The 72,089-nt window shown below is 41.3% G+C and overlaps 1 protein-coding gene and 1 pseudogene across 7 annotated transcripts; one reads left to right on the top strand and one right to left on the bottom strand.

The window, feature by feature from the left end:
• Window positions 1–12,428: 12,428 nt before the first annotated feature.
• LOC133046612 (arrestin domain-containing protein 4-like) lies at window positions 12,429–17,070 on the bottom strand (annotated as a pseudogene).
• Window positions 17,071–39,671: 22,601 nt separating this feature from the next.
• On the top strand, window positions 39,672–67,379 carry ZNF131 (zinc finger protein 131). 7 transcript variants are annotated; one of them, XM_061129854.1, is made up of 8 exons: window positions 39,720–39,874; window positions 40,803–40,941; window positions 41,913–42,014; window positions 48,782–48,926; window positions 59,451–59,811; window positions 59,914–60,136; window positions 64,764–64,894; window positions 65,549–67,379. In XM_061129854.1, the coding sequence occupies exons 2-8, from the start codon at window positions 40,818–40,820 to the stop codon at window positions 66,233–66,235; spliced, it is 1,773 nt and encodes a 590-aa protein (XP_060985837.1). In that variant the 5' UTR covers window positions 39,720–39,874; window positions 40,803–40,817; the 3' UTR covers window positions 66,236–67,379. The 7 variants fall into 7 exon arrangements, with proteins under 7 accessions (XP_060985835.1, XP_060985832.1, XP_060985837.1 ...); XM_061129852.1 differs by having other exon boundaries at window positions 39,672–39,777; window positions 59,451–60,136; XM_061129849.1 differs by having other exon boundaries at window positions 39,719–39,874; window positions 59,451–60,136.
• Window positions 67,380–72,089: the final 4,710 nt, after the last annotated feature.

Raw genomic sequence — 72,089 nt, 5'->3', positions numbered from 1 at the left:
TCTGTGGCTGAAAAGGGAACCATAGCCCAGGTAAGGGTTCAATAAGATTAAAGAAATGTAAAGTGAAACCATGGCATATAACTTTGACTACTTTAGTGGCCTGTGTTCATCTTTTCCATATGTTCAAATATTAATGAAGTAGTAACTCCCCAATTCAGCTTTTGAGAAAGAAGTTGAAAGAATCTTTGGAAAGCCAATTGACAATATGCATTAAACGTTTCAATATGTATACCCCTAAAGCCAGAAATCCACTCCTACAAGTCTGAAATTATAGTTCAAAACTGATGGGTTTTCCAATACAAGATTTTAAAAATGATAGTCATATTTGAACAATCCCAACATATGCAGCCCTAGAAATAAAATGGAAGACATAATTTTGAAAAGATAACCTGGAACACAGTGCAGTGACTGTAACAACAGGGCTTGAACTCAAGGCAGAGATTCTAACCAAGCTGCAGAGGAAGGCAGTGATACAACCACCCACGTAGGCTAAGAGAGGGCAGAATTCCAGGTCCTTCCCCTGTGGACACCCTGTGACCACCTACCCTGGGATATCCTGGCTTTTCTGGATCTCATTCAGCCACTTGATCCGCAGTATTTGGCTTCTCTGGGGCTGTAGTGGGACCAGGCTGGTACCCAAGTGTCAACTCCCGGAAGGGCCTTTTGGGGGAGCTTCCAAAGTACTCAGGGCACAGAGAAAGCCTCTGAGTCTTCACTACTTCTCTCTTGCTCAGTAGTTCCTACCCTCCCAGAAGTAGAGCACTCCCCTGAGCCTCTGCTCAGCCCCTGGAGGTTGTCCAGACCCAGGATTCTATCCAGTGAAGGGAGGGCAGTAGCCAGATTCCTGCTCTTGCCTGTAGACAACACAGCCCTTGCAACAAGACAGGTGAAGTGCCAAACCTTCACTCTGCTGTTCCATGAAATAGCATGTCTGGGCCAAGAAAGAGGAACAAGAAGCAGAAGTCCTCTAGTCTAGGACCTCCAAGATGTCAGAAACAAGATGCTGAGAAAAAGGCATAGGTATTAACCCTCAGTACACATTCCTTCAAGATGCTAAGTCCAGGGGAAGAAGCAAATTAACATCCTCTTCTGAGTGACAAAACTAGGTTGAGTGTGGCTTTGGTCAGATCTGATTGATTAGGTCATCCTAGCATTTGATCCTCACAGCATGTTTACCAGCGTTTCTGAGAACCAGCAAGAAAAAACAAAGAAATAAATCCTCCCAAGAAAAGTATTTCTGTCCTTTTCAGTGACATCTGCCCTCCCTCTGTTCAGCATGTGGCAGAAGAATTATTTTTTCTATGTTCACTCTTTCATTCGAAAAGCCTTTCTAAGCATCAGTATTGTACTACATGTGTACATGATCCCGAAGCTAAAGCCATCAACCAGCAGACATGATCTGTCTTAGTATTTGACTTTCATGGGAGGAACAGGCAGTAAACATGCCAATAAATAAGCAAATAAAACTCATTTAGTATGATAAGTGCTATCAAGAATGCTTTGTAAATGATTGAAAGAAGGTAACTAGGAGGGTGCTATGCTTACCTTGAAGAGTCAAACTAGCATGTTAGAGACATGAGGATGTCCTTGCAACTTAGATCTCAATAGTGTGATGGAAATGCTAGAGGAAGGAAAACCTCACCATCAAGAGAGGACATCCAGTTCCCAGACTCAGCCTAGAAAAAGAAGAATACAGTCATGGACAGAGGGAAGGCAAATGCAGGCTTTCTATGGCCCTAGTGAGATTATCTGGACATGTGCAATCTCAGAGTCTTCTTTCTGAGAGGACCTGCTAGCATAAAATGATACCTAATAGACAATTATAATGAAAGATTAAATTTTGTGTTAGATTTGAATAGTTGAATTACTGACTTTGCTGACCTAATCAATGATCAGATTGACCATGATGTAGCCAAGAGATTGATAAGAGAGAACTAGCTGATGGTATTTGAAGGTGTTTTCACACTTTCTTCTTCACTCTGTAAGATTATATGACTCCATATATCAGCTAAGCTGTTTAGTTTCTAGGTTATGACATTGTTTTTTTTCTGGGGTAGATACAAAATAAATAAGCAGAAGAAAAAAAATGTGATTATTCAAAAATCTTTTCCAAGACACTAGAGAGCAGTAGAATTGGTTTTAAATATACCAGAGTAATCTGGAGTATGTAAACTGAAGATCCTTTAATATATCATCTCCCCTCTTAGCAACTTCTGTCTAGGAAAGTTGAAAGGAACCAGTATGGTGATTTTCACGGTTTGGAGGGGGAGGAAATGTCAGCTAGAGGGCTGCTCAGTAGGTCTCTGCCTTGGTAATGGGACTCCCCATTGGGAAACCTCATTCCTCTGTGCATTATAGCCACCCAGGCACCTTCCCTTCTTACAATGCAAATGTCCCCACACAGTTCACACCTGGACAGATATATCTCTGCTACTTAGCATAACACAGCTGCACTCAGCTTCCTTTTTAATTTTAAAGATATTATATTTAATAAAACACTGGTGTCTAGATGTATATCATAATTTAAAATGTAAGAAGTTTATAAAGTGATAATAAGAGCTTACCTGATGGAGTGCAACCCTATCTGCAAGGTCCAGGACAGCCCCAGGAAGCAGTCATTCCTACAAACACTCCTGCTACTTTGGGTCCTGTGGCTTCACATCACTCTATGCCATATTTTGCTTTCAACAGAGCTTTGAACTGAAATTTACACACAAAAGGTTAGCTTGCATAAAATTTTGGATTTTCAAATTGCTAAAAGGACTCTAGAACTGTATATTCCAAATCCTGCTAGTGATTCTTGACAAGTGGGCTTATAAAGAACTGTGTCTTTCCATGAATTCAAGGGCTATTTCATTTATTTATCTAAGAATTTGAAATTACTACTGAAAAAAGGAAGATGAGATGTAAAAGTAATTTCTTTATTTCCAGTTCTTATTAATTTCATTTCTCATATACACTCTTTAAGAAATAAAGGACAAAGTAGAACATGAAAGTACATCAATAGAGGCACAGCAGTGACTACAACACACAGCCATGTTATCACATTCTCTGGTTATGTGCTGTTTTACAGGCTCAAGCCTCACTGGAAAATTTTTGATTGAATCTGAAAAAGTAAGATATCATCCTATGTTCCAATAGGGTTGAAAGGAATACTTCTGTAATTCCTTGGTACAGGTCAGGGTTACACACCGGTTGAGCCTCAGCATGCATTGGGCACAGGACGTCCATGGAATCCTGGCAGGGAAAGAGAAAAAGGGTGGCTTAGGGTGTGATACCAGAAACTAGAAAGGTGAGTTGAAAGAATCATAGGAAATAGCTCCCCAGGGAGGGAGCCCCCACTTTCAGACTCCTGCCAGTTTAATCCCAGTGATGGATTTGCCCCCAGAGGAATCACAGCAGTTGAGAAAATCTCAGAATGACTGTATTAATGTTTATTACACTCATACATGAGTTTCCATGTTGGTTCAAGAGTAGAGACCTGCCTGCCAATGTGGGAGATGCAAGTTTGATTCCTGGGTCAGAAAGATTCCCTGGAGAAGAAAATGGCAACCCACTACAGTATTCTTGCCTGGAGAATTCCATGAACAGGGGAGCCTGGCGGGCCACAGTAGCATAGTTGGACATGAGCAACTAAACAAGGTCTTACACTTGGCCTGCCATTGTTCTCTCATCGCCCTGATTTCAATCCCGGGTTTGGTGGAAACAGAGTTCTGCTCTGATTAGTATTGAGAAGTCACGAGTCTTGGCAAGTCGCCGAGTTGGAGTTAGGATGGAACCGTTCCAGAATCTGGCCTCAGAAATCCCTCCCCACAAAACCAGTCTCCAAGGCTCCAGCACCCCGGCTCCAGGTTAGCTCGGATGTGAGAGCTGGAAATCGAGTTGGGGCGGCTCAGAGGAAGAAGACCGCCCCCAGGAAAGTGTCCGAGGGAGACAGGAGCTCTGCGCTGCTGGAGTCCAGGCTTCTGGATGCGTTTGGAGCGGCGACCTGCGCCGGGGGCCGGGGAGCCATGTGCAGATGACTGGATGCCCGGCAGATGGACTGGAAGGGAAAGAGCGGGTGGAGCGCGCAGGAGTGTTTCCAGGGCGAAGCGAGTTCTCAGGGCTGCTGGCTGCGCTTTAGGCGATCTCCTGGATCCTGGCAAGTCTGACCCAGTTTGACAACAGCTGTGCTGGCCCCCTGGCCGCCCGGTGTGCCCAAGACATCCCTCGACCCCCGAACCCCAGTTGAGCAAATCACGGGACCGAGGGTCCCGCGGGAGAACTGCGCCGGCCACCCCGCCCCGCACCGGGTCCCTGCCCAAAAGCCAAAGCAACAAAGAGAAAGACGTTGTAATTTGGTTAAGTAAGAGACTTAATGGTTAAGTACGTAATAAAGATACAATTTATTAAGTAAGGGAAAGAAATTCTCAAATGTCTAATGAAGAAGAATTCTTCCACAATTGTTAAACAGAGAGGTTTTCTTGTAATAGCATCTTGCCGCAATGAAGGGTCTCCGCGGAGAGGAGGGGTCCTGGGGACAAAGGAGGCCGGAAAAACAGCCTGGGGTCTTTCTGACCAGTGCGTGGGGCGCCTGGTGGTGTCTCTCCAGATAAGGATGAGGGCGATGCTCCGGAAGGGTCTCCGGCGTCAGAGGTCTCGGGTTTCAGACACGGGGTTCCTCATTTGGCAAAATCCGCCCAGGGAAGCGTTCGGGGCGCGCGACGTCCTCCCGTCCTGAGGGCGTCGGTGACTCCTGGCCGGGAGCCGGCGTGGTGTCCCAATCCCGAGACTCGCCGCGCGGCCTGCAGGGGCTCTGTGCTTGGGGTCCGTGTTTGGGGCAATATGGGCGCAGAAGCCTGCAGGGAGGAGAAGCTTCTTCCCGATTGAAGTCCTCCTTGTCCGGAGAGAGTTCGCCCAGCGTAGGGTAGCAAGGGAGCCGCCATCCCTTAGGGTTCACCGAGCGAAGGAGCCGCCGCACCTCCGGTTCCTGGGGCTCCTCCGCGGAATCCCAGGCCTCGCGCACACAGCGGGGAAAGTGCTCCATCGCTTCAGCCGGTGAGAAGAGAAGCCTTCGTGGATCCCGTCCTTGAGAATTTATAGTGTTCTGGGCTCTTAAGTGTCCAACCAGAGGCTATTAGGGTGGGTGGTTGCAAATTGCTTCAGAAGGTGGGACCTGAGAAGATTAAGGGAAAATTCAATCATTTTGGATGGAGCTATTAGAAGTTGAGTTGATTTTGTTGATTTGAGAGGATTAAAACTTGTTTGTTTAAAGGAAATAGAGGTACAGGGGCTCTGTCAAGAAAAGCTATTTGGGAGGCTACTCTTATGAAAAGTATCCTAAGCACTTATTACTTTTACGTTACTGTGTCCATTGATTCTCGGGGCATTTTGCTTAGAAACAGAGTATCATTAGATTTTATCAAGATGATCAAACTGTGGCCATCTTTGCAGGAAACCACACTGCTGGTCAGACTTCCCCTCTGGTCTTCAATTCTAAGTTAAAACTGCTTCAGACTTTCAGCCAACCAGGAGAAATGCCAGGGTCAAGATCTACAGATTTAGATGCAGACTCTTTGGTAGGAGATAGTCAGCTACTTGTCTAGCCTCTCTTGTCTTCATATTCTTACCTGGATGGTAGCTGAAGTTTAACATTTTAAAGGCAACTTTTTTTTTATTAAATTCATTAACAAAGGTCACGTAATTACATAGTCCCAGGCAAAAAGATAAGTTGCTCCATTACAGTTATTGTTATTTTCATTGTCATTCTTAGTGCTATAATCATGGCTATTAAACAAAACATCAATCAATAACAAACTCAAAATGTTGTCTTTTTCTGTGTTTAATCATAGTGGTTTGCTTTTCCCTTCTAGTGTCAGATTTATAGTGAAAATGCATCTCCTTATATCCTTCCTCAGATGTTTCAGGCATTGTCTTGGCAAACATGTCAGTGCATCCAAGCCTAGATGTCCTTGATCAGTCATTTATCTTCAACTTAACAAAGTCAGTTTAATTCAAAGTGTTTTAAACAAGCGTGTTTCCACAACCTGCCATGAGCAAGGTGCTGTGATAGGCACTGCACACCGACTTGTAGAAACTGCTCCTGCTTTGGCAGAGCTGAATTTTAAGGGAAGAGCAAACTTATAAACAAGAGACCGTGAGGACACAGCTGAATCTTCTTCTGTACAGTAGTTGATTCTCTGTCAAGAAAGCAAACTCTAATGTTTAAGATGATCCCCACTAAAGCCAGTGTTGTGCATGAGCTGAGGGGAAAAAAAGAAAAGTAGGAATAAAAATGAGAAAGGAGATAGAGAAAAAAGGGAAGATAATCAAACCCAAAAATGAGAAATAAGGAAATAAAGAGGATGGAAAATATGGACAACACAAGAGGCAGGGAGTTGGAAGCTCTGGTCAAGGCAGCCAAGAGTGGTAAGTTAAAGGGGTTCATTAGAGCAACTGACTTTGTTCTTGTTGTTACTAAGTCGAGTCTGACTTTTTGAAACCCCATGGACTGTAGCCCACCAGGCTTCTCTGTCCATGGGTTTTTCCCAGGCAAGGATACTGCAGTGGGTTGCCACTTCCTTCTTAACGAGATCTCAACCCAGAGATTGAACCCAAGTCTCCGGTGTTCCAGATAGATTCTTTACCACTGAGTCACCTGGGAAGCAACTGACTTGGGGAAATCTAATAAGGATATTCAAGGCAGAAAGCTCTGCTGGTCCAGGCTTAAGGGAAGGACAACAACACTGTTCTCTTTGAAGGCTCAGCATGATGCTATTAGGCTCTGGTGGTGTGGAAACTTCCCAGAAAGTTGTTTGAACACAAATGACAGCTACTTCCCCCACAGAGGTTAGGAGCAAGTAGCCTGTGTTATGGAGCTTCCCAGGTGGCTCAGTGGTAGAGAATCTACCTACCAACGCAGGAGCCATAAGAGACTCCAATTGGATCCCTGGTTCAGGAAGATCCCCTGGAGGAGGAAATGGGAACCCAATCCAGTATTCTTGTCTGGAAAATGCCATGGACTGAGGAGCCTGGCAGACTATATTCCATTGGGTCTCAAAGAGTCGGACATGACTGAAGCAATTTAGCATGCACACAACGCATCTTTGAATAAAGAAAGAAAGGTGTCCAAAGTAGTAATGACTGACAAGTCAAGTTATTAATCCGTGCATATAATGTGGTTCTTTGAAGGGAAATAATATTTGTTTAATTAATTTGCATTAGTATGTTTACATTGTAAAAAATATAAACATACTTCAAAATATATCAATATAGTTACTCATCAGTTGGGAAGGGGTAGGGTGTAAGTTATATTTTCAGTTTATAAGGTACTGTCCTATTTCACTTTAAAATATTTATAACTTTGATATTAAAATGTTTAGAGATAGTTCAACAAGAAATAGAAGGATTCTAATGCCTATTCACACTATCTTTAAAAGTACAACAGGTAATAGTCACTAAGAACTTATGATAAGCACTGTACTGTGTCATTTTTATGATCCCATTTACTTAAGTGCTATTATAAATTACATTTTATAAGTAAGAAAATGTAGGGTTACAGAATTTAAGTAATATTTCAGAATGAAGTGCTGATTAGCACATGTTGGGATCTCTGATTTCCGTTTGAAAATGACACAGCTGTGTGTGACTGTCACGTGGGCACTCCCTGTTCTCCACAAAACTCTTTCTGGGTCCAACCTCTTGGCCCAGATGTATTGGTTCAGCATCGAGGAGACTAAAGGTTTGGAACTTCACCTGTCTGCCCTCAACGGTATTGTTGTCTGGAAGCCAGAGGGGTAGCATGGGTTACTCCCTGTCCCACAGGGAACAGGAACTTGGGTCTGAAGAACCCCCAGAGGCTGAGGAGAGGCTGGGGGAATGCTCCGCTTGTTCTAGGATGAGAATTGTGTGGCAAATGATGGCTTCCCATCGTCTCTAACTTCAGCCCCTAGGAAGCTGAATACTGTAGATTAGGCAGCTCGTGAGACCCAAAAAAGCCATGAGAGACCAATGTGTGCACTTGTGGAAGGAACTGCAGCAGAATGTCACATAGGAAAGGCTCTGGAAACTCTGCCCTCCCTCAGCCTTACGGGTAGCTCTGCGTTAGTGCTTTCCCCTCCAATTTGCTTAGAAATACCCCCTTCATGCTTAGTTGCTATAGTTACTACCTGTTTAGGATTCAAGTACTGCTGTGGTACATTCAGCCTCTGGGTGTCTTTTAAAAATCATGTCTTGCAGGGGCTTCCCTGGTGGCTCAGCAGTAAAGAAACTGCCTGCCAGTGCAGGAGACATGGATTCAGTCTCTAATCTGGGAAGATCCTACATGCTGTGGAACAGCTAAGCCCTGGGGCCACAACTATTGAGTCTGTGCTCTAGAGCCCATGTGCTGCAACTACTGAAGCTCATAAGCCCTAGAACTCATGCTCTGCAACAAGAGAAGCCACTGCAATGAGAAGCCCGCACACTGCAACTGAAGAGTAGCCCCTACTCACCACAACTAGAGAAAAGCCAGCATAGCAATAAAGAAATAGCAGTCCAAAAAAAAAAAAAAAAAATTAAATCATGCCTCCCATTTTATCTCTAAGAGCAGTATAGTTTGGAATTGTGTAGATATGACTATCATTTACATTTTTTCTCTTGTATTGGCATACATGTCTGTTTTTCACTACAATTTCTGCTTATAGAATTAGTACTCTGGCTCAAGAGTATTCGTGCTGAAATGTTTAGTGCGTATTATCATACTGGCTTTCCAAAGATCCTTTCAAATTTTTCTCAAAAGCTATGTGGGGAATGCTAATTTACCAATATTTGAACAAATGAAAAAGATTAATATAGGCCACCAAGGTACTCAAGGTTATATGTCATGGTTTCATTTTGTATTTCTTTAATCTTTTGAAACCCTGACCTGAGTCTCAGTTCTCCTTTCATACAAAGACCCCCCCCCCATCCCAATACCACTTCCAGTCCTGACCCTACCCACCCAAATCAATCCAGAAGCAGAGAATAGGGAAGCTTTTATTTTCTTTTTTTTAGGGAAGCATGTTTTAATCATTGTGCAAATTGGAATTAATATAAGAAACATGACAATTCTGAGTACATCGACAGGAAAGTTGCTTGATAGCATAGATTCCCGAAGAGAGATTTCTTTTTTTCTAATTTATTTTTTAATTGAAGGGTAATTGTTTTACAGAATTTCGTTGTTTTCTGCCAACTATCAACATGAATCAGCCATAGGTATACATATATCCCCCCTTGGTCTGAACCTCCCTCCCATCTCTCTCCCCATCCCACCTCTCTAGATTCTTACAGAGCCCCAGTGTGAGTTCCCCGGTGTTATACACCAAATTCCCATTGGCTATCTATTTTACATATGCTAATATAAGTTTCCGTGTTACTTTTTCCATACAGCTCACCCTCTCCTTCCTCCCCCTGCCCTGTCAATAAGCCTGTTCTCTATGTCTGTTTCTCCATTGCTGCCCTGCAAATAAATTCATCAGTACCATCTTTCTAGGTTCCATATGTATGCGCGTTAGTATAAGAGATTTATTTTTCTCATTCAGACTTAATTAACTCTGAATAATAAGCTCTAGGTTCATCCACCTCATTAGACCAGACTCAAATGCGCTCCTTTTTTTATGGCTGAAGAGATTTCTACTTGAAAAGTCCGTCAATAATACAAGAAAGGAAGGACAAAGAAGGAATGTTCTGCCCCACAGATATCTCCAGGCTCGTCCCAGAGAGAGGTGGAGCCCAGGGGAGAAGTCCAGCCCGGCAGATTGGGCCTCCGCTGGGGTGACTCAGGCTCCAGTCCAGGGCGGTGATTGAAGGGGTGCTGTGGGCCAGGCAGGAGGCTACTATTCCTTCCCTTGCCGGGTTCCACCGGGTTTCAAGTCTATTTTCCGCAGCCTCGGGGTGTGTGGGGTGGAGGGGGTGCTTGGCTCCTGGAGACGATCTGGCCGCGGGGTCTGGCGGTCTCCGCAGCTGCTGGCATCTGCTGGCTGTTCAGACCCTTCTGGGCCCCGCGCTGTGTGGCTTTGGCTTCTTGTTAACAGGACCGTCTCTCCACCCGGACTAGCAGCCGGCTGCTGGACTTGCGGGTCTCGCCAGCGTTTCTGGCCGCTCTCGACGCGGGGACCGTCCGCGTGTCCGGGGCAATCGTGGCGCGGCAGCCCACAGGCGCAGTAGTGCGGGTCCCCGCAGAAGTCGGGGCTTAGGCAGGAGGGGCGGCTCAGCGCGGGGAAGTTATCCAGGGCCCAGGCCCAGGCCTGTTCTCGGTTCAGGCCCGGAGGCCAGTGGGGCTCGGGATGTGCGCTCCTCCCAGACTGCGCTTCCAAGGAGCGGTGTGCGTGCGCTTCCATGGCTTCAGCCTCCTCACCAGGCCGAGAAGAGAGCGCAGTGGATCTAACCACAGGGACGAAAGATTGAATGATTCACCTGGGAGCGGAGTGTGCCTTTTATAGTGCCTGCCTGACCTGATTTTGGGAAGCCTTGGTGTTGATAGGTGGGATACACACTCATTTGCCTTGCAAATTACCTTGGGGTCTCTGGGGATTGAGGTGAAAACCACATCGTTCTGGGAGGGGCACGGAAATTCTGATTGGGTTTTGGTGATTGGGTTAAAGGAAGGGGCTGGGAGAAGAAGAGGTCCCTGGTAGTTGCCATTCACTGGAAGAAGCTTCTCTGATTGGGAGGCAGGACTGGTCAAATCACACTTCAGTCTCTCTTCTTTGAGAGAGGGTGAGCTGGTGTTAGAGAGAAGGCTTAGCCCCAGGTTCCACCTTTGCCAAAGCCCACAGCTGCTTCATGCTGGAGCTGGCCTGAGATTCCAGGTCCTCTTGCTTTCACATCAGGAAGAGAAAAGAGGAAGCGAGTGATCACGTAGGGGTGAGGAAAAGGAGAGTTCCATGCCTACTTAGAATTGTAATATTCCTATTTTTTTTCTACAACAGATGGTCTGAATCAAAGAAAGACTTCATATATACTATGGTTTTCATACCTACTTCACAAATGCATTGAGTTAATGCCACATTTTCAAGACTTTTTTCTTTCATTCTTTTTTGTTATTTGAGAACTCTTATCCTTTCTTATGTAATTATGTTCATTCTATTATTCTGGGCTCCTCTTTCTCTCTGCTCTCCCTGCATCTACTTCAATTCTTTCTATTAAAGAACTATTTTATTTTCTACATGTGGTTTTGTATCAGACTTGTAATATGTGGCATAGTTTTGTGTATGCATATCTTCAATTCATGTAAGGTTATCAGGGTAAAGCATCTACTTCTGCTTCATTGACCATGAAAGCCTTTGCCTTTGGATCATAACACACTCTGGAAAATTCTTAGAGATGGGAATACTAGACCACCTTACCTGTCTCCTGAGAAACCTGTATGCAGGTCAAGAAGAAACAGAACCAGACATGGAATAATAGACTGGTTTAAAATTGGGAAAGGAGTATGTTAAAGCTGTGTGTTGTCACCCTGCATATTTAACTTCTATGCAGAGTACATCATGCAAAATGCCAGGCTGGATAAAGCTCAAGCTGGAATCAAGCTTGCCTGGGGGAAATATCAATAACCTCAGATATGCAGATGACACCATTCTAATGGCAGAAAGCAAAGAGAAACTAAAGAGCCTCTTGATGGAGGTGAAAGAGGAGAGTGAAAAAGCTGGCTTAAAATTCAACATTCAAAAAACTAAGATCATGGCATCTGGTCCCATCACTTCATGGCAAATAGATGGGGAAACAACAAAAACAGTGACAGACTTTATTTTCTTGGGCTCCAACATCACTGCAGATGGTGAATGCAGCCAGGAAATTAAAAGATGCTTGCTCCTTGGAAGAAAAGCTATGACAAACCTAGACAACATGTTAAAAAGCAGAGACATTATTTTGTTGACAAAGGTCCATTTAGTCAAAGCTATGGTTCTTCCAGTTGTCCTGTGGAATGTAAAGACCCTGACACCAGAGGGCCTCACCTTGTATTGAGAGTGGGCCCCTTTCCTGTTCATTTACACCCCTGTGCTGCTATATTCTCCAAAATTATCTCCTCCCAATACACCCATACCACTTTAAAGCTTAGGATACAGCCTTTCCACTTTGAGAAACCTTCTTAAAGATATGCTCACATAGTGTTTCCACTATATATAGGCACTTTCTCTTAGGTCAACACAGGCACCCCTCCACTTTATCACATCAGGACTTTCATCACATTCTGTGACTTTTCACATCTTTACCCTCTCATTCAAAAGGGACACAAGACCACATCACAAACTTGTGCAACAATCCTGTTGCCCCACTGGTAAGTGATAAATTCTTTAATTTCTGTCATCTTCAGTGTTGATATATATTTATGTCCTTAAGCTCATCTTCCCTCCCTCTTCCTCAAAAGGGCAGGGGTAAAGAACCAATGTTCTACTTTGATGATTAACATAGTGATTTCTGAAATACTTTCAGAGAATGAAGGAAACAGGCTGGGTCTCTTCTACATCTCTAGGATGTGAATTTACCTCTGAATAAAGAGGCGGAGTCCGAAATCTGATTCCTGAGGGAAGATAAACGAAGGATGGCCTGACTCCCCCTCACAGAGGGTTGAAGGTAAGAAGTGTGTCTAGAGAATTCTTTCTCCCATGCCACGTCTTCATAGTTTGGTGGTGCTTCCGGCTGATCTGGCAGAGTCAGTGTCAACCAGCTTATATGAACCACCTGGATATTCTGGAGTTCCTGCTGCCAAAATCATTAGTAATGGAATCATGCTAATCAGTAACAGCAGCTCAAGCATCAGTTTGTTTTAGTACCAGGAATGTGAACAGACACAGCTAAAGAGTAGTCCGCTTTATGCTGCAGCAGTTCAGGATGGTTGGTGTCACTGGCGGGATCCTAAGGATCTTCCCTTTCCAGCTGTCGGTGGTTCCTGGTCAGGTTGGCCACCTCCAGCCTCCCAGTCTTTGTCGTCCTGTTGGCCAGCTATGTCTGCATCTGGAAAACCGCCACTTTGGGATCAATCAGACAAGAGCAGCAATTCTCTACTTCTGCATAGATTGGAATAGTTTCTCCATTGCAGGATCCCTTTCCTTTAGTCTTAGCACTCAGTAAAATTGGACCAGAGGTGAAAAACTAACAGGGGGTGGGAGGTGGAAGAATAGGAAGGAGACTCAAGAGGGAGGGGATATATGCATACATATAGCTGGTTCATGCTGTTGTACAGTAAAAATTAACACAACATTGTAAAGCAATTATACACCAATTAAAAAGAAATAAAATGGAAAAAATTAATTAATTAAAAAACCCAACAGCCAACTATTTTCTCTTGAGCTTTCAATACAGGGGTTCACACACAGTACTGAATAGTTGCATATTTCCAGATGAATGAGGCTACCAAAGGTTCAGATGGAAGCTGAAAGCTAAATGGAAATCCATGTTTTCCAGGCTGTAGTAAGCGGATGCCTTCTCCGACTCAGGCGCAAGGTCAGGTACTCCACCTGCAGGCAGCGGGGACTCTGGGTCTCCAGGCACAGCACGCACCCTGGCTCTGCAGCATCCAGCTTCCAGCCCCCAGCCACACACTGAGGCCCTCGAGGCCGTTGTGTGGTGCCCTGGGGGAGACCCCACAAATTATGTGTTATCTCCTAATAAATTATTTTACATTTACATGATTGAGCTATTCCATTTCTGTTCCTAAAAACCATAAAAAGAAATACAACAGCAGCTCCAGTCAACATTATATTTACTTATTGCAATCTGTTTAACAATCATAGTGGAATAAATCTAGATTTCCTTAATAACATGTAAATATTCAAATTTTTCTTTTTGTTTTCAGGATATTTTGAGAATATTTGTTTTATATTTATTAGTGTATTGTTTTTTCTTTAATCCTTATTTATTTGCTTTCCTGTGGTCTTAGTTGCCAGACACAGGATCTTCATTGTGTGTGTGGCCTGAGTAGTTGCCCCAAACCAGGGATGGAACCCATGTCCACTGCATTGCAGGGTGAATTCTTAACCACTGGATCACCAAGGAAGTCTCAGGGTTTTTAGATGAGATCATAAGGTTAAAAGATGAAAATTGTCTCTCAACATCTTATCTTGAAATTTTACCTTTCCCTTCTTACACATCTTTCAACCACAAATTAAATAAACCATTCTAATAAAGATATTTAAATGTCTTTTATTTGCCTTAATCTTTTAAACACAGGGATCCTGGGGCAGGAGCAAGGAACTGCTCAGACCCCTGGTAGGCGCTGAAGTAGCTCAGAGATTGGGGCATCCAGAGTGTGATGTGATGAGGGGCTGAGCCTAGTGGTGGAGTGGATGTGGACAGTTGAAAGGACCTGAAACTAAAGACCAAAGTGCAGTTCCTTAGCTAGACCAAGAAGGAAAATCATCAGAGAGACAAAGACTTCATGATTAATCTCGTTCTTTCCTCATTTACTCACACCCCTTCCCTGAAAAGGGAAGAAGGAGAAGAAAAGGGAAGAAGGGGAACAGGAGATAGTGCAAGAGGAAGAAAATAAAATAGTAGTGTTTGACTCTCAGAAAATTTTAGCAGCTTCAGATCATGGAATTTTCCCCCTAAGTCTCAAGTCAACCCTTCCCTCATCCCTCTTTTGCCTGCCAATGGAGGAGACTCAGGTTCAATCCCTGGGTGGGGAAGATCCCCTGGAGGAGGAAATGGCAACCCAACCCAATATTCTTGTCTGGAAATCCAGACAAGAAGAGGCAGGCTGGCTACAGTCCATAGGATTGCAAAGAGTCAGACTTTACTTAGTGACAAAACAACATTTATGCCATATCCCTCAAATGCTACAAGGATCTTGGTTTTAGGCTTAGAAAATATGACGATAGTACAGAGGCTCGGAGCTATCAGAGCAGGTGAATGCAGGGAAGAAAAGTAAGTTGGAAGAAAGAAAAAGGGAGAAGAAAGGAAACTTTGGGTCAAAAAATCCTGTAGACTTGAGAGTTGAACCAAACTACAAGGCACACTTTTGTCCACTAGAGTTGCCCCCTCTAAAACAGACAGCCAACAAAATTCATTCGCAAAAGTAAAATAAAACAAAAACAAACAAATTAAAATTTCCCACACAGTTTAGACTTGGGTTCCTGCCAGAAGGTCCACTCTGTCCACCTTCTATGTCATGTTCGTTTCACATCCCTGCAAGTAGGGAGATGGTACTGACCAGGAAAGGGCTCAGATCTGGCACCTCGGTTGAGGGATCCCATCTCAGCCCACCCTCCCAGTGCTGGGCCTGACCCTTCCTCCTGCCTGACTGAATTACTTGGAGAGGGTTGAGGGGAGTAGACTGGGTGTGACGGATTTCAGAAGTCCAGCCAGTTTCAGCCTTTGTTAACCTCCAGGCTGGATGTTAGGGCTTCCCTGGTGGTTCAGATAGTAAAGCCGCTGCCGCCGCCGCCGCTAAGAAGCTTCAGTCGTGTCCGACTCTGCGCGATCCCATAGACGGTAGCCCACCAGGCTCCCCCATCCCTGGGATTCTCCAGGCAAGAACACTAGAGTGGGTTGCCATTTCCTTCTCCAGTGCATGAAAGTGAAAAGTGAAAGTGAAGTTGCTCAGTCGTATCCGACTCTTCGCGACCCCATGGACTGCAGCCTACCAGGCTCCTCCGTCCATGGCATTTTCCAGGCAAGAGTACTGGAGTGGGGTGCCATTGCCTTCTCCGAGATAGTAAAGCATCTGCCTGCAAAGCAGGAGACCTGGGTTCGATCCCTGGGTTAGGAAGATCCTCTGGCGAAAGGAATGACAACCCACTCCGGCATTCTTGCCTGGAGAATTGCATGTACAAAGAGGAGCCTGGCGGGCTACACTGCATGGGGTTGCAAAGAGTTGGACACGACTGAATGACTAACACACACAAAGAGGCTGGAAGTTTGGGGCTCCCTCGTCCTGGAAGAAAAGCAGTGGGTCCTTTGCCACCCACTCACCACTAGGAGGCAGCAGCAAGCCAGGCTCTACCGTGGTTGAGGCGTCAACACTGATTTGCCCCTGACACAAACCCAAACGCTGTGGGTTCAGATGCAAACCTAGAACCTGCAATGGCCTAAAGCTACAGGCTCAATCCTGAGAGGATTAACCAGTTAACCAAATTCAGCCACCAGGGAAGTGATGTCGCTTTCTCAAAAAGTGAAAGTGAAAACATTTTGTTTCCCGTCCCCCCCCCACACCTTTATTGATATATAGTGAACATTTATTTTGTAAGTTAAGGTATACAATGTGTTGATTTAATATACTTACATACCGTGAAATAATTGCTATGGGAACATTAGTTAATACTTTCATCACTTCACACAATTACCATTTCTTTTCCTGATGAGAGCATTTAAGATCTACTCTCCTGGCAAATTTGCTCTTTGACCTCTCTTCTTCTCCCCCACACCCCAGCCCTGGCAACTATCATTCTACTCTCTCTAAGTTCAGCTTTTCTAGATCCCTCATGTAAGTGAGGCCATATAGTATTTGTCTTTCTCTGTCTGACATTTCACTTAGCATAATGCCCTGAAGTTCTGCCTATGTTGTTGCAAATGGCAGGATTTTGTTCTTTCTCATGGCTGAGTAGTATTCCGTTGAGTATATACACGTGGTGCTAGTGGTAAAGAACCTGCCTGCCAATGCGAGAGATGTAACACACAGGTTCAATCCCTGGGTTGGGAAGAGCCCCTGGAGGAGGGCATGCAACCCACTCCAGTATTCTTGCCTAGAGAATCTCATGGACAGGGCAGCCTGGCAGGATACAGTCCATAGGGTCACAAAGAGTCAGCCATGACTGAAGCAACTTAGCACGGGCACGCATGCATCGCGTCTTCTTTTGTCCATTCATCCGTTGACTGACACAAGGGTTGTTTGCATATCTTGTCTATTATGAATAACGCTGCAATGAACACAGGAGTGCAGATAGCTCATCAGGAGCCTGATTTTGTTTCCTTTGGATATACATACCCAGGAGGGGGATGAGTGGATCATTTTTAGCTTTTTGAGGAAAATCCATCCTCCTTTTTCCTAGTGACTGCAACAAGTTACCTTCCCATCAGCAGTGCACATCCTCACAAACGCTTGTTACCTCTTGTCTTTTTGGTGACAGCCATTCCAACAGGTATAAAGTTCTATCCCATTGTAGCTGGGTTTACAGTTCCCTTGTGATTAGTGATGTTCGTATCTTTTCTTGTACCTGTTCATCGTTTGTATGTCTACTTTAGGAAAGAATATCTGTTCAGTTCCTCTGACTATTTCTTAATTAGATTTTGTTGCTATAGTTATGAGTTCTTTATGTATTTCGATATGAGCCCTTTTGTAAGATATTTGATTTGCAAATATTTTCTCACATTCTATAGGTTTACCTTTCCATTGGGGTGATTGTTTCCTTTGTGATACAGAAGCATTATTTTTTATATAACCCCACTTACTAACTTTTGCTTTTGATGCTTGGGTTTTTTGTGTCATATGCCAAAACATGATTGGCAAGACCAATGTTAAGGAGATTTCCCCTATGATTCCTTGACAAGTTTTAAGTTTCAGGTTTTCTGTTTAAGTCTTTTTGAAACAATTTATTGCTGTGCTGGGTCTTCATTGCTGCATGTGGGCTTTTTCTAGCAGCAGCGACCAAGGGCTACTGTTCATTTCTACCATTTACTACTCCATTCTTTCAGCTGCTTCTCTTGTGGCAGAGCACAGGCTCTAGGCACACAGACCTCAGGAGTTGCGGCGCGTGAGCTCAGTCGTTGTGGCGCATGGACTTAGTTGTCCCACTGCATAGGGGATCCTCCTGGACCAGGAATCAAGTGAAGTTTTGAGAGTGGTGTAAGTAAGACAAGGATCCAATTTCACTTTTCTGAATACGGTTATCTATTTTTCCTAACATCATTTATTGAAGAGACCATCCTTTCCCCACTAAGTACTTTTGGATCCCTTGTCAAATATTAGCTGACTGTGCATGTTTGAGTTTATTTCTGGGCTATCAATTCTGTTCCACTGGTCTCCTTTTATGCCAATACCATATTGCTCTGATTACTGAATCTTTGTAGTACAATGTGATGCCTCCAGCTTTGTTCTTCTCTTTCAGGATTGCTTTGCTATTTGGGTCTTTTATGATTCCATACAAATTTTGTGATTTTTAGGACTTTTTTCTACTTCTGTGAAAAAGGTCAATGAGGTTTTGTTAGGGGTTGCATTTAATATATAGAAGGCTTTGTATAGTATGAACATTTTAACTATATTAATTCTTCTGATCCATGAACACTGGCTATTCTTCCATTTATTTGTGTCTTCTTTGATTTCTTTTATTTTATAGTTTATTTTATAGTTTTCTATATACAGATCTTTCACAACCATAGTTAAATTTATTCCTAAATATTTTCTTGTTTTTAGTGCTATGTTAAGGGGATTATTTCCTTTATTTATTTTTCAGGTCATTTGTTGTTAGTGTATGAAAACACGACTGATTTCAGTATGTTGATTTTCTAATCCTGCAACTTCACTGAATTTGTAGATTAGTTCTAACAATTTTTTCGTGGAGCCTTTAAGATTGTATGTATAACAGCATACCATCTGCAGACAAAGAAAGTTTACTTCTAACTTTCCTGTTTGGATATTTATTGCTGTTTTTGTTTTGTTTCTTTGTTTGTTTGTTTTGCCTGATTTCTGTGGCTAGGACTCCCAGCACTATATTTATAAGAGTGGTGAAAGTTGGCATCTTGTTTTGTTCCTAATCTTACGTAGAAAGCTTTCAACTTTTCACCATTGAGTATGATATTAGCAAGCCTTGGAGAAGGAAATGGCAACCCACTCCAGTACTCTTGCCTGGAAAATTCCATGGACAGAGGAGCCTTGTAAGCTACAGTCTGTGGGGTCGAAAAGAGTCAGACACAACTGAGGGACTTCACTTGTCATATATGACCTTTATTATGTTGATGTATTTTCCTTTTATGGGCTTCCCAGATGGTGCTAGTGGCAAAGAATCCACCTACCAATGTGGGAGGTATAAGAGTTTGATCCCTGGGTTGAGAAGATCCCCTGGAGGAGGGCACAGCAATCCACTCCAGTATTCTTGCCTGGAGAATCCCATGGACAGAGGAGCCTGGTGGGCTATAGTCCATAGGTATGCAAAGAGTCGGACATGACTGAAGCAACTTAGAACACACGCATTTCCTTCTATACTAAATTAGCTGAGAGTTTTTGTCATAAAATGATTTTATGCTTTGTCAAATTATTATATGAACCTATTAAATTATTTAATAACTTTTATCTTATCTTCTATTAATGTGGTGTGTCACATGTTTTGATTTGTGTATCTTGAAACATCCTTATACCCCAGGGGTAAAACCTGTTTGATCATGGTATAGGATCCTTTTCATGTGCTGCTGAATTCAGTTTGTTAGAATTTTGTTGAGAATTTTTGCACTTGAATTCCTCAGAGACATTGGCCTGTAGTTTTCTTTTCTTACAGTGTCCTTATCTGGCTTTGGCATCAGGGTAAAACTGACTTCATAAAATGATTCTGTGACTGTTCTTTTCTCTTCATTTTTTGATGGAAGGGTTATGTAGGATTTGTGTTTAAATGATTGGTAGAATTCAGCAGCAAAACCATCTGGTTCTGGGTTTTTCTTTTTAGGCAGGTCTTGAATTACTGGTTTAATCTTCTTATTCATTATCAGTCTGTTCAGATTTTCTATTTTTTCATGATTCATTCTTGGTAGGTTGTATGTTTCTAGGAATTTTTCAATTCTTCTAGGATATCCAGTTTGTTGGTATTCATAGTAATTTCCTATGATTCTTTGTATTTCTGTGGTATCACTTGTAATGTCTCCTCTTTAATTTCTGACTTTTTATTTCTTTTCTCTCTTTTTTTCTTAGTCTAGTTAAAAGTTTGTCAATTTTGTTTATCTTTAAAAAAACAGCTCCTAGTTTCAGTGATTTTTTTCTATTTTCTATTGTTTTTCTGGTCCCTATGTCATTCTTTCTGCTCTGTTCTTTATTTCCTTTCGTTGCTAGCTTTGGGCTTAGTTTGTTCTTCTTTTTCTAGCTCCTTAAGTTGTAAAGTTAGAATGCTTTCTTGGGATCTTTCTTTTTTCTTAATGAAGGCATTTATCACTATAAACTTTCCTCTTTGAACTGCTTCTGCCGTATCCCATATGTTTGGTATTTTTTTATTTGTTTTTTCTTTATTTTGGTTTGTTTTAAGACATTTTTACTTCTCTTTTGATTTCTTCTTTGATCATTGGTTCTTCAGTACTATGTTGCTTAATTTCCACATATTTATTATTTTTCCAGTTGGCATACTGTTATTCATTTCTAGTTTTATACCATTGTGATAATGAAGTACTTGGTATAATGTCAATCTTCTTAAATTTGTTAACACTTGTTCTATGACCTATGATATGAGCTGTCCTGGAGAATGTCCCAGATAGAAGGATGTGTTGGTTGGAGTCTTCGGTATATGTATATGAGCCTCATTCAGGGTAAAGTATATTTCAAGTCTAATGTTTCTTTGCTGATTTTCTCTCTGGAGGATCCCTCCATTGTTGAAAGTGGGGTATTGAAGTCTTCTACTATTACTGAATTGCTATCCGTTTCTCCCTTCAGATCTATTAGTATTTGAATAATATGTTTAGGTAGGTGTGTGTTGATATAGTTTCTTCATGAATTGACACTTTTATGGTTACATAACCATTTTTGTCTCTAGTCATTACTTTTGGCTTAAATGGTCTATATTGTCTGATACAAATATATCTCACCTTACTCTCTTTTGGTTTCCATTTCTATCAAATATATTTCTCCATTCTTCATTTTGAGCTTATATATGTTATTTAATCTGAAGTGAGCCTGTTATAGGCATCATATAGTTGGTTCTCCTTTTTTCCCATCCAGCCACTATGACTTTTGACTGGAGAATTTAATCTATTTACAAATAGAGGATTATTAATAGGTAAGAACTTATTAATTCAATCTTACTCATTGTTTTATGGCTGTTTTGAAGTTCCCTCATTCCTTTCTTCCTCTCTTGTTACCTTCCTTTGTGGATTGGTGATTTTTTGTAGTTGTATGCTTTGGTTTGCTTCTCTTTATCTTTTGTGAATCTACTGTAGGTTTTTGCCTTATGGCTACCAAGAGGCTTAACATAAAACATCTTATAGAAAGAACAGTCTCTTATAATTATAGCCACATAACTGATTGCATACATAAACTACCCATTTACCACCCCTTTAATGTTTTTAACAATTTACCTCTTTTTATACTGTGTATTCATACACATTATTGTAGCTATAGTTATTTTTTAACACTCTTATCCTTTAAACTTTACTCTAGAGTTAAGTGGTTAACACACCACCAAATTACAGGGTCAGAGTATTCTGAATTTGACTGTATACTAACCTTACCAAGTGTGTTGTGTGTTCTCAGGGTTTTATGCTCCTTCTAGATTTTTCATATTCTTTGAAGTTGCATCATTGGCTTCTCATTTGAAACAGCAATCACCTCCACCAGGCTTTACTTTGTGAAGATAAATGTCTTCTGTCAGCCCCCCTAGAGATTCTGAGGCTCTCTCAGCTAGGCTATGGACACCTACTCCACTCTTCTTGTTCCCTCTTGTGGTTGAATTCTTCAGTTTATGTGCCTTCTCTGGATTCTTAAGAGATGGGAATACCAGACCACCTGACCTGCCTCCTAAGAAATCTGTATGCAGGTCAAGAAGCAACAGTTAGAACCAGATATGGAACAATGGACTGGTTCCAAATTGGGAAAGGAGTATGTCAAGGCTGTATATTGTCACCTTGCATATTTAACTTGTATGCAGAGTACATCATGCAAAATGCCAGGCTGGATGAAGCACAGGTTGGAATCAAGATTGCTGGGAGAAATATCAATAACCTCAGATATGCAGATGGCACTACGCTTTTGGCAGAAAGCGAAGAAGAACTAAAGGGCATCTTGATGAAAGTGAAAGTGGAGAGTGAAAAAGTTGGCTTAAAACTCAACATTCAGAAAACTAAGATCGTGGTATCTGGTCCCATCACTTCATGGCAAGCAGATGGGGAAACAATGGAAACAGTGGCAGACTTTATTTTGGGCGGCTCCAAAGTCACTGCAGAGGGTGGCTGCAGCCATGAAATAAAAAGGCGCTTGCCCCTTGGAAGAAAAGCTATGACCAACCTAGACAGCATATTAAAAAGCAGAGACATTACTTTGCCGACAAACATCTGTCTAGTCAAAGCTATGGTTTCTCCAGTAGTCATGTATGGATTTGAGAGTCGGACCATAAAGAAAGCTGAGCGCTGAAGAATTGATGGTTTTAAACTGTGGTGTTGGAGAAGATTCTTGAGAGTCGCTTGGACAGCAAGGAAATCAAACTGGTCAATCCTACAGGAAATAAACCCTGTATATTCATTGAAAGGACTGATGCTGAAGCTGAAACTCCAATATTTTGGCCACCTGATGCGAAGAACTGACTCAATGGAAAAGACCCTGATCCTGGGAAAGATTGAAGGCAGGAGAAGGGGACGACGGAGGATAAGATGGTTGGATGACATCACCAACTCAATGGATTTGAGTTTGAGCAAGCTCCTGGAGTTAGTGATGGATAGGAAAGCCTGGCGTGCTGCAGTCCATGGGGTCGCAAAGAGTTGGACACGACTGAGTGTCCAAACTGAACTGAACTGGATTCTGCAATGAACCTGGCCTCGGGCTGATTGCCTCTTTTTGGTTTTCCCAAAGGTGGCGCTCAAGCTCAAGTTTGGACACACACTGGCACGCCGAGTTGGGCCAGCGTTCCGCGCATGCTCACTTGCCATCTGCCAAAGCGCCTTCCTTCTGCCGTAGCGGGACAGGGCGTTTTTGTCAGTATCTCAGAGCTGGGGAAGCGGTGTTCACTCACAGGCTCTCATTCCCTCAAAAAAGAGCATAGACCAAGAAGACCTCTCTTGGCCTTACTGTGCTACTTTGGGGGATGGGAGATGCAAGTAAAGTCAAGCTGTATTCTTACCCCCTTTGATACATCTAAACTCATATATGTGTACACACACACACACACACACACACACACACACACACACACACACACACATATATATTTTCCCCATCCAGTAACATGCTAGAAGTTCTCTGGAAACTTGGACTTCCACAAAAGGCTCTTGTCACCCATTGGTGATTTTCTAAGACTGTTTTCCAGGGGCTCCTGGGCTGCAACCAAGAGAAGCTAGAGCTAGATCAGAGATCACTGCAGGGTCCAGTAACCAGAATCAAAGTCTAAATGCATATTATCTGATGCACAGTGGGAAAAACTTCTCCCGAGGCCCTTGGCATATGGTGCTGTATTCCACTGCTCCCACAAAGACACCTTTGTTTGTAAACAGATGCCAAACTAATGTTGTTGATGGGGCAGACAAAAACAAGAAACATCTTATTCCACCATGGTTGTGATGCCAATTTCTGGAAACTCCTCTGTACTATTCTTCCTATCAATGTCTGCTGGGAGAGGTGAAAGGAAAGAATAGAAGGCAAGTCTTTGTAAAGTTGAGCAGAAAAAGAAAATCAAGAGCCAGGTATGACTTTGCAGGTATGACCACTGCTGACCATTTTAGCCACAGGTGGTCTAAAGGAAGGGATGAATATTATATACAATCCAGAAAGAACAAGAAATGGAATATTAATATATTTATCCTTCATTTTATTTTTGATATTATAAAGATTAATTCAAAAATATTTATTAAGGGCTTTCTGGTGGTTCAGTAGTTAAAATTCTGCCTGCCAGTGCAGGTGACCAAGGGCTTGATCCTTGGTTCAGGAAGATTCCACATGTCTCAAGGCAGCTAAGCCCATGTGTCACAACTACTGAGCGCATGTGCCTAGGACCTGTGCTCTGCAACAATAGAAGCCATCGCAGTGAGAAGCCTAAGCACTGCAATGCAGAGGAGCCCCTGCTTGCCGCATTTAGAGAGAGGCCATGCACAGCAACAAAGACCTAGCATAGCCAAAACTAAATTAATTAATTAATTAAAACTATTTATTACACACCTACTATATGCAAAACACTGTTCTGGGCATTTCAAATACATAAGGGAAGAAAAAACGCATCTGTCTTCATGGAACTTACATTTGATAATAGCACATGCTTGGTATAAAACATTAGAAAATACTAAACCTTGTAAGGAAGAAAAGAAAAAGAGTCTATTACTCTACCAACAAAAGATAGTGAGTTTTTAACATTTTGATGCATTTTTAGTTCACTTTTTTGCTTTGCCGATTGTTGTTCAGTCTCTGAGTCATGTCCGACTCTTTGTGACACCATGAACTGCAGCACACCAGGCTTCTCTGTCCTCCACTATCTCCCAGAGTTTGCTCAGATTCATGTCTTTTGGGTTGGTGATGCTACCTAACAATCTCATCCTCTGTCACTCCCTTCTGCTTTTGCATTCTGTCTTTCCTAACATCTGGGTATTTTCCATTGAGTGAGCTCTTAGCATCAGGTGGCCAAAGTATTGGAGTTTCAGCTTCAGCATCAGTCCATCCAATGAATATTCAGGGTTGATTTCCTGTAGGATTGACCAGTTTGATCTCCTTGCTGTCCAAGGGACTCTCAAGAGTCTTCTCCAGCACCACAATTCAAAAGCATCAGTTTTACGGCACTCAGCCTTCTCTGTGGTCCTACTGTCATATCTGTAAATGACTACTGGAAAAATCATAATTTTGACTATATGGACATATGTTGGCAAAGTGATGTCTCTGCTTTTTAATATGCTGTCTAGGTTTGTCATAGCTTTCCTTTCAAGTAGTAAGAGTCTTTTAATTTCATGGCTACAGTCACCCTCTGCAGTGATTTTGAAGCCCATGAAAATAAAATCTGTCACAGCTTCCACTTTTTCCCCTTCTATTTGCATGAAATGATAGGATCAGATGCCATGATCTTAGTTTTTTGAATGTTGAATTTAAAGCCAGTTTTTTCACTCTCCTCTTTCACCCTCATTAAGAGGCTTTTTAGTCCCTCTTCACTTTCTGCCATTAGAGTGGTATCATCTGCATATCTGAGGTTGTTGATATTTTTCCCTACATTCTTTATTTCAACTTATGAGTCACTCAGCCCAGCATTTCGCAGCTTTCCTGCTGGTTCAGACAGTAAAGAATCTGCCTGCAGTGCAGGAGATCTGAGTTCAATCCCTGGGTTGAGAACATCCCCTGGAGAAGAGAATGGCTACCCACTCTAGTATTCTTGCCTGAAAAATCATGGACAGAGGAGCCTAGTGGGCTACAGTCCATGGGGTAGCAAAGAGTTGGACACAACTAAGGGACAAACACTTTCACTTTCACTCTGCATATAAATTAAATAAACAGAGTGACAATATACAGCCTTGTCGACTCCTTTCCCAGTTTTGAACCAGTCAGTAGTTCCATGTAAGGAACTGTTGCTTTTTGACCCACATACAGGTTTTGCAAGAGACAGGTAAGGTAGGCTGGTATTTCCACAGTTTGTTGTGATCCACCATCAAAGGCTTTAGCGTAGTTAATGAAGCAGAAGTACGTGTTTTTCTGTAATTCCCTTGCTTTCTTTATGATCCAGTGAATGTTTGATCTCTGATCCTCTGCCTTTTCTAAACCCAGCTTGTACATCTGGAAGTTCTCGATTCACATACTACTGAAGCCTAGCATGAAGGATTTTGAGCATTTCCTTACTAGCATGTGAAACGAGCGCAATTGTACAACAGCTTGAACATTCTTTGGCATTGCCCTTCTTTGGGACTGAAAGCCACTTCCCCATGACGAGGCTGTGATCCATGAAGGGGATGCCTACATTCACACATATATATATACTTTTAAAATTTGGGATTTTATTGTACCCTTGACCTACATACATTATACAGTTTGTAAAAGGATATGAAACTGTCAATGCCTCTTCATAAAGGTTGCCAAATGGCTTTCCAGGAATTTTGTTAATCAATGATCTGAGTTGTTAGAGGCTTAGTATAAACAGAACTTGGTAATACATTGATTAGATGTATGTGTATATGAAAGAGAGAGAAAAGTGTGAGAGAAAAGAAAAAGGGATGCTTCTCAGATTTATAACTTGTTCTACTAATGGGCAGATGCAGAGATCAATAAACAAGAATAGAATTCAGTGAAAGGAGTAAGTTTCATATGCAAAAAATATGGTTTTGAGGTACCCCATGGGCATCCCAACAGAGCCACCAGCCTGGAGCTAAACATTAATGTCTGAGCTGGAGATTTGGGTCTGGATTTTATATTAAGCAAGATGAAGAGTAAGATCACCTAGCTAGAGTGTGTAGAATAAGAGAAGGATAAAAGCTGAGTTTCAGCGAATTTGCACTGTCCCAGAGACTTGGCCTTGGACTCTCCAGTCTGGGGGATGGGTGGGATATTTCTAGGACAATCTAGAGTTTCCATCCACTCTGACATTCACTTAAGATGGCTCTGGAGTTCCCTGATTGAGTTATCCCTTGGGTTTATCACTAATCAAATTGGCTTATGGGGTCAAAATTGAGGTATAGATTTTGTTTACTTCCTCCCTTTTCCCTCCACATGATCATACATTCTTTGAATTTAGCTTAGATTTTTTTCCAGCTAAGATTTTTTAATCATGATAGGAAAGTACAAGGGAAAATTATGCACTGGAAGTCTGGAAACATTATTGCATTACTGCAAAATTATGTGTAAAATGGAATTTTGGGAGTCCTAGCAGTGGAATATGAAATTCATATTTTGGTACCCTAACTTTCATAAGTCAAAATGAGTCAGTTTAAAGAAAGAGTTTAGTTTAAAAACAAATTTAATTCTTTTTTTGTGACTAATATTCCATTGTATATATGTGCCACATCTTCTTTAACCATTTTTCTATTGATAAACATTTAATTTGCTTCCATGTCCTGGCTATTGTAAATAGTGCTGCAATGAACATTGGGGTGCATGTATCTTTTTGAATTATGGTTTTCTCTAGATATATGCTCAGGAGTGGAATTGCTGGATCATGTGGTAGCTCTATTTTTCTTTTTTTTAAGTTAATTTATTTGTTTTAGTTGGAGGCTAATTACTTAACAATATTATAGTGGTTTTTGCCATACATTGACATGAATCAGCCTTGGGTGTACACGTGTCCCTCATCCTGAACCCCTTCCCACCTCCCTCCCATCCCATCCCTCGGGGTTGTCCCAGTGCACTGGCTTTGAGTGCCCTGTTTCATGCATTGAACTTGGACTGGTGATCTATTTCACAATTGATAATATATATGTTTCAATGCTATTCTCTCAAATCATCCCACCCTTGCCTTCTCCCACAGAGTCCAAAGGTCTGTTTTTTATATCTGTGTCTCTTTTGCTGTCTTGCATATAGGGTCATCGTCACCACCTTTCTAAATTCCATATATATGTGTTAGTATACTATATTAGTGTTTTTCTTTCTCACTTACTTCACTCTGTATAATAAGCTCCAGTTTCATCCACCTCATTATAACTGATTCAAATGTGTTCTTTTTAATAGCTGAGTAATATTCCATCATGTATCTATTTTCTTTTTAAGGAACTTCCACACTGTTCTCCATAGTGGCTTTGTAGGGAATTTGCATTCCTCCATAGGGAATCTACATTCCCATCAACAGTGTAGAAGGGTACTTTTTTCTCCACACACTTCCCACCATTTATTGTTTATAGATTTTTTGGTGATGGCCATTCTGACCAATGTGAGGTAATAAATCATTGTAGTTTTTTAAACTCCTTATTGAACTTGTTATAATATTATATATATATATATATAGAGAGAGAGAGAGACCTTGAAGCATGGGGATCTTAGCTCCCCAACCAGGGATTGAACCCATACCCCCTGCACTGGAAGGCAAACTGTTATCCACTGGACCACACGAATCCATTGTGGTCAATCTCCTTCACTGTAGTTTTGGTTTGCATTTCTCTAAATTAGTAATGTTGAGCATCTTTTCATGTGCTTGTTTGCTATTTGTATGTCTTCTTTGCAGAAATGTTTATTTAGATCTTGGGCCGATTTTTTCATTGGGGTTTTTTTTTTTTTTTTTTTTTTGAGCTGTTTAGCTGTATATTTTTGGAGATTAATCTTTTGTTGTTTACTTGTTTTGCAAATATTTTCTCCCATTCTGAGGGTTCTCTTTTTGTTTTGTTTATGGTTTCCTTTGCTGTGCAAAATCTTTTTTTTTTTTTTTTGCAAAATCTTTTAAATTTAATTTGGTTCTGTGTTTTTTTCATTACACTAAGAGGTGGATTGAAAAAGGTCTTGCTGTGATTTATGTCAAAGACAGTTTTACCTATGTTTTCCTCTAAGAGTTTCATAGTATCCAGCCTTACATTTAGGTCTGTAATCCATTTAGAGTTTATTTTTGTGTGTGGTGTTAGGGAGTGTTCTAACTTTATTCTTTTATGCAGCTGTCCAATTTTCCCAGTGCTACTTATTGAACAGACTATCTTTTCTCAATTGTATATCTTGCCTCCTTTGTCATAGATTAGGTGACCATAGGTGCACGGGTTTATCTCTGGTCTCTCTCCTATTCCACTGATCTATATTTCTGTTTGTGTGTGTGTGTGCCAGTACCATACTGTTTTGATTACTGTAACTTTGTAGTTTAGTCTGAAGTCAGGGAGCCTGATTCCTCCAGATCCATTTTTCTTTCTCAAGATTACTTTGCCTATTCATAGTCTTTCATGTTTCCATACACATTCAGTTCAGTTCAGTTGCTCAGTCGTGTCCAACTATTTGCCACCCCATGAATTGCAGCACGCCAGGCCTCCCTGTCCCTCAGCAACTCCTGGAGTTTACTCAAACCCATGTCCATCGAGTCAGTGATGCCATCCAGCCATCTCATCCTCTGTCGTCCCCTTCTCCTCCTGCCCCCAATCCCTCCCGGCATCAGGGTCTTTTCCAATGAGTCAACTCTTCAAATGAGGTGGCCAAAGTATTGGAGTTTCAGCTTCAGCATCAGTCCTTCCAGTAAACACCAAGCACTGATCTCCTTTAGGATGGACTGGCTGGATCTCCTTGCAATCCAAGGGACTCTCAAGAGTCTTCTCCAACACCACGGTTCAAAAGCATCAATTTTTCGGTGCTCAGCTTTCTTCACAGTCCAACTCTCACATCCCTACATGACCACTGGAAAAACCATAGCCTTGACCAGACGGACCTTTGTTGGGAAAGTAATGTCTCTGCTTTTAAATATGCTATCTAGGTTGGTCACAACTTTCCTTCTAAGGAATAAGCGTCTTTTAATTTCATGGCTGCAATCACCATATGCAGTGATTTTGGAGCCCCCAAAAAATAAAGCCTGACACTGTTTCCACTGTCTCCCCATCTATTTCCCATGAAGTGATGGGACCAGATGCCATGATCTTAGTTTTCTGACTGTTAAGCTTTAAGCCAACTTTTTTACTCTCCTCTTTCACTTTCATCAAGAGGCTTTTAAGTTCCTCTTCACTTTCTGCCATAAGGGTGGTGTCATCTGCATAGCTGAGGTTACTGATATTTCTCCCGGCAATCTTGATTCCAGCTTGTGCTTCTTCCAGCCCAGCGTTTCTCATGATGTACTCTGCATATAAGTTAAATAAGCAGGGTGACGTACACGTTACTCAGCCATAAAAAAAGAACAAAATAATGCTATTTGCAGCAACATGGATAGACCTAGAGATTGTCATACTAAGTGAAGTAAGTCAGACAGAGAAAGACAAATATAATATGATATTGCTTATATGTGGACTCTAAAAAAAGGGTACAAATGAACTTATCTACAAAACAGAAATAGAGTTTCAGATACAGAAAAGAAACTTATGGTTACCAGGGAGTGAGTGGGGAGCAACAAAGTGGGGGAGTGGGGCTGACATACACACACTACTATATATAAAATGGCTACCCCCGTGGCTCAGTGGCAAAGAATCCACCTGCAGTTCAGGAGCCACAGGAGATGCAGGTTCGATCCCTGGGTTGGAAAGATTCCCTGGAGGAGGGCATGGCAACCCACTCTGGAGAATCCCACAGACTGAGGATCCCAGTAGGCTAGAGTCCATAGGTTCACAAGGAATGCCAGGCTCCTGGTACGAAGATGAATAAGACCGAGGCCAATGCAAGAGTTGGAGTCAGAGGAAGCAGGAGGTCCCCCTGAATTAAGAGTTCATATACTTGAAAGGCCTCAAAGACAGAGTTACAGTGACAGGAATGCAAGATGGTGATTCTACAACTTTAACTTTTTGTCCCTGTTTGGCACTACCCACTATCTTCTTTCTAAAAATCCTGTCATTTGGGGGGGAAAGCATAACTATATTATATTATACTTTAACTTGCAAAAATCAGAAATTTGTTAAATCAACACTTTAAAATAGGCTACCATTTTTGGAAACCTGTTTCAGGATTTCTTGATGCTCTAACATGCCAGAAACCTCCAAAAATGAGAGACGCTGTGCCCTGTTGATACCTGAGAGCCCACAGAGAAGACATAGTCTCAATCCTCAAGAAACTTCCAACCTAAGGGGAGACAGAGACACATTAACAGGCTATTTCAGTATTAGGTGGCCCTGAAGCTTTCTTAAGCCCAGTGTGTGCATCTTTCAAAACAAACCAATGGCCACAACAACAATGGTCTGGCCAGTAACAGATACTAAATTGAAGTACTTTAGTGCTCAGGGGAAAAATGCTAAATTTTTTCACTCCATTTACTGTTCAGTTTTCAATTAATTCCCATGTCCCATTCTGCTACTCCTATCATTTTATTTCAATAAGGGTTCAAAATGTATTGGAAAATTACTTTACCACTTTTCTTCTAGTTAATGTCATCTTATGAAGTGCAATTATCAGTCATGAGTATTTTAGGGAAAGACAAATTATTTGGGTGGAAGTCCCTCCAAATTAACAGTCTCTAAGACCATCCCAGGTCTCCTCCCTACTACAGGTTATAAACAGACTGGTCACACAACACAGTCCTCAATGTCTTTCTTTATACCCACTATAATGCTTCATATATATATATGTGTGTGTGTGTGTGTGTGTGTGTGTGTGTGTGTGTGTGTGTGTGTGTGTGTATTTTTTGACTGACATCAATCGCTGGACTCTGTTTGCCTGATCTTCAGAGGGAAAAAAACAACAAAATAGGAGTTTAAAAGATTCCGAAGAAATCAGTGAACATATAAGAAAGTGTTTTATCAAGAAAAATAAAGCTCTGGCCTCTAAAACTTACAAAAGGAAGTACCATATGGTGGCGAGTCAGGGAGTCTCATAGTAAGCCCTTACTCTAACTCAGAGGTTTTCACTTAGACCTAAAAAAACTCTCATTTATCACAATCACCATCAGGCTAGCCTGGACATAGGCATTACTTTCATTATTGTGCCAAGTGACTGCTAAATCTTGAGTGTTCAAGTTTAACTCTGGCCCCTTCTTGGAATAGCAACAATATGAAATGTATTAGCATGTAGATGTGGAACTAGTTACTATTCTCCTGGAAGTTGGAGAAACTTCTGAATGTTTATATTGTCAAAGGGTCCTTGAGGATCCAAGCGTTGCTGCTCTCATTTTTAAATTTTTATTCCAAACAAGGAACTTACTGAACCCTCCCTGGTCTCACTGTGGATCTTCCTCTTTTCCTTAACTTCTTAAAGTTGGAGTACCCCTGTGTATTACTTAGTCATTTTAATATATTTGGAATTAAATCTGTTATGGTAACATTTGTTTTCTATTTGTCTTACTCTTCTGTGTTACTTCTGTCTTATTTCTTACGTTATTTTGGATTGATGTTTTTCTCAATTATTCCAGCCTCTATGATGACTTCCAAACAGGACTGGAAGTAGGGTGAGGTGAAGGAGGTGATTGCCTAAGTTGCCAAATTTAAGAGGGGATCAAAACTCAGAAATCAAGATAAATAATATTCTTACACATTGTTTTTAGAAAGCATAATGAATGAAAGACTTCCACTGCTAGAGAGTAAATGTACCTTTCACTGTTTCTCTCACTAAGTCCACACACAAAACCCCCTATACCTTATGTAAAAAACAAACATAAGACTCTGAAAGATAAACAGAAGAAAGAAGGCTGAATCGGGATCTCAGAATCTGAGAAACAATACACTGGTAAGTTTCTGGAATTTTCTTTTGGCCTATATATCCCAGATTTGTAGGCAAGGAACCCAGAAAATCAGAGGTGCCAGTGAGCCTAAGGCAAAAAAAGCCTGCTCAACAAACCCCTGCTGTCTCTAGTTGAAACACCAAGAAAGGGGCAGCTTCACAAGACATAAAACTTATAGGAAAAACAAAACAAAACTGCTCTATTGAAGCCAAAACACCACAGGAAAGAATATGGTCCCATCCCTACCCCCCAGAAGCAAAGCTGAGTGAGGAGCCGAAACGTTTGCCATTTCAGGGCCATAATGAGGAACCCCAATTCCTCTTCTCTGATGGGGTGGTGTCAGAGAAGGCCAAGCAGGAGCCCAGACTTTTATTCACATCCAGCAGTAACAAAGTCCCCCTAGCTCTTTCCCTGGGGTGATGTTACAGGAGGCCTAGTGGAGCATCAGGGCTCTCACCATTATTCAGCAGTAAGAGGCCACCTCCATGGCCTTGTCAGTAAAGACCATGTAGGGAGCCAGAACATCCGTTCCTGCCCAGTAATGACAAGGATCAACCTCCTCCTTGGGTGTCAGTGGAGGCCAAGTGAGGAACCTGGACTTCTGCCTCCACTGAGCAGTAATAAGTTGCTCTTTTCCTTTGCAGGAGCTCTGTCATTAAAAAAACAAACAGTCAAAACAGAGGGTTTAAATAAAATTCAGAGTCTTATAACGTGTAAAATATCCAAGTTTCAATTTAAAAAGTTATGCATCCTAAGGGAAAAAAATCACTTATTCTACTAAGCAAGAACCAATAGATTTCAAACTATTTTCAATCAATAGATGCCAACAAAAAGATGACAGAGATGTAAGAAAAAGTAGACAATTTTATCCATGATGAAAATGTTTCAAGAAGCAATTATGTACATGGGTGAAATAAATGAAGAAAAATACAAAGCCTCAGCAAAGTAATAGAAGATAGAAAAAAAGAACCAAATGGAAATTTGAGAACTAAAAATTCAATAACTGAAATAAAAAGCTCTATGGATGGGTACACAGCAGAAGAACTAAGAGTACAGAGAAAAGAATCAGTGAACTGGAAGATGGAAGAATAAAAAAATAACCCAATTTGAAGAACAGAGAGAAGAAGAAAAGTTAAAAAGAAGAAAGAAAGAGAGAACAGAGCTTCAGGAATCTATGGGGACTACAGCAAAAGATTTAACATTCATGTCAGCAGAGACCCAAGAGGAAAGAAGATAGAGTGAGGCTAAAAAAGTATCAATACTTGAAGAACTAATGGCTGAAAACGTCTCAAACTGGATAAGAGGTGTAAACATATGGATTCAAGATGAAGAGCAAACTCCAACCAGGTAAGTCAAAAGAAATCAAAATCAAGATACATCATAATCAAACTTATGAAGCCTAAAGACAAATTCTTAAAAGCAGCCAGAAAAGAAGTAAAAACTTATAAGGGAAAAACAATTCACATGATTGTAGATTTCTCATTAGGAATCAGAATGTCAGAGGGATGTGGCATAGTATTTTTCCTATTCCTTCCGTTCTATTTGCTGGCTTCTTTTGAGTTTCCAAATACGTGTGTATTAGACTTTCTATTTGCATTCTCGATGTTTTTTTCTTTTTTCTTTTTTTAGCCTCTTCTGTATTTTCCATCTCTTGCCTTTTCTCCTTGCTTTCACATGGACATTTTCTTCTGATCTTGCAGCTCACTGATTCTCTGCTCAGGTGTGTCTAATCTTTTAATTTATTGAGTTCTTAATTTGGTTGTTATGTATTTTTAGTTATTTTTACCTTTTTGTTACCATTTCAAATTCTCTAAGTTTCTCAATCTTGTCTTTAATTTTCTCTTTACACATTAAGAGTGGTTATTTTACAGTCTATATCTCATTGTCTGGAGACTCTGTTTCTTTGTTGCTTCTCTTAATTTTTTTTATCATGTTGTTTTATTTCCTTATTTCTTAATTATTTTTTCTTGAATGCTGATATTATGTGTGAAAATTTTTATAAATAATTTGAGGCGTACAATGGCTTTATCTTCCTCCATGAAGTGATTTACTTTTGCATTTGGCAGGCAGCTAGGGACATTGGTAACTGGGATAAGCTTTTCCAATGTTAGAGACAGAGATGATTCAAACTGACTTCTTGCTCTTTGAGGAATAATCTACTTCCTGTTCTCTTTTTTCTAGGGTATAGGTTCTTCTGGTGGCTCAGATGGTGAGGAATCTGCTTGCAATATGGGAGACCCGGGTTCAATCCCTGGGTCAGTAAGATCTCCTGGAAAAGGGAATGGCTGCCCACTCCAGTATTCTTGCCTGGAAAATTCCATGGACAGAGAAGCCTGGCGGGCTACAGTCTGATTATGTATCTTTGGTAAACTTTGGGGCTTCCGTGGTGGTTCAGACGGTAAAGAATCCGCCTGCAATGCAGGAGACCTGGGTTCGATCTCTGAGTTGGGAAGATTCCCTGGAGGAGGGCATAACAACCCACTGGTATTCTTGCCTAGAGAATCCCATGGACGGAGGAGCCAGGCGGGCTATAGTCCATGGGGTCACAAAGAGTCAGAAACGACTGAGTGACTATGCACAACATAGGTTCTTAACTAACATCAAATCTTCTTCTTTGTTAGTATGCGGATTTGTTCTCATTGCTGGTTTCTGGAATGTTATCACCAACCACATATACGTTATCACCAAAGACTTCTTTAAATATTCCATAACTGTCTATGCTGGTAATATTTTGTCCTTTCTTGAGCCAGACAGAGTTAAAGGGGAAGTAATGCCTATGTCCAGGCTAGCCTGATGGTGATTGTGATAAATGAGAGTTTTTTTAGGTCTAAGTGAAAACCTCTGAGTTAGAGTAAGGGCTTACTATGAGACTCCCTGACTCGCCACCATATGGTACTTCCTTTTGTAAGTTTTAGAGGCCAGAGCTTTATTTTTCTTGATAAAACACTTTCTTATATGTTCACTGATTTCTTCGGAATCTTTTAAACTCCTATTTTGTTGTTTTTTTCCCTCTGAAGATCAGGCAAACAGAGTCCAGCGATTGATGTCAGTCAAAAAATACACACACACACACACACACACACACACACACACACACACACACACACACACACATATATATATATGAAGCATTATAGTGGGTATAAAGAAAGACATTGAGGACTGTGTTGTGTGACCAGTCTGTTTATAACCTGTAGTAGGGAGGAGACCTGGGATGGTCTTAGAGACTGTTAATTTGGAGGGACTTCCACCCAAATAATTTGTCTTTCCCTAAAATACTCATGACTGATAATTGCACTTCATAAGATGACATTAACTAGAAGAAAAGTGGTAAAGTAATTTTCCAATACATTTTGAACCCTTATTGAAATAAAATGATAGGAGTAGCAGAATGGGACATGGGAATTAATTGAAAACTGAACAGTAAATGGAGTGAAAAAATTTAGCATTTTTCCCCTGAGCACTAAAGTACTTCAATTTAGTATCTGTTACTGGCCAGACCATTGTTGTTGTGGCCATTGGTTTGTTTTGAAAGATGCACACACTGGGCTTAAGAAAGCTTCAGGGCCACCTAATACTGAAATAGCCTGTTAATGTGTCTCTGTCTCCCCTTAGGTTGGAAGTTTCTTGAGGATTGAGACTATGTCTTCTCTGTGGGCTCTCAGGTATCAACAGGGCACAGCGTCTCTCATTTTTGGAGGTTTCTGGCATGTTAGAGCATCAAGAAATCCTGAAACAGGTTTCCAAAAATGGTAGCCTATTTTAAAGTGTTGATTTAACAAATTTCTGATTTTTGCAAGTTAAAGTATAATATAATATAGTTATGCTTTCCCCCCCAAATGACAGGATTTTTAGAAAGAAGATAGTGGGTAGTGCCAAACAGGGACAAAAAGTTAAAGTTGTAGAATCACCATCTTGCATTCCTGTCACTGTAACTCTGTCTTTGAGGCCTTTCAAGTATATGAACTCTTAATTCAGGGGGACCTCCTGCTTCCTCTGACTCCAACTCTTGCATTGGCCTCGGTCTTATTCATCTTCGTACCAGGAGCCTGGCATTCCTTGTGAACCTATGGACTCTAGCCTACTGGGATCCTCAGTCTGTGGGATTCTCCAGAGTGGGTTGCCATGCCCTCCTCCAGGGAATCTTTCCAACCCAGGGATCGAACCTGCATCTCCTGTGGCTCCTGAACTGCAGGTGGATTCTTTGCCACTGAGCCACGGGGGTAGCCATTTTATATATAGTAGTGTGTGTATGTCAGCCCCACTCCCCCACTTTGTTGCTCCCCACTCACTCCCTGGTAACCATAAGTTTCTTTTCTGTATCTGAAACTCTATTTCTGTTTTGTAGATAAGTTCATTTGTACCCTTTTTTTAGAGTCCACATATAAGCAATATCATATTATATTTGTCTTTCTCTGTCTGACTTACTTCACTTAGTATGACAATCTCTAGGTCTATCCATGTTGCTGCAAATAGCATTATTTTGTTCTTTTTTTATGGCTGAGTAACGTGTACGTCACCCTGCTTATTTAACTTATATGCAGAGTACATCATGAGAAACGCTGGGCTGGAAGAAGCACAAGCTGGAATCAAGATTGCCGGGAGAAATATCAGTAACCTCAGCTATGCAGATGACACCACCCTTATGGCAGAAAGTGAAGAGGAACTTAAAAGCCTCTTGATGAAAGTGAAAGAGGAGAGTAAAAAAGTTGGCTTAAAGCTTAACAGTCAGAAAACTAAGATCATGGCATCTGGTCCCATCACTTCATGGGAAATAGATGGGGAGACAGTGGAAACAGTGTCAGACTTAATTTTTGGGGGCTCCAAAATCACTGCTTGTGGTGATTGCAGCCATGAAATTAAAAGACGCTTACTCCTTGGAAGGAAAGTTATGACCTCTCTCATTTTTTAATGACAGTTTGACCATTGCCAACTCAATTTATTTTCCTAACTATTCCTTAACCTACTTATTTATTCCTATATCCCCCTACCCACCATGGAACGTTCCTAATCTTTACTTAGCTTAAGGGTTTGCAGCATTTGACACTGCTGATCATACCATCTCTTTGAAACATTGACCTCCTTGATGTCATACTCCTCTGCTTTTCCTTTCTCCAGTTGCCATACTGTCTTTTCAGGTTTTTTCTTTACTGCTAAGCCTATAGACATTGGTACTTCTTAGGTATAAAGTCCTTCACCCATGTCCATTCTGATCCTGTAGGCCAAAAGTCCAAATTCAAATACTTTAAGAAAAAGGCAGGTAGAAATGAATGGCATTCACTGGGTCTAAGACTCTAAAAAGTGATGGGGCTGTGGTGAACTGGATAGTTCAATTTCCATGTAGAGATGGCAATCTCTGTTTGGCTTAATCTAGTTGTTGTTTTATAGGAAAGGGGCCATATAGATTGGAATTTCTAAAATGCCTATTTCTAGGTGCAATTTCTTCATCTTAAAAACTCTGTAAATAATAATGATGATAATAATATTAAAACACCAGGAGTTCAAGTTAATCTACAAACTGCTCAGTAGTTCATCATCCCCACAGATTCTCCTAAAACGATCTCATCATTTCCCATGGCTTCAACAGCTATTTTATGCTAAAATTTTCCAGATCTCTAAGGTTAGCTCTCTCTTCCAAGCTCTATACAGATCCAAATGTAAAATGCCTTCCTTGTCTTTTTTTTTTTTTGGCCTCACCAGGTGGCTTGTAGAAGCTCAATTCCCCCACCAGGGATCAGACCCACAGCCCCTTCAGTGAAGAGTGGAGTCCTAACCAATGGAGTGAGTGAGTGGAAGTTACTCAGTTGCAATCAACTCTTTGTGACCCCATGGACTGTAGCCCATGAGGCTCCTCTGTCTATGGAATCCTCCAGGCAAGAATACTGCAGTGGGTTGCCATTTACCCTTCCAGGGTATCTTCCCAACCCAGGGATCAAACCCAGATCTCTTATGTCTCCTGCACTGGCAGGCAGGTTATCACTAGGGCAAGCCCCTAACCACTGGACCACCAGCCAATTCCCTCTGTTAATTTTCTAATCTCATTTGCCACCATGGTTTCATCTAGATTACTAACAATCTCCCAACTAATCTCTACTTCTATTTCATCCCATTTAATCTATTCTCCAGAGAATTCTCTTTACAAAGTAAAATTTATGATGTCACTATCCTGCTCAATCTTCAAGACTTCCCTTTGCCATCCTGAGAAACTCTACGCCTTTAACACTGTTTACAAGGCCCTTGTGGGTCTGCCCAGCAACATTCCTTCAGTTCCAGAGAGCTTTAGCCTCTCCCATACCTCAGCATGTTATTGACTAAGAACACTCAAACTTCATACATGTCACTAGTTTTCCTTGACCTCCAGATTATCTTGTTCTGTCTCATGACACTCAGCAGTCAGCACCCAGGAAATTCACTGTTCAGTAATGTCTATTTACTCTATCATACTAAGATCAGGAAGGCAGAAACCACATATGCCTTGTTCACCATTGGAATTCCTAGACCCCTAAATAGTGCCTAGGCTTCCCTGGTGGCTCAAAACCCCGGTTCAGTACCTGGGTCGGGAAGATCCCCTGGAGAAGAAAATGGCAACCCACTCCAGTATTCTTGCCTGGAGAATTCCATGGAGCAGAGGAACCTGGTGGGCTACAGTCCGTGGGGTCACAAAGAGTTGGACATGACTGAGTGACCAACACTAAACAGTGCCTAGCACAACGCCGGCTCTTAATAAATGTCTGCTGAAGTAATCATTACACTTACCCCTGAAAGTGTTAGTCGCCCAGTCGTGTCTGACTCTTTGTGAGCCCATGGACTGTAGCCCACCAGGCTCCTCTGTCCATGGGATTCTTCAGGCAAGAATACTGGGGTGCGTTGCCATATCCTTCTCCAGGGGATCTTCCCAACCCTGGGATCTAACCTGTGTCTCCTGCATTGGCAGGAGAGTCCTTTACCGTCTGAGGCAGCAAGGAAGCCCAGATTCCCGGTAGCTCAGTTGGTAAAGAATCCGTCTGCAGTATAAGAGACCCCGGTTCGAATCCTGGATCAGGAAGATTCCCCTGGAGAAGAGATAGGCTACCCACTCCAGTGTTCTTGGGCTTCCCTGGTGGCTCAGCTGGTAAAGAACCCACCGGCAATGTGGGTGACCTGGGTTGGATACTTGGTTGGGAAGATCCCCTGGAGAAGGGAATGGCTACCCACTCTTCTGGCCTGGAGAATTCCATGGATTACAGTCCATAGGGCCCTGAAGAGTAGGAAACGACTGAGCAACATTTACCCCTGCAGACAGCTATTTAAATCCTTCCTAATCCTTAATCCTAATCTCTCTTTATAGAGAAAACAATGAGTAAATCTTGACTGTCTCATTCTCAAAAAGTCATCCCCCCCACCACCACCACCCGGAGGAATGAATGATCCAGTCACGTGGGGCTAAGGGTCACTGGCCTCTTTAAGCGCGGGACCTGGGGAATGGAGAGCTGCAGTTAACAGCACCACGTGAAATAAGCCGAGCAGCCACAGGCCCTAAGTCTAGCAAACACGCGCTGCCCGCCGAACACAGAGAGGGCGGGCACCCGGGAGGAAGATCCTAGGCGGCCGGAACGTGCTCGCGCCCGTGGCCGCCGCTGCCCGCGCCGCGGCCGACCGGGTGTCGGAGCGAGCGCACGTGCGCCGGCCGGACCCAAGCAGAGGGAGCGCCCGGGCACTGGCGAGGAAATGGCTGGAGAGGCGCTGTTCAGGGGTAGGGAAAAGTGCGGGGCGAATTACGCCCCGAGAGGGGAGAGCAGAGAAGGAAAGGCTTTCGGGACTGAGAGGAGAGAGGGAGGATCGTGAGCTAGGTAAGGCGGCCAGACTTAGGCCTCGGGAGGAAAGGGGGCGGGGCGGGGCGTGGGGGGGGGGGGGGCGGGCAGCGGTATAAAGCACACCCGGAACCGGTTGCCTGTTTATTCTGAGGTCTGGCTCGGAAGTGTTCACACCTGGAGTGTGGCGCGAGTGAGTGGAAGGTGGCGCCCCACCCCCGACAAAGCCAAGCTCTAAACCGACCTAACCACGCCTCAGCTGGACTTCCTCTTCCCTGCGCGAGCGGCCTAGGCTTCGCGAGCGCCAAATCCTCTCAGTTAGCTCCGCCCCGCCATTAGAGGAGGGCGGGCGGGCGGGCGGGCGGGGGCGTGGCCCTCCCGCTCTCTAGTCTGCGCTGAGGCGTTCGCGTCAGTCGGAGTCCGACGCCGTGACGCAGCACGTCGACGTAAGTGACGCGCAGGCCCGGGCCGCTCCTCCTTCCCTGAGTGAGTGCCGGCCGGGTCGGGGCGGGGGAGAAGAGGGAGGGCGGGGGAGGGAGAGGCGACCCGGGAGTCGTTGTGGGCCGCGGGCCGGACCGGGTCCCGGGAAGGCGGGAGCCAGGGCCGGGCCGAGGGGCTTGGCGGGCCGTTAGCGGGCCGCGGCGGCTGTAGGGTCTCCTCCCCTGCCGGACTTGCGCGCCCCGGCGCTCGGAGCCTCCGGCGCTGTGCCCACCCCGCTCCAGCTCGCGTCTCCCGACTCCAATTAGGTCAGGCTCGGAGTCCCGCGGCCGCGGCTCCGGCCCCCAACGCGCGGCGGCCGCCCGGCTCGCCTTTCTTTCTTCCCTCTCCTTCCTCTCCTCTTGCCTCACCCTCCCCCCTTCTTTCACGTTGCTTGGGTTTTGTTTTTTTTGTTGTTATTTTGTGCTTTAGGGGTTTTGTTCCTCAGCCCGAGCTCATGGGTGTACATTATCATGCTCCTCTTTTGTAGAGCAACCGGACGGCCATGGAGGCCGAAGAGACGATGGAATGCCTTCAGGAGTTCCCTGAACATCATAAAATGATCCTGGACCGATTGAATGAACAGCGAGAGCAGGACCGGTTTACTGACATCACCCTGATTGTCGACGGTGAGCAGGGTGGTGGGCTGAGGAGCTGTTTGTGCCTTCAGATCCTCTCTTCCCTTCCCCCACCCGCCTTTTTTACCCACCTTCTGTACTACCTATCGAAAGTCTGTGGAGGGTGCGCGCTCGGACCCGAGGACACTTATCAGTATCCCTTAACGGAGACCATGCTGCAGAAGGCTGGTCACACTTTAAACGTAATCATGGTATTTTAACTTCTTGCAGTCTTTTGAAGTGTTCACATTGCACACTTGAGTGCAAGATGAGGGTGTGGGTTAGGGAGGATGTTTCTGAATGTTTGGTTAGTAGATTTCTGCTGCTAAGCTGCTTTGAGCAGTCACTCAGAGGAGTCATTTGGGAAGTGTTGTTTCTTTCTAGTTTCCCAAATGGTCTTGGAGGTAGAATGTGAGAGACTCCTTAGCAGGACTGGTCACCGCTTTGGTGACCCCCAAAATAGAATGAGGTATTTACCAGTCTTGAGAGTTGTCATTACAGTGGAGACAAACACAGCTTAGGTGTCTTTTCTATTTAGTGAAAACAGACTTAAGGCAAGCTAATCTTTGTTATAGGTCTGCTATAGGTTGAGTTTCCAAATATTAGGCATACTAAAGTGTTTTTCATAGCAAACACACCCAGCTTGGTGCTTATTCTGTGGCTTTTTCTTCTCTTTTCCAATGATATATAACCTTTTGAGTTATGTTTCTATTTAGCAGTTTCAACTGAATAGGATATGCTTTTGCCTGAAAGTGGTACCTCCTGAAATGTAGTAAGATATCCTTTATAAAACTGACTTAATAAGTAAGGCCTTTGAGGTAAAGATCTGGCTTCATGTCTAATTGAGATTCAAATTTGTCAAGATAGCTGCCCAGAATATAGTTTTTAAAATTATATTAAGAAAGATTTTAGTTTAACTTTTTAACTTGTTTTATTATACTTTGTTTTTTGTGAATATGATGATTTCGTTTTTTTTTCTCTAGGACACCATTTTAAGGCCCACAAGGCTGTTTTGGCTGCTTGCAGCAAGTTCTTCTATAAATTCTTTCAGGAGTTTACTCAGGAACCTTTGGTGGAGATAGAAGGTAAATGCTTGTTTTAAATACATTGTTTAGTAAACATTATAATTTGATGAAGTTTTTTAGACAGTAATTTAGTAAAATACCATGGGAAACAGATATCAATGGTTCCTGTTAGGTGACTGGATAAATTGTTCTTTTGACACCTGAGAATTTTTACTTTTAGTAACGTGCTTGGTAAAATGATCTTCCAGGAAAAACAGGTTAAATGGTATTTGTTGGTCTCTTAAACGAGTCTTTTTCATTGCTACAACCAGTGGTCACTGTCTTTTGAAAACGTATTAAAAGTGAATTTCCATCTTATTTAGTGGCCTTATGTTTTAGACTGATCAGGATGCTGCAGGCCTGTGTATTAGCGTGACATGCACAGTGTAAAATGGGCTGCTATAATATGGAAAAGGCTGGGAAAGATGAACAGAAGTGACATTTAAAAGAAGTTCAAGTGGTTGTAGAAGGTCTAGAATGGAAGGGGTCATCCACTACATGTTGTCCTAAAATAGAAATTGTTATACTTGGTTTTTTTGTAATAATAGTCCACCAAGTGCCAGGTATTATGCTGTGGTGTTTGTGTGCATTTTCTGAGTTTCACATCTATCCTTTGAAGTCAGTTATTTTCAATTTACATACCAGGGAACAGGCTCTAAAAGGTTACTTACCTAATGTTGCCTACCTAGCAAGGGATTCAGTTTATGCTGTTCCCATGCTTTTGTTTTCTGCTACTATAATACCTTGCTCTCTATCCCCAATCCAAAACTGTAGGAAACAAATCAGCTTTCTTACATAAATTTGGGGTTCTTGAATTTTGGTCTTGTATCTCTTTCACTAGATATATATTCTCTGTTATGAACGGGTTGCCTGGAAACAGTATTCCCTTGGAAAAATTCGGTGCCTAGGGGAGTAAAGAAGACGTAGAGTTAAAAGATCCTCTTTGATAATGCCAGCTTATCTAGCGTTCTAACTTGTATCCATAGATTATCTTTTGATATCTGTGATGGAGAGAGCACAGGCATAACAGAAATCCTCAAAACATACTAAAGTGAGACTCTAGGATCCTACATGGTATTTGTTTCTATTACAAGGCAAAGTTGCATCCAGTTATTCACCTGAGGTATCAGACCCCAGGCAGGGTACTTTACTTCAATTGCATATTTGTTGCTTCATCTGAGAAGTATGATTGTTAGTAGGCTTGTACTAATGATTAATTGAATTAACATGTGCAGAGCCTGGCGTAGTGATTGGTGCATTGCCAAGGTTTACTAAATTGTGGCTACTTATCAAATTTAATACCTGTTAATACTGTGCCAGATCCAGGAAATGAGAAATTGATTAATAAGACAGCCCTTAAGAGTTTCCAAATTTAATCATGGGTAGGCAACAGGTAGAAGAGTGCAAAAAAATGTTGCAGGGAATTTTATTGCATAATGGTGTAAGAAGGGAAGAAGAAGGATGAGTGGTTTAGAAGCTTAGAGAGAGGAAGAATTTCACAGATGAGGTAACTTCTGGGCAGAATCCTAAGTCAAAAAGTAAGTGGCCAGGGCTAGAATATGTATTGCTGGTGGAGTGTGGAATACTGACCTACCTGAAGAAGTAGGGTCTTTTCTTCTCAAGAGTAATCACTTTGGAATTATTTCTTATATTTCTGATGTGCTATGTCCATTATAGGTACTTCTCTGATGGGTCAGATGGTAAAGAGTCTGCCTGCAATGCGGGAGACCTGGGTTTGATCTTTGGGTCAGGATCCATTACAGTATAGGACACACAACCTTCAGTATTTAAACTATAGAAAGTAAGAAGGAAACATGTAAAACCATTCTTTGTTTTTATTTGCCAGATCCAGGTTTAAAGAATCAATTTGGCTCGGTGTCTTCTTAAGCCTTTAACTTTGAAATTGCTTTACTACTATCTGGCTAGGTCACCTGGCTGTAGAGAAAGCCCTGGGCGTGCACTTAGAAAACCTGGGTTGTAGTCTTAGTTTTACAGTTTGTTAGTTGTGTAACACTGAACATCTTCCTTTTTTTCTCTTTTAATTTGCAAAAATATGTCAAGTAAATTTGGATGATGTCATGGGCATTTTGAATATTATGTTTTGATACTCTGCGATCTGTTAGAATCTTTGGGAAATGCTCTGGTTTTTGTTACTGATTTGATTGTGGTTTATTTTGTTTTGGCAGTCAACCTGATTAGGTTCAAACTGCCTTGTGTGGGCTGTGGATCCAATTCCAATTTAGTTCTTAACATCTTTGTTCTGTTCAGGCCCCAGGTGTGCCGACCTGGGTGGTAGTCCACACACAGTCTAATTCTCAGAGCCTTTGCTGTGCTACCTCCCATTATTGTAGCTAGGCAGTGTGCTCAAGACTGCATACACAGACTTGGACTTTTCACCAGCTCCCCTCCTGCTTTTCTCTGTGCTTTAGCTCCCCAGAGCTCTCTTTCCTGATCCTCTGGCTGGAAAACTGGGAACTTAGCCTCTCTGTGGTCTCCTACATTTTCTGTGATAGGATCCATTTCCTGGGTAAAATGGTGAGACAGGAAAATAACAAGTATTCTCTCCATCTCTTCAGATGATTGTCTCTTTCCTAGTTCTCAGCCAGAGGAACTTTGTCATAGAGTTTAGGTGCCTGCTTGGTGGCAGCTAGCCACAGTTATGCAGCATTCTAACTGGGGAAGAGCTGAGAGAGGAATAAAAAACAGTTGTTTTCCCCACCGCCACACACGCTCCATCTCCTTTCCTAGTTCTCTACTCAGTTCCTCTTGGAACTTTTTCTGTCTGCACCTACTCCCCGGTTATGGGAGTTTTACTGTCCTCAGGCTGTGCTATGGAGGAGCAAAAATATAAAACAGGAAACTCACTGCTCTTCTTTGAGTTCTGTTTCTCTCCCCAGGCTCTTTTCTTCTATTTTTTCTTCAAAGTCCTTTTATATTTGCGTTAGATGTTCTGTCCAGGGTCTTTAGTTGTATCAATGGACAAGATAGAATGAAGTATGCTTTCTTCATCGTAGCTAAAACTGGAACTCCTACCTGTAAAATAGTGATTGTGCTCATATTTAGCAGCACATTAGAAACACCAGCGGAGCTTTTGCAAGTACTAATAGCCAGGGTTTTTCTCCAGATCAGTTCACTATTTGAGGGGTGAAGTCTAAGCATCTGTCTTTCAAAGTTCTCTAGGTCCTTGTCATTCAGGGTGTGGTCTGAGGATGCATGGCATCGCCTGGGAGCTTGTGAGAGCTGTAAACTCTCAGGCTCTACTCTAGTCCTACTGAATTAGAACAGAATCCTCAGATGACTCCTTTGAACAGCAAAGTTATGGCAGCTCTGCCCTAGGATAAGTCCAGTATGCAGCCAGTGTTGAGAACCACTGCCTTAGGGTTTTGTAAAACAAGCGTATATAAAGGGAATTTAAATTATAATATGTTCTATGAGTATGAACTGTCATTAGATGCAAGCTGACCCAGCTCTCTCTCTGCTTTTTCTGTCTTTGGTGAAGTGAGTTATCTTTGATAGGACTACAGGTTCACCTTTGACTTAAAATTGTTTTTTCAACTGAGAAGCATCCCAGCTAAGCTTTGTGACTTGGATTCACACCATATTACATCTTCAACAGACATTGATTTCCTTGTTTGGAACACAACAGCCTTCTAAACCGAGCTTCCAATTTTCCGAATCCATTCTTTACTTCCCCTGAAACCACAGATCCATAAGCACCTAGTTTCTCTCAAACAGCAACTCTGTCCAAAATTTTAGCTCCTAATATCAAGAATGAAACACGCAAGGACATGTTCATACATCCTAGTTGAGTAGGAGTTTTCCACTAGTTGGGGAATTCTATAGACTAGAGAAATTCCAGAATGCCCTCTACCCCTCAACCCTTTGCCTCTTTCTGAATGGGAACAATGACCCAGGTTGAGGTGTTTGTATTAACATTTTCTTAGATACCTCGTTTAAAAAATTGTATTTTCTTGCACACTTATATTTTGAAAGGAGTAAGGAATTGAAAACATGGGCTGAAATTTGAAAGTTAGCCTACTCATCCTGATAGAGTATACAATATTTTCGCAGAGCTGTGCATTACCTACCAACCCTTCACTTACCTGGGCAGGTGTTATAAAGGTGTTGTAAGTTTGGTTCCTGTTAACTAATTAGTCAGGTCCGTGGTTTATTCCTAGGACCAGTGTTGGACTGGCCACCTAAGAAGCACCTCGGTGCTTATAAAAAAAAGTTCACTACCTCAATTGTGATTCTGGAGATGAGGAACCCATGCTTAAGTCACAGGTGACTCTGATTAACCAAGATTGGGAGCTAAATCCACAGGTCCTTGAAGGTCAAATGTTTCTTTAAATTACTAACTTTTAGACTTTCCTAAGGTAATCCAGTATGTGTATTCTGCAGTACTCCCAGTGGGGCCTGGGGCAGTATCCTATAACCAAATAATAATAATCCAGTGTATTATTAATAAGCAACATAGCTTATTAAAATTTACTGTAAGTGGGATAAAGATTATAAATAGCCTCATGTTGGTTCAGATCAAATTTTGCTGCCACGTTTATTGGGAACTTTTGGTTTTAAGAAATGTGGGGGACTTTGGACGTATGAGTAAGAGATTGCAGTCAGTCCCGTAGTGAGTGAGACCATGGGTATTCAGACTCTTCCAAGAAGGAATATTCCTTAGCATCATCATGTTCAAAAATCTTTATCATGGACTTCGGAGCCAGACCATCTGGGTTTGATTCTAGTTTTATCATTTAATAGCTATGTGACTTTGGCAAGTTATTTAGCTTTTCCGTGCCTCAATTTCTTTAAAATGGGAATTATAATAGTACCTCATAGAGTTGTTGTGAATATTAAGTCAGTTGATAATTTTTTCTAAAGTATTTAGAGGCCTGCTTGATGTATATAGTATGTATATATATGTGTGTGTGTTTAATTAAAAACCCAAATTTCATTTCACTTCAGGAAAAATTTGCACATCGTTTATAGGAAGAATTTTTGATTCACTTTTAAATGTTTGCTCAAACCATCTTTAAAAAAAGGAAGCAAAATCTAGTTGTCTGTTCCTCAGGCTACTCTTGAATAACATGGTCAAAAGTCAACCAGGAGAGGGACTTCCTGTGTGGCCTAGTCGGTAAGATTCTGTGCTCCCAATGCAGGGAGCCCAGGTTCAATCTCTGGTTTGGGAACTAGATCCCACATACCGCAATTAAGAGCTTGCGTTCATAATGAAGATTGAAGATCATGTGTGCCACAATTAAATATTAAAAAAAAAAAAAAAAAGGCCAAGAGAAAAAAGACTTAGGAGACCCAAATAAAACTAGCCTTCAGTGAATCAGTTATTTTTAGTTGCTTATTTGGTAGCATGTAACTTGGTCAAGTTACATTGTATTCTATAGTGCTTTTCAATATTCAGATTGTTGTCAGGCAATTTGAAGATGAGTTTTCTGAGACTCAGAGGTTCTGACTTGTCCCAGATTGCACAAGTCATGGAGTGCCTAGACTAAAACTTGAAAGTTCTGACTTCCTGCGTCATATTTTTCCTTACACAGAGGATGATGGATATTCCACCAGCTTTCTTACTGTTGTCTGGAAGGCTACATTCAGGTGTATAAACTGCATTGGAAAAACATAAAAATATTTTTATATTTTTTTGGCTGCGCCAAGTGGCTCTTGGGATTGTAGTTCCTAGACCAGGGATCTAACAACACATGCCCTTGGCAGTGAAATCTTAGAGTCTTAAACATTGGACTGCCAGAGGACATTCTTGTTTTGTAATGGTGCATATTGTGTGCAGTTTGGTCTTGGGCATTTCTTAGCATAAAAAAGCCTGCAAAAAGTTTTCTCTTTGTTCCTGTCAGTAGCTTTTCATACCTCACATTAGCAGACTGAAGCAATATTACATAGCATTGAAGAGCTCAGGGAAGTATAGTATCATTTTGGGCCAAAATCTAAACATAGAACTTGTAAAGAAAGCTTGGAATTATGGAAGCTTAATATAAAAATGACTTTAGCCTTTATTTATACCAAATTTGTGTGCTTTCATTTTAGGAAGCTTTGTGTTGGATACTGTGAGGTGAGTTTAGACAGAAATTCTCCTCAAGTAACTTGCAGTCAAGAGTTGTCTGAATTTTAACTATCAGACTAGGTACAGAGTTCAGCCTGAGGGGAGAATTAAAGAAGGTTCATTAAAGACATGGCATTAAAATTGGACCCTCAAGGGTCATAGAATTTGTCCAGAAATAAAGTGATTAAGCCTTCAGGAAAGGAGGATGTTAAAGGGCAAGAAAGTGCTTAGAAAGGGACAGGTTTGTTTGAGGATCAGTATATAATGTGGGTTTGAAACATTTTAAAATTTGGAAGGGAAAAACAGTGGTAAGTAGAAAAATAATGTAAAAGACCTTGAAATGCAGAATGGTACTGAATTTTACTTGCAGCTGTGGAAAGCTATTGATGATTTTGGAGCTGAGTTCACACACAGCTTCCTGGCAAGAGGGGGAACTTCTGATGTAGTAGTTAGCCCATTTGTGTATTTGAGTGATAGATTTTACTGTTCTGTAAGAGCCTTAGGAAATCTTTGGGAAAGGAAATCTTAAAGTAGTTTGCTAGTTAGTGTTGAATTTGGCTACAATATTATGCTGTAAATGAGAATTCTGCCCAGAAGTTGTCTTCCAAAATGACAAATGCTAATCTGTTTTCAAACACTGGGCTTCTTTTTATTCCCATTAACTAAATGTTGTAAGATTTGAATCAATGTGAATGCATGTTAATGCACATCCTTTTTACAGGTGTTAGTAAAATGGCCTTTCGTCATTTGATTGAGTTCACATATACAGCAAAGTTAATGATACAAGGAGAAGAAGAAGCCAATGATGTATGGAAAGCAGCAGAGTTTCTACAGATGCTAGAAGCTATCAAAGCCCTTGAAGTCAGGTAATTATTCCCTTAATGAGGCGCAGATAGTTCCTTTCAGTCATGTTCACCCTGACTCTTAGGCAAGAATTTATCGTATGTGTCATGCCATAAAGAACTGATAGTTTGAAATCAGGAATATATTTAAGGATCTGTCAAGTTCTTGGAGAAGAAAATAGCAACCCACTCCAGTATTCTTGCCTGCGGAATACTATGAACAGAGAAGCCTGGCAGGCTACAGCCCATAGGGTTGCAAAGAGTCTTATATGACTAACACGATTTAGCATGCTTTAAGTTTTACTGGTTGCTGATTGTTCTTTCCCTCACACTTGATTTCTTGTCCTTACAGTAAAAAATTGTCCTAATATTAACAAAGATAGCATATTTTATTTTTAATTAAATAAGGCATGCTCATGTTCAGTCGTGTTTGACTCTTTGTGACCCCATGGACTATAGCCCACCAGGCTTCTTTGTCCATGGAATTTTTCAGGCAAGAATATGGAGTGGGTTGCCATTTCCTCCACCAAGGGATCTTCCTGACCGAGGAATTGAACCCTTGTCTCTTGCATCTCCTGCATTGGCAGGCGGATTCTTTACCACTGGACCACCTGGGAAGCCCCAATAAAATAAGGAGGGCTAGGCAATTTTTAAGGAGTTCTCTGGGTTCCTATGCACTGTTCTGTGGAGTCAACTTGTTAATTATTTGTACCAAGACTTATTCTAAAAAATGCTTGGCTTACAAAGATTAACATGGTATTTTTTAAAAATAAGTGAGAAAGTTGGTGTAGATACAAGAAATAGGCCAGGTGAGGTGATAATCAGTGAAGTTAGAAATATGGTGGCAAAAATACATGCCATTTGAGTCTGTACTTGCCAGATAGGCTAAATGTAGCTCTGAGTTCTGAAGCACCTAGTATAAAAGAGGGCTTTCCTGCTGGCTCAGCTGGTAAAGAATCTGCCTGCAATGTGGGAGACCTGGGTTCAATCCCTGAGTTGGGAAGATTGCCCTGGAGAAGGGAATGGCTACTCACTCCCAATATTCTGGCCTGGAGAATTCCATGGACTTGATAGTCCATGGGGTTGCAAAGAGTTGGACATGACTGAATGTCAGTTACATTATTTATGGTTATAGGATGAGAACAAATTAATTGCTTAGGAGCCATTCTTGGTATTAAAACACAATTTCTCATAGGAAATTATTAGGAAGACATTAAGTGGTATCATGAATAAATACCTCAACATCTTACATAATGAATAGTGGCACTGTAATGTAGTGAGTAAGAACAAGAGCTTTGGAGAGAGGCTGCCTCGAAAATATGCCAGCTCTGCCACTATGTGGCCTTAATGAAATTACTCCACCTCCTATCAGCTGTGCTGTTTCCTTATCTGTCAAATGGGATTAATAAAGGACCTTTCTACGTAGGATTATTTGTGAGGGTTGAATGGATGAATGTAAAGTGCTTAGCCTGGAGTCTGGCACTTAGGACTCTAAATGTGAATTGCTATTGGTGGTAGCCCCTGGCTCTGTTTCTTAGGACCCTCGATATAGGTCATTGGTAAAACATGAAGGTGAAGTTTGGTAAAAATCAGTTTCGCATGGGACAAAATGATTTGGTCTGACTCACTGATGTGGTTCAGTTAGATGTAATTTAAAATAATATAGAAATAATTGAACTGTAGATATCCAAAAATACTTTTTTTCCTAATGAGCTTTTAATTAGTTTGGTGACAGAGCTCAAGATTAGAGTTTTCTGATAGGAACTTGGTGTGTATATATTCTCTGGTGACTAGCATCTGGCACATGGTTTGTGTGCAGTAAACATTTATGAATGGATGAAGGGTGCATGCCAATTAAAACCAGGCCAGCATTCTTCTGCAGAGAGAGCTGAGATCTGGATGGCAAAAGTAAAGATGTGTTGTGGATATGTATCTGATTAGATCATACTGTGTTAAAGTGGAGGTAGATTCGGCAGCATCAGATTTCTAGTTAAATCCTGTATAAGAACTCTCTGAAAACATGTTCTGTGTGGTCCATTTGCTGCTCGGGGTAGTGAGTAGCATCTCACTATGGGGAAAGTCCTGAGTAGCAGAACATTGGAACATATTCTCTGATAATGGACAAGGTTGGATTTGGGAGGCATTTAACTGAGTTTATGTGTCTAGTCAAAGGGTAAGAACAGCTGGGTACAGCCATTTAGAACCTTTAGAAGATTTATTATAAGACTGAGGTCCTTACAGTAATTACAGCCATCAGTGCTTGCCAAGATAAATATGTTGGCATGTTGAATTGTTGATGAACCAGTTATACATGCAGTGTAGTCTGAAGGGTTCTTCAGGAAGGTAGCAGTATTACATATTGGCTGTTTTTAATAGGTTATGTGTATGTCATTATTATGCAATTTAGGAATAAAAATTGCATAATTTAGTTGTGTTTAAGTCAACAGGTGAAGGCAACTCTATATTGAGAAGCTTATTGTATAACTGTTTTGCAGATAGAGAAGGTGAATAAATGCTCTTCTAGCATTTGCAGTATGCATGTATTTTTGAAATACAGTGGTAAACTTTTTGAATGGCACTGGAAAAGATTCTCGGACCTTATTTTGCTGAAATTGCATCATTGTTTTTATTTAAAACTGTATGAGAAGGTTCCTGTTACTTGTTAGGAAGCAGCAATTGCCTTATAAATGTTTTCTTCCTCAGCTGTTTGAAATATAATTCACATAATACAGTTCACTCATTTTAATGTAAAGTTTGAAGTTTGTTAATTGTACACAGTGGTGTGACCACCACCACAAACATTCCCATCTCCCTATGTTTTCCTATAACTTTGCAATCAGCTGTGATCCCCAGCCCCAGGCAATCAATGATGTTGATTTTTATCACTGTGGCTTTAGCTTATTGAGAATGTCATATACATGGCTTCCTATATTGTGTAGTCTTTCATGCTTGACTTTTTTCACTTGGCCTCATGCTTTAGAGGTTTTTCCATGTTGTTGTGGGTTCCTTTTTGTTGCTGACTGTTACTCCATTGTATGAGTATACCATCTGGGCTTTTCCTGGTGGCTCACATGATAAAGAATCTTCCTGCAGTGCAGGAGACCTAGGTTTGATCCCTAGGTTGGGAATATCCCCTGGAGAAGGGAATGGCAACCTCCAACCAGTATTCTTTCCTGGAGAATTCCATGGACAGAGGAGCCTGGCCAGCTACCGTCCTTGGGGTTGCAAAGAGTCAGACATGACTAAGCGACTAACATACACCATCTGTTGATCGACATTTAGATATTTTTTTCAGTTTTTGGCTGTTACAAATGAAAGGGCTATGAATATTTGTAGGTCTTTGTATATATGGTTTCATTTCTCTCAGTAAATACTTAGAAGTGGAATAGTTGGGTTGTATTATGGATGTGTTTAGTTTTGTTTTTAAGAAACTGCCCAACTGTTTTCCAAAGTGATGTGCCATTTTGCATTCCAGCTTGTAGTGTATAAGAGTTCCAACTGCTCCATAGCCTTCCTAATACTTGATATGATCAGACTTTTATTTTAGCTAAGTTGGTAAGTATATAGTGGTTTTAATTTGCATTTCCCTAATGACTAATGATGTTGAGCCTTTTTTCATGTGCTCTTTTGCCATCTGTTTATCTTCTTTGTGATATCTTTTGCCCATTTTTAAAGTTGGGATGTTGTCAAGAACTGTGACAGGTGTGAGATTTTATCCTATTTGCAAGCTAATAAGTTGGTATGCCACAGTTTTATGGATGCTGGCAGAAGACATGAAACTCGTGAGTCAGAAAGGACTTTATTTCTCTCACAGCGTACAGACCAGCCTGAAGTTCATGTTCACACCAGTTCCTCTCGCCTCCGTACCCCGCGTCCCGTGCGGAATGGTGCCGTCACTTCCGTGTGTACTGTGTGCTCAGTGGTTTACATCACAGCCGAGAAACTCTGGGCTTTAGGAAACCCACATCTTTTATAACGAGTTGCAAGCAAACCTGCCCAGGTTTTTCCCCAGAGGGGCCATTGTCTTTATTATTCTGGACAATAAATAATTGTCCTCCATTCTGGAGGTAGAAAGGTTGTATTTTGTAAGGTAATTTGCTATATAGACAACTCGGAAGACAGAACAAGACTGGCTCTATGTTTGTGTATAAGATATGCAGAAATCTGAGGGATCCATGGAGAATTTTCTTCCACGGTATGGTTTTTCTACACTCAGCTTCTGGTGAATTTTCTCAAGAGTATGCTACTCCGTAACCACTTGGATTAATCTAACCAACAGGGGACTTGGACAAATCCATTCAGTTTTTCTCACACTGGATTTAATTAAGACAGCTGTTTGAGCAGAACTCCAAGTAGCAGGATATGGCCACCCTGCAGTGCTAAGCTTAACTATGCACCCACTCCCCTAAGGTCCTGCACTAAGCCAACTGAATAAATCCCTAGAAAGCCAGGTGGCTTTCTCTTTTAGTTTCTGTATTGGCTTTTCCACTTAGCTGTAAGCATCAATCTGAGTATAGCAAGATATTTTAGCAATTGCAGTCTCATTATTGGTCCACAGGGCAAGTGTAGCCTCCGTAATAACCTTGGCTAGTGATTTGAGGTGAAAATGAATACCTTCCAGAGCCCAAGTGTTATCATTGATCCCATTGTATTGAGTCAGGCACGAATTTTGTACCAGCTTTTTATTTAAGTAGCCTCATTTTGGAGAGATATATGGTCATCTGAGAACTAAATTGATACACCAGTGGTGTTTCCCTAAACATTGGATGGTGTCTTCTTCCCACCAAGGGTTGCAAGGCATTTATAGGGAGGGAAGGAAGTTAGTACCTGACTTCATACAAGAAGTACAGTCCTTGGAACACATAGGTGCTTTTGGAATAAAGTATTGTTTACAATTTGTTTGTGCCCCAAAGTGGGACAACCTTCTTCAGTTGGCTCACAGGTTGATGTTGTCACCAACATGGCCTCTCCTTTTCCCAGCTCAGCTTCAGTGATTGTGTCTAGGCCTTGTTTTTGGAGAGAATGTCTAAGGGCAGCCAGTTTAATCCGTTCTGTTTATCATGAGCACCTGGATGCCAGCTGAGTGGCAGTCAGGTGCCTCATGAACTGAGCCTCAGCTTTGGAAATGGTAGCGGGCAAACATCTGGTGTTTTTGCGTGGGACATATAAGTCTTTGCCATCCCCAGCTCTTTGCAAAATCCTTTCTGGTAAAGTTGAGATGGTGATTGAATTGTTAGAGCCCTTGGCATGAGACGACAGATCAAGGAGTTGCAAGTTGCAGCACTTGAGGAAACCTGAACGAGAGCCTTTTCCTACCTGAGGAAGACTCAGAGTGGTCCTGAAGGACAGAGACCTTTAATGTCCCTTCCTCCCCTGTACCTCCTGGAGTCTACGAGGTTTTCTCTCCAGGTTCCCGGGTGATGGTTCTCCCTCTACCCCCACAAAACCAGTGTGTGCAATTCTAGTAGCTGTAACTTAACCCCATTTCCAGTTCTCTCCTTCTCTTACCCAGACCTTTCATCTGGAATGGTCAGGGACAAGGACATTTTATAAAACTTAAGATACCTATTATTTCTTCCACCTTGGTTCATGAGAACCAATCTAAGAACACTTGGCAAGCATATATTCAACCAAGTAGTCATTATGCTTAGGATCTAAGATGATGTCCATTCCATAAGAGAATCCAGATAGCTGAACTGGAACTAAGTTTAAATCTGCTAGGCCCACTTTTGACCAGGCTGACCCCAGGTTGCCATTAGGCAGAAGGAAGAAGATCATGTCTAAGAATGGTCACAGTGGACCCTGAATTTCCACTGAGGTTTATGTAACTTCCCACTCCATTTGCCTTGATCGTTATTACCCAGGAGGCAGCCAAAAATAGATGATTCTAGGGATAGTGGAATTTGATGACTAAACTGCCTACTGGATTTTTGGACGAGGAAGAAGTGAGGGAAGTAGAGTCAGAAAGTTTTCTGAGTCAGTGTTTGAGAAAGTTGCTGCAGTTCTCTACACCACCAGTATCTGGATGGTAGAAAGCTTGAAAGGTTTAACAATACCATGACTAACAGCCGATTGAGTGGCATTTGGTGCATCAGTGTCAGACCGCAGATGGTCCAGAAAGCTAAGCATATGACACAGCTCAGTTCCCAGAGCCGGATGGTGTGGCCAGAACCAGCGGCTCAGGCTTGAACAGCAGCAGCATAACCTGAAGAAGTGTCAGTAGTTGAGAGGCATATGGCCCTGAGATGGGTCCAAAGGTCTAGTGTAGTCAGTCTGCCAGGAACAGTTGGAGACAATGCCCTGTATGATTTGGCTTCATTCACTATAAGACAGGCCAACTTTTGGCCAGTGTCACAAGTCTGACATGCTATAGTAACGTCTCCATCAGAAGCATAGGGTCCTTGACTTTCTGCTCAGTCTCTGATGGTGGATGTATCACCAGGTTCAGAATAATGTGGGACGTAGGCAGCAGTGATGGAAATTTGGACAGTGTAGGTTGATAAGCAACTTGATTCCAGTTGGTATCATTAGAGAACAGGCCTTTACCATGAGTATCTAAACTACTTACTCAGATAGTTGGATCAACAGCTTTTTGTCTCCATAGTTTTGACCCTCAAGATGGGTGTCTTTAATCTGCCAAGATTTCCAGGTCTCCCAGACAGCTTGGCCATTTGCAATAGCTCGGGAGTCGGTAAAAATATCTCAAGGTTCATTGTGGAGAGTGTCGTCCAGAGTGTGTGTTCATCTAGAGTGACGAAAACATCCTTGAGTTCTACCTTCTAAGCAGAGCAACTGTGTCCACTTTTGGTTTTGCAAAGTTGGTGCTGAGACTGAGCATCTGGCAGCCCAGTGAATACCATCAGCCTTCAGCTTAGCTAGGCCACCAGTGAATGAAAGACCCCATTGATCTAGTGGCTTTCTTTGGGCAGTAGGGGTGCTACGACTTTTTCATGTAAAGCCAAGAGTTCAACTGCTTTCTTGAATGTAAGTATTTCTTTGGGACCAGTGAGACTTGTTGGGCACCTTTTACCTTGATAGTCATAAAGTTTTAGTTAACAGTCCGAAATGGCAATATCAGGCTGGAGAGCCTCAAAGCTTCCATGGATCGGGCATCACTTTTAACAAGAATCAAATAGCAGCTAACCCTTTCTTGTCAGAGTGAGTGTACCTCGTGGCCATGTCAAGGAATTGGCAAGTCCAAAATCCAAGGAATATCTTTGGGTGGAGACAGCCTGCCAGTAGCAGATGCTATAATCTGCAAAAAGTATCAGTCTCAGACTTAGAGCTCAAAGAAGTCATTAGACTAGGGGGTCCCTGAAGGTGGGGAATGTGCTACAGTTATATGGAAACTTCCAGTGCAGCCTATTGGTTGGAGGCCCACTTAAAAGGTGCTGCTTTGCAGACTGAGTAATATACAGAAAAAAGTATTGATAGAGTGCCCAGGTGAGGCACATGCTTTCCTTAGTACCTAAAAAATCCAGTGAGTTACTGGGCCTCATGTTTGGTGGGAGGAGGTAGAGAAGCTGTTTTTTTGTTTGTTTTGTTTTGTTTTTACTGCTGGAGGGAATTGAATGTTGTGAATCTGCCTATCTAGTCCCAAGAAATTTTACTTGGTGAGCAGTCCTCTGAATTTTGTTGGGATTTATCAGCAGTCTCTGGACTTGGCTCAGATGGGAAGAGTCTGCCTGCAATGCAGGAGACCCAGGTTCAGTCCCTGGGTCAGGAAGAACCCCTGGAGAAGGAAGTGGCAACCCACTCCAGTATTCTTGAATGGAGAATCCTATGGACAGAGGAGCGTAGTGGTGTACAGTCCATGGCGTCACAAAGAGTTGGACACAACTGAGCGAGTTTCACTTAATCACTTATCAGCAGTCTCTGCTGGTAGAAGTGTCGTGACACTATAGTCAGGGCTTTTCAGACTGAGACTTCGGGCTTGCCAGTCAATAGGATATCAGCGATGTATACATCAAGAGATAGAGACACTCATGCTAAATCCTGACCTAGCTACTGGTGGCTAATGTCAGGGGAGTTTCTTCCAGTACCTCTTCTCTACATGTGGCTCTTCTCGATGGAAATGGTCCATCTTATGGGGAAGTAGTAAATGCCCATACCATACCAATCTCTGCTGTGCATACAGATGTCAAAGCAATGACAGTATATATTGTGTTGGCCACAATGTTTATTTGAATTTTTCTGTAACATCAGCCCCACCCAAAGGACAACCTCCCTTTCCTTCTGTGACCTTGCCCAAACTCCCAACACTTGAATGAAACCACCTCCTCTCTCTGAGGATGAGAGATGGAATGGTGAGTTGGACATCTGTGGAATATAATAGAGCTATGGCAATTTGTGTCTTTACCATCCTTGAGTTTTCCTTAGCATGCTTGGATGTGTATGGTGTCTTCACTATTTACCCTTGAGAGCAAGGAGACTTTTGCTTCAACTGTAATTCTCTTTCTCCAAGCAGGTAAAGTTAAGTTAGGGGCAAAGGGAAAAGATAGAAGGGGAAATGCTGTGGAGAGAGAAAGTGACTGTGCCAGTGAGAAAGGTACATTTTGGTTTCCAGCAGCACCTGAGCTGCATATGGCTCAGCCAGACAAACCTCCAGTGTTTTCATCCCCCTCAAAGCCCTGTGTCAGGCAGAAAGGTCGTTGCAGACCCCATCAATGTCTGTTTGGGGGTTCTCTTGATTCAACAGCCCCATCCACATTGCTTTCCACTTGGGGCCGCGTGGTTTATGCCTCTGAACTGACTCATACTTGACTTCCGCAGTGATGGCTTTTTCAAAAGAGTGTACCTTTCCTTATTCATATGTGTTTTCGTTTCCTGGGGCTACCGTAACAAAGTACCACACACTGCATGTCTTAACACAGTTCTGGAGGCTAGAAGTCCTAAATCAAGCTGTTGGTAGGGCCACGTTTCCTCGGAAGCCTCCAGAGGAGAATCCTTCCTTCCTTGACTTGACTTTCTCCTTTCTCAAGTAGGCTGGTAGCCCCAGGTGTTCTTTGGTTTGTGACAGCATAACTCCAGTTTCTGCCTCCATCTTCACATTGCCATCTTCCCTCTGTTTTCATATGGCCTTCTCTTCTTTGGGTCCAAAGTCCTTCTTACGAGGACATAGCGTAGGGCCTGCTCTGATGACCTCAACTTGATTACATCTGCGAAGACATTCTAAATAAGGTCCCGTTCATAGTTATTAGGTCAGGACTTCATCATATCTTTTGAGGGCGCACAGTTCAGCTCAGAGCAGTAGGCAAGTCAGTAGAGAACCAATTGTTGACCTTACAATTTGATAAACGTGTTTGATGCCAGCTCCAGCAGACTTCCTCAAATTCCATTTGCTCTGTGAGGTCTCATCCTTCCTGTTCCAGAAAGTCTTGTCTTTTTCAGCATCCTGTTTTTGGTTGCCAGTGTCTGGCAAGATCTTTGAGGGATCAGAGATGTTACCCTACTTGCAAGCCAGCACATTATCTGCCACGATCTCACGGATGCTGATAGAAGATAACAGGACTCGTAGGTCAGAAAAAAGAACTTTATTACTCTATTTGTGCCACTTTTCCCTTCCTCAAGTCCCAGAGGTGACATAGAGTGGCCTGCATGTGGTTGGTTTTCATCACAGATGAAGAAGGCCCAGCTTGGGAAACCAAAGTCCTTTAGAATGGGCTGCAGACAAACCTGCCTGACCTTTGTCCCATAGCAGGGACATTATTATATGGACAGTAAGTAAAGCTGTCTTCTCCAGAGGAGCCACTCTGTATTCCAAGGCTGTTGGCCTTTCTGCAAACACCTTTGAAAAATAGTCCAGAACCAAAGCTATCTTCACAAGATACACAGAAACACGAGGGACTCATGGGGAATTGTTTCCCAACAGTTGTCTGAAGAGATTGAGTTTATAGAATTGTAAGAATTCTTTTTATATTGTTTATATAAAACCTTTGACAAATATGTTTGCAAATATTTTTCTTCTGGTCTGTGGCTTGCCTTCCTGTTAATAACTATGTATTTCAAAGGACAAAGTTTTTAATTTTGATGAAAACTATCTTACCAGTTTTTACTCACAGTTTTTGCTTTCTGCGTGTTACTTGAGAAATCTTTGAAGTTGCAAAGATTTTTATCCAGTTTTCTGCTAGAAGTGTAATAGTTCTTACATTTAAGTCTATGATCCATTTTTAATTTTTTTGTGTGTTAAGTGAGTAAGGGTCAAGGTTTATTTTTCCTATACAGATAGCAATTGTTCCAACACTACTGTCATATGTTTTCTCTATTAAATTATCTTGGAACCTTTTTTCAAAAATCAATTAACTATACACGTGTACTCTATTTCTGGACTTTTACTCCATTAATCTCCATGTCTATTCTTTCGCCAGTCAGATTGTCTAAATTTTGTAGCTTTGTAATAAGTCTGGATATCAGCTAATATAAGTCTTGCAATCTTGTTTTCTGCCATTCCATACAAGTTTTATTATCAGCTTATCAATTTCTTCCAAAAAGCCTAGTTGGATTGATTGGTCCTAGAGAATTTTTAAACTCCTGTGTTATGTATTTCAGAAACAAAGAAAACTCAGCTCCACTAGAGGAAAATACCACAGGGAAAAATGAAGCAAAAAAAAGAAAGATTGCAGAAACTTCAAATGTTATCACTGAGTCATTGCCATCTGCAGAATCTGAACCTGTTGAAATTGAGGTGGAGATTGCCGAAGGCACAATCGAAGTGGAAGATGAAGGCATCGAAACGTTGGAGGAAGTGGCTTCTGCCAAGCAGTCCATAAAGTACATTCAGAGCACAGGTTCCTCTGATGATTCCGCTCTGGCATTGTTGGCAGATATTACCAGCAAGTACCGCCAAGGCGATAGAAAAGGGCAGATTAAAGATGAAGACGGCTGTGCATCTGACCCCACAAGCAAACAGGTAGAAGGTATTGAAATTGTGGAACTTCAGCTGTCACATGTGAAGGACTTGTTCCATTGTGAGAAATGTAACCGTTCATTTAAATTGTTTTACCATTTTAAGGAACACATGAAATCACACTCCACTGAGAGTTTCAAGTGTGAAATATGCAATAAAAGGTATCTTCGGGAGAGCGCGTGGAAACAGCACCTCAGTTGTTACCACCTTGAAGAAGGTGGAGTCAGTAAGAAGCAGAGAACTGGGAAAAAAATACACATATGTCAGTACTGTGAGAAGCAGTTTGACCACTTTGGACATTTTAAAGAGCATCTTCGAAAACATACAGGTAAGTAATAAATATTTTACATTAGAAGTTTATTTTTTTCCCACACTCACTTCAAGCTGAGTGTCTAAATTCTTTTTTATTAGCCTTATAGAAACCATTTCGTGTGTTTCCTAATGTGTAGGCTGAGCACTGTGTTTTTATAATACTAGTTTGTTGATATTGATGCTATCAAGCAAAGTCAGTATTAACTTTGAAGTTAATTGTCATTCTTACACCTTGCCAATTTTTGTATTTTCAAAAGATATAAACACTGATTATTATTAAAGATTATTGATTATGAAATTTTAATTATATGAAACTTCACTATTAACTGTTTTTACTTTATCTGCCTTATGTTAGCACATTACATAGATGAATACATTTATAAACAACAGTCCCAAACATGTTTATACCTTTGCGAACATTTATCTGTTTTGACCTGGCGGATAGGTAGGCAGTATTTGCCCATCTCCCTCATCTCTCCAAGGCAAACATGTCAGGACTGGTGGACAGCCAGGGAGATGAAAAGGGTAAGGTTTCTGTACTTTAGGTCATGGAGGTTTAGAGTACCTACCTTCAAGGAGTTCAGAGTTGTGTGAAGAGAGACAAGCAGGCACAGTCAGCTGAGTGCTGATAGAGGAAAGCACAGAGTCTTAGGGGAATGCCTGCTGATGCTGTTTATGGTGGAGGACAAGGATGGCTTCCTAGAGGTTTATCCTGTGATGATTCTCAAAGGAAAAGGAGTTAGCCACGAGACGAGCTCTCCAGCAAAAGAAGCTAAGTGTACAGATATGAGGAGAGAAAAGTCATTCATATGGAGTACTTGTTAGCTGGTTATTATGGCTAGAGAATTGGGTCCAAGTAGAGGAACGCCAGGAGATGCAGCTAAAGAATTTTGGGGCTGACTGTATGACATGCACTTTGGCATCATGGATCATCTGCCAGTGGTTCAAGGACAGAAGAGAGAAAGTGATGAGAGATGAGGCTAAGATCATGTAGAGTTACCTTAGATAAATGCTCCACATGAGTTAGATTTTATCTTGGAAGACTGGGTCACTTTTAAGAAACTTTTAAGAAATTTAACCCAGGGAGATTTCTAATTAAATTTATGCTTTAGAGACAGAGAACTGGCAGGATTGGAGTGGGTGAAGCCTACTGGGTCTAATTAGGAAGTTGTTTGAGTAATCTAAACAAGGATGAGGGGTTGAATAAAGGCAGTAATATGGTAAAGGCTTGAAGGCGTAACATGAAGTAGACAAAGGCAGCAGGGTTTGGTGACTGGTGAGATGTGGAGATAAAAGAGGGACTTCCTTGGTGGCTCAGACAGTAAAGAATCTGCCTGCCAATGCAGGAGACTGGGTTCGATTCCCGGGTCGGGAAGATCCCCTGGAAAAGGGAATGGCAATCTGCTCCAGTATTCTTGCCTGGAGAATCCCTTGGACAGAGAAATCTGGTGGGCTGCAGTTCATGGGAACACAAAGAGTCGGACATGACTGAGCGAGTAAGGGGTAAAGAGAAGGTGACTCCCAGCTTTCTGATTTGGGTGGCTTAGTGATCGAAAGTTTAATGTTAGAAAGAAAAATACAGAAGGGTAAAATTTGGGGATGAGGGGAGAGAGCAGATATACTGACAGCTATACCTGTGGGACACCCAGTGTGAAAGAGAACTTAAAGATGACCTGTAACCATGTTTTCAAATAATTGTTCCCTAGTTTTCCAGGGAGGTAGTATGGAAGTTTAGGAAAAAATATGGGTTTGGAAACCAGTGTTAGATTCAGGCTCCGGTTTTTTTGTTTTGGCCTGACTGTGCAGCTTGTGGGATCTTAGTTCCCTGACCAGGGATTGAATCTTGGGTCCCGCAGTGAAAATGTGGAGTCCTAAGCAGTGGAATTCCCAGGCTCCATTTCTGACATTTGTCAGCCTGATGAACTTGACTGGTCTCTTTATTGTTGGATCTCTCTCCTTATCTGTGTAAATAAGAGTAATGACACCTACTTTACAGGGTTATGACAAGAGAAATTGATAAAAGTACTTTGAAGATTGTACTTTTTACACATCTAAAGTATAATTTGTTACTGTTTCTAGACTTTATTAAATTAAGTTTTTAAATAGCAGAAGTTCAAATAATGTGCACTGAAAAGTCAGTCTCTTTGCTGTTTAAATAGGTCTCCCCAGAAGCAATTACTGCCTTCATTTTCTTAAGTTTATCTTTCCAGATATGTTCTTTGCATTTTCAAGTAACCGTAAACACAGAACTTTTGGAAAAAAAAAAAAAAAAAGACAAAACAGCAGCATACAGTACAGTGTTATACCATTTAATTTATTTTGAAATCTTTTTAATATGTGAAACATTCATGAATGCACTTTTTTTCCATCACTGTGACCATATGGGATTTCAGTTACCTGCATGCCCTAATTTACTTCATCACTCATGATGATACAGTTTTAGGTTGTTGCTAGTCTTTTGCCATTCACTACAAACTGTGCTGCAGCAAACATACTTGTACATAATTTTTTTTTCTTTTTTTTTCTTTTCTACCTGTACATAATTTTTGTGTACATGTTTAAGTAACTTAATTTTTGACAGAATTGCCAAGTTAAAGGATATGTGCATTTTAAATCTTGGCAAATATTATCAAATTGCCCTTTAAAGAAGTTAACAACAATTTTTATTTGTAGGCTTCATTTTATAGTGAAAAATTATATACTATTAAAACCGTTCTAGTTAGCAATATTCCAACATTTGGGGAGTTGTAAAAGAGTTTCTGTACCAACAGTAATTCTAGGTGATTAGATCTTTTCTCATTAATTTTTTCATCTTATGAAAATTTTTAAAAAATAAGCTATAGTTGTTTTTTCAGGGAAAAAACACAGCTCAGAGTTATTCCTTGACTGTGTCGGTTCCACGTGAGTATGAGGGTCACGTCTGGGACCTGATCATCACTGAGGCTCCACCTCTGAAATCTTCCTCTTGTTCTCTCTAGGCATCATCCTTTCTCTTGACTTCTCTCCTGCTTTCCTTCCTTTGGCTGTGGGACTCAGCCTCATTTAGACTGCCTGACCTGTGTCCCTTAAGCCTCATTTATTGCCCTGTCTCTTACTTCATCTTATCCTCATTGTATACCTCCTGAGTCACTTTTTCTTGTGCTCTAAGCACATTTCCTTGGCTTTTGAACCCTACATCCTGGAATTATTGTAGTCATTTACTTCTGCTCCCTGCTGAGCACTTCTGGCAAAAAGTCTTATCAGACCTTAAGTTAGGCCTTTGGTATCTGGTGTTTATCTTTCCTTTCCTAATTGCCATTCTAGACCTTCAGTGCAGTACTTGAGCCCCCGTCCACACCCCAACTTAGGTGTGGAGAAACCTGTGTGGTTCCTTCATTGTCTCCTCCTCTTATTACAGAGAAAGATATTTTCCTGTTTTTCAAGGCCAGTCCTGAATCCCACATCTCAGTGTCTTCTCCAAAACCATGTTTCACCTCTCATTCCTACTACTCTCTCCTTCTCCACTGGTTCCTTCTTCCTTAGCAAATAAGTAATGATTCTTTTCTGGCTGAAAGAACCTCTTATTGACTTGTCCCCATTGAGCCACTTCTCTTCTTTACTTCCAAGCCTTCTTGAAAGAATTTCTGTACTGACTGTTTTCATTGACTTGCCTCACTCACTCTCCCTTACCCCCCACTGTAGCGTGGCTCCTGATTGCCCCATACCACTCCCAGTGTTCTTGCTAGCGTGACCCCAACCCCCTGTTGTTACGCTACCTGTCATTTCTGTTCAGTTCAACACTGTTTACTACCTTATCTTCTTGACATTTCTTCCTTAACTTTCCTTAGTGTTCTTCTGTCTACCAGACTTTGCCACTTTGCTCTGCTCTGAGTACCTCAAACTCACCAGACTCAAAACTTAATTTGTAATCTTCCCCAGCATATCCTACTGCACACCTCCTTAAACATCTCTGTTCTTTATTCTGGTTGGTGTTCTAAACCAGCAATCTGGGAGTCAGTGTGATACCTCCTGTCTTACTCCTCACCCGCCATGCTGTTTTACACCTCTCTGCCTCCTCCTGGAATAAACTCTCTTTCCTGAACTTCTCTTAGTCCATTTTAGGCAGAATTCATCACTCCTCTGTGCTGCTACAGCCCATTTCATTGCCCTCTTCTCTGTAACAGGCTTTCTATGGTATATTGCATTTGTTTATGTCCATGTATTTCACCTTCCTGAAATACCCTGGCCTATACTATGAAACTTTTTAAAATAAGGACAATTTATCTTCATTACCTAGCACATGCTTGGCAATACAATAAGTGCTCAAAAATTGCTGTGGAATGGTGAGGCCTGCGTGTCCCCGAAAAGGAATTTGACTTTGATTTTTATCTAAGGGAAAATAGACAGTTTTTTAAGAAATGCAAAAGCATGGAACAACATTCAGATCCAAATTTTTATTTCTTTGCCAGAGCACAGTTACAAGAATCATTAAAAACTTGTATTTCCACCTCTTAGAATAGTCTTTTAGATGTGTAGAAACATCAAAGTTATAAGTTCTGCTCTTCCATTCAAGACAGTCCTATCAGAATTACCCAAAAAGAAAAAAAACGTCTTGCATTTTCTGTTTTTCTTGATTTGTCAATATTTTTTTATAACTCTAACAGGTGAAAAACCTTTTGAATGTCCAAATTGTCATGAACGATTTGCTAGAAATAGTACCCTCAAATGTCACTTGACTGCATGCCAAACTGGAGTGGGAGCAAAAAAGGGGAGAAAGAAGCTCTATGAATGTCAGGTATGTGGGGATGTGGTGTACTCTATCCTGAGCAAAGAAGTCTGTGTTTGAAATTGTTAGAAGCGACGAGTAACAAGCCTAGACCAAAAGTATGGCGCTGACAGTTCAGAAAGAAATGAGACTAAAGAAGATAATTGTCTTGCTTTTATAAGGAAAACTGTTGTTTTTACCCAACCCTAGATGATATCAATGTTATTAACATTATGTCCTAAGTAACAAGTAGTGTGAAACTGGTTATTCTTAACCATAGAGCAAGTCATTGGAATTCCGGAGTGGGGTGAAAGAGGCAGACCAGCTGTAATGGGCTTTTCTTCCTTGCTTAGTGTTTTTATTCCAAATGGTAAGATTGTTCTTAATGTTGATACTATGTAAGAAAGTATAATAGTGTTACCTTTATATTCCTAGAATTTATGACATTTAAACAATGAAGGAAATATTAAAATGTTTCCCAAAAAGGATTTAAGTTGTTAGCTACAAGAGCTAAAAAGTCAAATAAACAAAAGATTTATGAAATCCCTTAGACTGTCTTACAGACATTATATTTATAACATATTCCAAAAAATCTGCAACTTTTTCCTTACACAGGTTAAATACATCCCGTTTTTTCTTCAGTTTGAATGTTAAGTGTTAATACTAACTATTTGGTTGTTGCAGGTCTGTAATAGTGTGTTTAACAGCTGGGACCAGTTCAAAGATCACCTGGTGATACACACTGGAGATAAACCCAACCATTGTACTCTGTGTGACTTGTGGTTTATGCAAGGAAATGAATTAAGGAGGCATCTCAGTGATACTCATAATATTTCAGAGCACCTGGTAACTGAAGAAGTTCTTTCAGTAGAAACACGTGTGCAGACTGAACCTGTGACGTCAATGACTATTATAGAGCAAGTTGGGAAGGTGCATGTGTTACCACTGCTCCAGGTTCAGGTGGATTCAGCACAAGTGACTGTGGAACAGGTCCATCCAGATCTGCTCCAGGACAGCCAAGTGCACGAGTCACACATGAGTGAGCTTCCAGAGCAGGTCCAGGTAAGTTATCTAGAAGTGGGGCGAATTCAGACTGAAGAAGGTACTGAAGTCCATGTAGAGGAGCTGCATGTTGAACGGGTAAATCAGATGCCAGTGGAAGTACAAACTGAGCTTCTAGAAGCAGACTTGGATCAAGTGACCCCTGAAATCATGAACCAAGAGGAGAGAGAGCCTACCCAAGCAGATGCTGCTGAGGCTGCTACAGAAGAAGACGAAGATGCTGAGGCTTTAGAGACCAAATCAACAGTGGATTCCCAAGCCGAAAAGGCAGGAAATGAGAACAGAACACCTATGCCAGTTTTAGAATGAAATAACAAATGCATATATTTTTAAAGTTATCTGTTGGGTTTTTGAACTGATGATGGGCAGTGTGACTGTCCTTACGCTAACAGACATGTGGACCAAAGTTAAACTCTTTCCTGTTGTGCTGAACTGTTTCTATGGAAGCAGACTGATTTCCCCCCACTTTGCCACAGAGAAGGGATCTTTCCCATAAGTGAATGGGAAGCTTTGAGAAGTATATTTCTGGAAAACTTACATGGATTATATTCTTATTATATAGTTGGGTACGAATGTATATTTTCATTGTGGTAAGAGTTCTTACTCTCTTTCCCTGGTCATGTCCTTCCTTAAGTTTTTTTCCCCACCATGTTGTAAAATCAAATGTAAAATCATTAGAATACAAGTTTATGTATTCTAATGCATGTTAGAAAATTTGAATATATAGGAAACAAGACTGCATGAAGAAAAGTGCATTGTTACTGTGCAGTTAAATTTTGGCTTCTGGCTTCCTTTAGTTTGAACAACATTCTTGTCTGCCCTGATGGATAGTCATAGATGTCATCTCTGCAATAGAAACAGAGTGGTGGTGGCGAATTTCTAGAATGTTTAAAAAAAAAAAAACAACACACACACACCCATGTGCCTTTTCAAAACCAACTAAACTTCTATAAAGCATCTCTAGTTCTTTCAAAATTTGTGTTGTAAGCAGTGTAGGTGATGCTGTAGTACTTTATATTTTTTTTCTTATAATGACAGCTACCAATTCTTTTTCACTTAGGTTGAGAAATTTCATTTAATGGCAGCTGAAGGGCCATTTTCAATTGGGAAAATTCATTTATATCTGTGGTAAACTTTATTTTGATGAAAAGTTGCACTAGTATTTTACCACCAGATGAAAACAAGATGAGCATCATTTAAAAATTAATGTATTTAAAATAAAGTACAGAGAAAAACATGTATATAATATATCAGGCTTTGTTTTGAATGAATCTTTTCCCCCAATCCTTAATGTAAAGATCTTGTGCTATAACTTTTAAAGCCATACAAATAAGAGTGCTAAACTGTGGACTTAAAAGTAGGTGTGTAAATATTTTTAATCAGTATTACTTGGAAAATAAAATATAACAACTACAGAAAATAAACCAATATGCTATTTTCTTTACCTGTTAAATATTGGGAGATATTTACATTTTTAAAGTAAACTTTAAAATTAAGTGTTTATGACTCTTTTTTTTTCAATTTAACCAGTGTTTAATTTGGTTTGTGATCAGAGGTGTCTTCTCATCTGTACTAATATGACTGATACATGAATTGAGATATAACATTCTCAGTATATATCTCCAATCCTCAAAAATCAATTCAAAAGAAAGAAAGAAGGAAGAGATTGATATTTGCTATTTTACATGGTGGGACACAGTAACCAGTGGAATTTTAGTAGAGCCTATTTTAAAAATCCTTTCTCCACTTACAGTGTGTTAAATTTAAAAGATCAATCCCATGTTAACACATTTTGGTAACCCTGATGTTAAATGGTTATCACATTTATGAAGTATATTGAAGAGAATGGCTTTCCATGACTGGAGAATTCATGGATTTAGAGATAAGAGGAATTAGGAGACTGTCTTTATTTTAAATCGAAATGTATGAACATTTCCAAGTCTGTTCTCTTTGATAGTTGGGTATTGCTACAAAGCATAATGCTACAAGGCATAATTATGTTTTATATATATAGACGTATTTTTCTTTGAAGTCAGAAAATTCTGATGATAGAATTAACTGAAATTTTCAGTTTGCCTTAAGATGTCCATGTTCCTGAGTTATAGTTTTAAAAATGTTTAAATTCCTGACAGTGGTCTCAAGTATATAAATTACTAGTTAGTATCTAGTGGATTTTGAATGCTGAAAATAACTCATGCTGTGCCCTTAAGCCAAGGTATGAAACAAGGTTTATTTTTAAACATAATTTTTCAAGAGCTCTGACTGCAATGTAGAGATCAGGGACAAAGGCACAGCAAAGCATTAAAATTATCATTTGAGTTTTCAGATTTGGCAAGACCTTTCAAAGCAGGTTTGAGGAACAGATATAGTTCATTTACTTTTCCCAAAAGGTTTGAAGGCTATGTGTGCTCCAAATGTCAGTAAATTAGATTATCACAGAAGACAAGGAAAGGTACCCGCTGGTAGTAAACCTTGCAGTTCCTAAAGCATTTTGCATGTTGTTGTTTAGTCACTAAGTCATGTTCTTTTTGCATGTCTCTTGCAACGTCATGGACTGTAGCCCACCAGGCTTCTTTGTCCATGGGATTTCCCAGGCAAGAATACTGGAGTGGGTTGCCATTTCCTTCTCCAGGGGAAATCTTCCTGACCCAGGGATTGAACCCAAGTCTGCTGCATTGGCAGATGGATTCTCTACCATTGAACCACCCGGGAACGATAATGTATATTAAAGTACTGAACTGGATGTTTTGTTCTCGCTTTACTCTTACTGGAGTTTTTAGCTAGGTCTACAGTGTGACAGCTGGGTAGTACTGCAGATGTTGGTCACCCACAGGAATCCCAAGAGCACTGGAAAAGGATAGGAGAGCCTCTCCTATCTACCCTGCTCCATTGTTCAACACCAGTTCTTTTACTCCTAAACAGCAACTGGCTGTCCTTCAATTCTGACAGTACCTGGAATTAACACAGATTCCAGAAAGTGAGAAGGGAAATCAAACCAGTCAATCCTAAAGGAGATCAACCCTGAATATTTATTGGAATGACTGAAGCTGAAGCTCTAATGCTTTGGCCACCTGATGAGAAAAGCTGAATCTGGAAAAGCCCCTGATGCTGGGAAAGATTGAAGGCTAAAGGAGAAGGGGATAGCAGAGAATGAGATGGTTAGAGAGCAGTACCAGCTCAATGAACATGAATTTGAGACTTCAGGAGATAGTGGAGGACAGAGGGGCCTGGCATGCTGCAGTCCATGGGGTCACAGAGTCGGACACAACTTAGCAACTGAACATCCACAATACTGCCCCCGCTTAAGACACCAGCCAAAAAGAGTCCCCAGGGTACCCACACTTGTGCCTGGTTAACTACAAATTAGACGTTCCCACTCCCTCCCAGGTTAAATGATTCAGTGGAATGATCCAGAGCTCAGGAAAGCACTGTGGAGTGTAGTTTATTATAAAGGATACAAACCAGGAACAGCCTGAGAGATCCATAGGGCAGAGGGGTGAGGTGGGGGGCAGGAGTGCACAGCACATCCTGTCCTAGCCTGGTGTTTCCCCCTCTCCCGGCACGGGGATGTGTTTGCCCAGATGCTCCCTCAACCTTGTTTACTTACTTCCCTTGGGGGCGGGGCGATAGTTCTAGCCCTCTAATCCATATGGTTGATGACTGGTGACCGAAGCTAAGTCACTGCATTACATGAACTCAGGTAGAGGCTTGTTAGGAATAACAAGATATCACTCAGGAAATTGCAAGGGTTTTAAGAACTCATTGCCAGGAACCAGGATACTTATTTTTTTATTATGCCACATGTATCATCTGGGATTCAAAGGGAAACTAACTGAACCCCAATGTCAAATTTAAAACCTAGAAACCTCTTGAACATGTACAAAAACAGAAGGATCTTACAGTCCTACCATTAAAAATAGGCTGCAACCCTCTTCCTGATATTGAAAGTAGAAATACTTTTCATGGAAAGGTAAGTGCTTCTGATCCTACTACATTAAATTTTGAAGTAATATTTCAAGATTTAAAAAGTCTGTGAGAATCTTCTAGGCTAATTATCCACTTTATACTTTGAATAAGTGAACAGTATTGACTGAGGCCTGAATGTGATAAAATGTCCACTGGTAAATCAAGTGGATTTTAATGCACATCTTCAATGTTAACTGTTTTAAATGATCAGATGGTCATGACAGTATTCACGTGGAAAAAGTTTTATAACCATCATGTAAAATTACAACTAAGTGACCTTCAAAGTTTAGCCTGATTTTGTTGGAGATAGCAGCTTTGAATTTAACACTGAACTTTGTTACATCAGGAGAGGGAAACCTAAGCTGAATGTTAACTACTACATGTTCTATAAATGTTACTTCCTTAATTCTGTTGACATGATAGTAGGAAGGCAGCATGTGAATTCATAATTGTTTGCCTAACTTTCCCACCTAATATGACACTAAATATGATGTAATTTTACAACTGAAGTGATGCCCACCTTGATACTTGTACCAAAGTACAGCCTAGGAGAGGAATCTTGTAACATAATAGCAACATTTATGAATCACTTATGCCAAGCACTTTACATTTAATCATCTGAATGACCTCCTGAAGTAATTACATTATTAGCTGTCATTTTACAAATAGAGGAAACTAAGATGAGGAGATGAGAAATAGCTGGTGGAAAGTGAAGCCAGTATTTGAAACCAGAGAGCTTGACTTCACAGACTACAGTCAACTCTGTATGAGATCTTTGTGGCTGACATTGTTGGCTTGCACAGAGCATAAGCAAAATAGCCGTTTTCCTTCTGGAATTTACATCAGCCCTTGATGGGTTTGAGGTGGGGGGAACAGGAGATCAGAAAAGGTGGCAAGAGATTCACAGCAAATTGCCTTCTGATAGCTCCTTGCTGTCTCCTTGCCTAGAGACTGCACTGTCTAGGCAATGGTTCAACAACAGCATGCAACAGCATTTTGTTAAAACACAACTCAGTTGGTCTGGGTTAGTATTAGAACTTGAGAATTTGCATTCCTAACATTCCCAGGTAATATACTGATAGTCCTGGAGCCACACCTGGAGAATGGCTGACATAGACTGCTTAAGCATAGATGACTAGCCAGTGGTGTGAACATTTTGAGGGTCTCTTTTTTTTATAGGTAGTCAGGTGCTACTTTCAAAATATCTTGTTACTTATTGTCCATGTTGATTATTCATGTAATGCACTGGACTAAGACAATGGTCTTGTCTTTTCATATTAATCAAGAACATTCTACTTAGTAATGAATTGCTTTTATGTTTCTGAAATGAAAATGCCACAAAGACATGATCTGTTAAAGAATAATAAAAACTGGAAAATCAGAATAATTGAATACTTTTGCTTCCACTGGGTAATTCATATACATTTTAGAGACAAAATGATGGCTAATATCTGCTGAGGAGCAAATGTCAGTGTATGAACTTACCTAAGAGAAGAGCTGATCATTAACTCTTGTCACCTGGTAGACCACCTTATTAGAGGTGTATTAGAGCAGTATCTGTGTCCTGTGAAATAATAGCGATCTGTTAGATACAGCTATGAAACATTATGGAGGGAATAACAGATTCCCTCCAGTTGAAATGGTGCTTATTAAAAACTAAAGACAAAAACAGAAGTAACTATTTGATTCTTAAAACTTTTCATGAGATAATTTCGGCAAAGGATCAATGGGCCCAGGGCCTTCATCTGTTCGTTGTTCAACTGTAGATAATACCCAAGTGCTGATTATTAAGAAAATACAACACTTATTGCTATACTTGGGCTTCTCTGGTGGCTCAGACAGTAAAGAATCCCCCTGCAATGCGGGAGACCTGAGTTCGATTCCTGGGTTGGAAAGATCCCCTGGAGGAGGGCATGGCAACCCACTCCAACATGCTTGCCTGGAGAATCCCAATGGACAGAGGAGCCTGAAGGGCTGCAGTCCATGGGGTTCCGAAGAGTCGAACACGACTGAGTGACTAAGCACCGCACAGCACATTGCTATACTTGGCTACATATTCAAGAAAAGGTTGGAGTACAGTTGCTATTAATATTATAGTAGGAATCTCAGGTAATAACTCAAGTTTTATAAAGAAAATTACTTTTATAATGAAAATGTCTCAAGATTACAATTTGAGTATTTTTCTCTTTTTTACCCC

Source organism: Dama dama, chromosome 25 (assembly GCF_033118175.1).
Source record: "Dama dama isolate Ldn47 chromosome 25, ASM3311817v1, whole genome shotgun sequence".
Lineage (NCBI taxonomy): Eukaryota > Metazoa > Chordata > Mammalia > Artiodactyla > Cervidae > Dama > Dama dama.
This window is presented reverse-complemented; position numbering and strand designations above follow the sequence as displayed.

What these genes read in the sequence shown, in the direction of transcription:
- ZNF131 (XM_061129852.1), top strand. Translation starts at nt 40,818, where the DNA reads ATGGAGGCCGAAGAGACGATGGAATGCCTTCAGGAGTTCCCTGAACAT. An exon ending in ACCTTTGGTGGAGATAGAAG is followed by an intron (nt 42,015 to 48,781) that starts GTAAATGCTTGT and finishes TCCTTTTTACAG; the next exon opens with GTGTTAGTAAAATGGCCTTT. An exon ending in GCATCTTCGAAAACATACAG is followed by an intron (nt 60,137 to 64,763) that starts GTAAGTAATAAA and finishes TAACTCTAACAG; the next exon opens with GTGAAAAACCTTTTGAATGT.